Source organism: Callithrix jacchus, chromosome 14, assembly GCF_049354715.1.
Source record: "Callithrix jacchus isolate 240 chromosome 14, calJac240_pri, whole genome shotgun sequence".
Lineage (NCBI taxonomy): Eukaryota > Metazoa > Chordata > Mammalia > Primates > Cebidae > Callithrix > Callithrix jacchus.
In genome coordinates this window covers 10,226,350-10,298,438 of record NC_133515.1, presented here as the reverse complement: position 1 = coordinate 10,298,438, position 72,089 = coordinate 10,226,350, and the positions used below count along the sequence as shown (strand labels likewise).

General features: G+C 43.0%; 1 protein-coding gene and 2 pseudogenes across 2 annotated transcripts; 1 reads left to right on the top strand and 2 right to left on the bottom strand.

The window, feature by feature from the left end:
- Positions 1-33,571: 33,571 nt before the first annotated feature.
- LOC100411699 (protein HEXIM2 pseudogene) lies at positions 33,572-34,895 on the top strand (annotated as a pseudogene). The gene has a single exon (XR_013526049.1). The product of XR_013526049.1 is annotated as a protein HEXIM2 pseudogene (transcript).
- A 458-nt stretch (positions 34,896-35,353) lies between these two features.
- Positions 35,354-47,214, bottom strand: LOC100409906 (proline dehydrogenase 1, mitochondrial pseudogene; annotated as a pseudogene).
- A 249-nt stretch (positions 47,215-47,463) lies between these two features.
- NMS (neuromedin S) lies at positions 47,464-59,510 on the bottom strand. The gene is given in 10 exon segments (XM_035273432.3): positions 47,464-47,502; positions 48,617-48,660; positions 49,268-49,301; positions 50,369-50,443; positions 52,414-52,467; positions 52,561-52,584; positions 56,413-56,435; positions 56,438-56,462; positions 57,090-57,145; positions 59,349-59,510. Coding segments are annotated over 10 exon segments (513 nt in total). The 5' UTR covers positions 59,488-59,510.
- Between the last annotated feature and the right edge of the window lie 12,579 nt (positions 59,511-72,089).

The window sequence follows — 72,089 nt, the reverse complement described above, 5'->3', positions numbered from 1 at the left end:
TGACTTGTTGCATCAAGTCCTCTCCATGGTCTGTGGGACACGGTGGCAGTGTTCTATAGGGTGGCTAGGTCTGAGTCAAGGTCAATGGCACCCAGTCAAGCACTTGTGAACCGAGGGGAGCTGGTACTTGGGAAGGGTCCAGTGATCTGAAGGAGGCAAGCAGAGGAACGAACTTTCTGAGCCAATGCACGAATGACTGCAGCAGCTTTTTCTGTGGTGTCCCTAGCCAATGACATTGGAATACCCAATGACATGGAGCAGAGTGGCCAAAAACATAACCAAAATAATTGAGACTATTCTCCCTCAAACTCTTAGCTCTTGTGTAGGAAATAAATTAAAATCTAGAAATTTAGGAGAAAAATAGCAAGCATTAGTGCTGCCTTTCATCTTTGCATAATAACCCACCTAATCAACAGGAAGCTAATTGAGTCAAGTATTTTTATATTCATTCACTTAGGCACCTAATGAATACTTATTGAGCTCAACATTTATTGAGCTCCTAACATGTTCTATACCCAGTGGCAAATGCTATGGGTCCAAAGATGAATAAAACAAAGAATTCCTACTTTAAGGTACTCACTATTGAATAGAGAGATAGTAAATGAATAGGTTTAATTAAACATGATGTAGGGTGTATCAGTTAGCACTTGCTGTGTAACAAACACCTCAAAAGATAGTGGTTTGAAACAATCATTTTTATTTAACTCATGATTCTGAGGATTAGCTAGATAGACAGTACAACTGACCTCTCTTATTTTATAAATAAAATAAACTGATTTTATTTATTTATTTTTTTTTGAGACCGAGTTTTGCTCTTGTTGCCCAGACTGGAGTGCAATGGTGTGATCTCGGCTCACTGAAACCTCTGCCTCCCAGGTTCAAGCGATTCTCCTGCCTCAGCCTCCCAAGTAGCTGGGATTACAGGCATGTACCACCAGGCCTAGCTAATTTTGTATTTTTATTAGAGAGGATTTCTCCATGTTGGTCAGGCTGGTCTCAAACTTCCAACCTCAGATGAATCGCCTGCTTCAGCCTCCGAAAGTGCTGGGATTACAGGTGTGAGCCATCTTGTCTGATCTTTTTATTGTATTTATTTATCTATTTTGAGACAGGGTTTTTTTCTTATTGCCCAGGCTGGAATGCAATGGCACAATCTCAGCTCACTGAAACCTCTGCCTCCCAGGTTCAATCAATTCTCCTGCCTCAACCTCCCAAGTAGCTGGGATCACAAGCGTATGCCACCACACCTGGCTATTTTTTTTTTTTTTTTGTATTTTTAGTAGACACAGGTTTTCACCGTGTTGGTCTTGTCTTGAACTCCTGACCCCAGCGATCCACCCACCCCAGCCCCCTAAAATATTGGATTATAGGCGTGAGCCACTGAACCTGGCCAATTCATTTATTTATTCTTGAGACAGGATCTTGCTCTGTCGCCCAAGCTAGAGTACAGTGGCATGATCATGGCTCATTGCAGCCTCAGTCTCCTTGGACTCAGGTGATCCTGCCACCTCAGCTTCCTGAGTAGCTGGAACTACAGATGTGTACCGTCATACCCAGATAATTTTTGCATTTTTTGTAGAGACATGGGCCTCACTATGTTGCCCAGGCTGGTCTTGAACTCCTGGGCTCAAGCTATCTGCCTGTCTCAGCCTCCCAAAGTGCTAGGATTGTAGGTATAAACCACCATGCCTGGCCAAATCTGAGATGAAGAGTTAAAAACATTTCATCTCATCGAATGACCAAAAACTTAGTAATATCACAAACAAAATTGATTTTCATCTTAAGATGAAAAGCTATGAGCAACTTGTGGAACTATATTTCTAAGATGGGATGAAAGGATTAATAGAGATTGCAAATCAGTTTAGACCAACTCAGAAGCTGCATTAACATTTAGAATAAAAGTTCGCCTTCATCCTTCTCAGCATGTGTTTCCCCTGAGTAAAACCCTGCCTATGTTTCTTGTAACTGGGGTAAATCATTCTTTTGTCCTCCAGGCCCACCTTGGACTTCTTATTTTTTACTTTATTTTTTGAGACGGAGTCTTGCTCTATTTCCCAGGCTGAAGTGCAATGGCACAATCTCAGCTCAGTGCAATCTCCAACTCCCAGTTCAAGAGATTCTCCAGCTTCAGCCTCTTGAGTAGCTTGGACTACAGGTGCCTGCCACCACACGTGGCTAATTTTTGCACTTTTTGTAGAGACGAAGTTTCACTATATTGGCCAGGCTGGTCTCAAACTCCTGACTTCACCATCTTGGACTTCTTGAATAAGCTCCTATAGAAAGTGGGGAGCGGGAAAGGGAGGAACATCAAGATAAGGATATGGACCCAATGCTGGTCCTGCCTCGGAATCTGCCCATCTTTTTTTTTTTTTTTTGAGATGGAGTCTCACTCTCTTGCTCAGGCTAGAGTGGAGTGCTGTGGCACAATTTCTGCTCACTGCAACCTCCACCTCTGGGGTTCAAGTGATTCTCCTACCTCAGCCTCCAGCGAGTAGCTGAGAGTACAGGTGCTCACCACCACACTGAATAATTTTTGTATTTTTAGTAGAGACAGGGTTTCACCATGTTGGCCAGGCTGGTCTTAAACTCTTGACCCCAAGTGATCCACCTACCTTGGCCTCCCAAAGTGCTGAGATTACAGGTGTGAGCCACTGAGCCCAGACTTTTTTTTTTTTTAACTTTAAAGGATTAAGTTAGACATTCTACATGACATGTGTATATCCTTGACATAACAAAATTGATTTCATTGTGCTTTCAAATTTTCCCACATCCTTATTGAATATTTTGACTTTGTACTTTATAAACTGCCGAGTTAAGAGTATTGAACAAGGTCTTCATGTCTGGGAAAATTGCAGAAGCATATATTTATAGCTCTGACTTTTAAGAAAGAAAAAAGACAGAAATCCATGATATGAATGTCTAGTCAAGGCATTACACATGGAAATCAATGGTGGGGAGGTAAGTTGGGGAGAAACAGTTCTTTTCCCTGCTAAAATCTCACCATGGACACAGCTGCCTTCCCCTGAGGTCAGCCTGGCTATATTGATGATGCTCACAAAGAATCAAACTGACTCTGAGTGATTACCAGACCACAGACATTTTTTTTTTCTTTTTTCTGAGACTGAGTCTCCCTTGCTGGAGTGCAGTGGTTTGATCTTGGCTCACTGCAACCTCCGCCTCCCAGGTTCAAGTGATTCTCCTGCCTCAGCTAGGATTACAGGCACCCACCACCATCTCCGGCTAATTTTTTTTATTTTTAGTAGTGACAGGGTTTCACCATGTTGGCCAGGCTGATCTTGAACTCCTGACCTCAGGTGATGTGCCCACCTTGGCCTCCCAAAGTGCTGGGATTACAGGTGTGAGCCACCACGCCCTGCCAACTACAGACATTTTCACCTATTTCTTATTTGACCTTACAATGACCCAGTGGAGCAAGCTGGATTGCCTCCAGTTTTCCTAATGAAAAGTGGAGGACCCCAGATGTTGAGCCACCTAATCAAGTTACACGGAGAGCAAATGACTGAAGCCAGGGGTCCTGACTCACAGCTGTGTCGTGAGTCACACAAAAATGATTCAGTTACGAGTCAAATCTTATTTCCTTCCTGCTAGGAAGTCTGCTATATGTGGCAGAAGGGAGAGCTGTCACGTACAGGATTTGGCATGTCTTCTGTGGATTGTGGATGGTCTGGGAAGGACTCCTCCCCAACTGTCTTACCAAGATCCTGGGACCGTGACATCATCCATGTGAGGTGGTGGTTGAATGTATAGGACACGGGAAAGTGCAAACTGATACCTAGCATGTTACATAAGCCTCCTGAGGCAGCATCCTGGAATAGGTGCTAATGAAGGTCATGTGTCCAGGGTTTGAAATGAAAACATCCAGCTGGGTACAGTGGCTCATGCCTGTAATCCCAGCACTTTGGGAGGCTGAGGTGGGTGAACCAACTGAGGTCAGGAGTTTGAGACCAGCCTGGCCAACATGGTGAAACCCCATCTCTACAAAAAATTAGCCCAGTGTGGTGGCAGATACCTGTAATTCCAGCTATTTGGGAGGCTGAGGCAGGAGAATCGCTTGAACCTGAGAGGTGGAGGTTGCAGTGAGCCAAGGTCTCGCCACTGCACTCCAGCTTGGGCAAGAAGAGCGAAACTTTGTCTCAAAAAAAAAAAAAAGAGAAAAGGAAATGAAAACGTCCACCTACAGCAGCCCAATGTGGTCTCAGTGAATGAAATGTGTCTCCTCTTTGCCCAGCCATTTAAAGCAGGAGGCTCTTAGTGCTGGAACTGTGTCCTGGTTTCAATGTTCTCATCTGCGAACCAGTTCTATGGCTGCTTTAGTTCCAGTAGCAGATTTGCTTTCTGTCGGTGCAAAACTTAGTTTGAAAATTAAAAAAAGTAAAGATTTTAAAGCAATGCATGACAATATGTACAAATTTATTTGGGTGATAAGAAAACAGGGCACTCTTCTATTTCTGTTTCTGAACCTTGGCATTTTATGTAATGAACCTGTGCCCTTCTGATATCGAGAAATGGCTTATAACAAGCTCAAACCCCCATAATAGAGACATTACTAAGTGGAGTGTCAGGGAGCACCAAGCAAAAGAAGGGGCTTCACTCTGCAAACTCAGCATCTGCAGGCAGCCTTCTCTCAAATATTCTCAGCAGTGATTTCCCAGTGTCCTTCAAGGAGTGCCAAGGCTGCACACATTGAGGCCCCCAACTCCCACTTTTCATCAGTAGATCTCTCAGCTATGTTAATCCCAAGGCTGTGAGTGGAGACTGGATTTTGTTCAGAACTGGAATCAAAGTTGATATGGTTTGGATCTGTCCCCACTCAAATCCCATGTTCAGTTGTAATCCTCAATGTTGAAGGTGAGACCTGGTGAAAGCTGATTGGGTTCTGGGGGTGGACCCTTCATGAATGGTTTAGCACCGTCCCCTTGGTGCTGTTCTCATAGAGTTCTCGCAAGATCACACTGTTTAAAAGTGTGTGGCACATCTCCCCTCTCTCCCTTTCTCTTGCTCTGGCTATGTGAAATGTGCCTGCTTCCCCTTCACCTTCCGCCATGATGGCAAGTTTTCTGAGGCCTCCCCAGCCATGCTTCCTGTACAGCCTGCATAACTATGAGCCTATTTAACCTTTTTTCTTTATTGATTTTATTTTATTTTTTCTGAGATGGAGTTTCACTCTTGTTGCCCAGGCTGGCGTGCAATGGTGCGATCTCAACTCACTGCAACCTCTGCCTCCCTGGTTAAATTGATTCTCCTTCTCAGCCTCTTACATAGCTGGGACTACAGGTATGTGCCACCAAGCCCCACTATTTTATATATATATATGTATATGTATATTTGTGTGTGTGTGTTTAGTAGAGACAGGGTTTCACCATGTTGGTCAGGCTGGTCTCCAACTCCTAACCTCAGGTGATCCACCCACCTGAGCCTCTCAAAGTGTTGGTATCATAGGTGTGAGCCACTGCACTCAGCTACCTTTTTTCATTTATAAACTACCCAGTCTCGAGTATTTTTTTATAGTAGAGCAAGAACAGACTAATACAAAAGTGGTTAGCCAAGTACTGCTCTGGCCCAAAGCCCCCGCAACAGTACATCCTCTGAAAGGTGAAGGAGCTGTTCTGAGACCCTCTCCTCTCCCCTCTCTGCAGCCACGCCCCACCCACCTGCCCACCCTGTTGCGGAGCTGGCCTCTGCTTTATGATTGCAGCAACTCTGCTCCAGTGAATTTGAAAACACTTCTGACAGGAGCTGCCAATATACATCTGAGCAGTGTTTTTCAACAATGCTGCAAGCCATTCCTTGCCCTGGAGTAAGGAGCCATGAGAGCCCTAAAGTCTGCTGAGAGTCAGGTGGAAGAGAAACAGTGACTACAAAATGCATTCTGTCAAGCAGAGTATCTAAGAAGGAAGTAGGGCTCTTGATGGGTGGGCCACTAGCGTAGCTCTCCAATGTGCTCTTTTGATGGGGGGCAGGGGAGCGGTGGAGGGAAATGAATTTAAAAGCATCAATTTGCTGAGAGAGGCTACGTTTTCTCCTTGCAAGTGTTTGTGGTACATTCCCTGGCAGATAGCAGACTAAAACTAGCTTTGCAGGAGACCTAGCTTTTACAAAGCCCAAAGCCCTGCTGCTGTTGGTGACCTGAGCCACTCAACCTAGGGGAGAAGCAGTGAAGGCCCAGGACAGATGACTCATGGCAGGGAATGGCTGGGGGGCACAGGGATGTGTCTTCACCTGTGTCTTATGGGACCTAGCTACCATTGTAGCGGAGAAAGTCAACACCAAGACAAAAGTATGCCAAATTGCAGGGTCTTTATTGCCGGCGGCCACGGAAGACTCGCTTCTCTCCAACCTGTGTCTTCGAAAGGAGGGTGTCAAGACCTTTTATACCCGTAAAACCACCTCGGGGATGAGGGGTGAGGGGCGGGGATGGGGGCGAGGGGCTTCAGACATTCCGAGGGCTAGTGGATTCTGTAAGTCGCCTCCTGGGCAGAGATGAGGGTGAGGGCTCCGGACATTCCGAGGGCCAGGGGACTTTTGACATTCCACTTGTTACTTCAGTGGTCCACAAAAATCAAGATTAGTTTACAAATTGTCTGGGTAGGGTGGAAATTACAGACCTTAATTATTTATTACAAGTCGCAGGGGCCAAGATGGCATGGTTTGGACTGCTTGCCTGTCACATTAGGGGTTACAGAGAGCAGTTTCTACAGAAAGCCGAGGTACGGTTGAGGTGTGCAGTTTTATGGGACTTTTACCATTTCACACCATTTCATGGGCTCTGGCTGCCTTTGCATGCCTCCACCTTGTGCCTGCAGTGCTATACAATGATTATCTTCCTGTGCCTCTTAGTCTGGTAGCTCCTCAATGGCAGGATCATTCATCATCATGTTTCCAGCTGGCCTGAATATTTACTGAAGGAGCCTGGCCTGACTATGTCCTTTTGTCTCCTCTGGTCACTTCTCTACAGCCCCTGTCCCTTTGTGCAGAAGGGTTCAGGAGCCAGGAGGAGTGGAGCCTCCCTAGCAGGCCCACATTTCCCTATGACTGCGTTCATGGCTGCCTGAGGAGGAGCTGCTATGCACAGAGTGTACATGGAGGTGTTTGTCTGTGTGGCTGTCAAGCTGCAGTTCGTTCAGCTCAAGTGCTGGAGCTGACCGGCAAGGTGCCTCCCAAGCCAAGGAAAGCAAGGCCACCGTGTCCAAGATGAAGTCCAGTCATGTCCAGTTGGCCATGTACAGCAATAAGGTGCCAGACAGGCTGTGCTCCTTGGTGACGCCTCCACGTCTTCCCCCACATCCCTCTGGAGCTCACTCCCAATAAAGTGGTGAAGAAATCCGAGGCCCTGGCTTAGGAGTGATCAGGCTCTCGGTCATGAACAAGGTCACACAACCCCAATCTTAATTTAGAGTGCTGTGCTTTAAATAAGAATTACTAGATTTTAGAAGGTCTTTTAATTGCAAATATTTTTAGGTTTGAATCTAAGGCATTACTTTTATGTAAACCAAAAAGTATCTGAGACAAGTCTCAAGCAATTTAGAAGCTTATTTTGCCAAGGTTGAGCAGGCGCCAGGTGACAAGTCTGTGTCTTTCTATGAAGATGATTTTGAGAGCTTCAATATTTAAAGTGGAAAGGGAGGACACTGGGAAAGAGGAAGAAATTTTTTTGAATGTGTGGGTAAATAAGAGGCAAGCAATTGCATTCTTTTGAGTCTTCCATCAGCTGTTCACATGTGAAAAGAGGGTAGAGAAATAATTGACGGAATGTGTTCTCACAAATAATTGAGGGAATTGGGTCCACAAGGGGGCGTAGTTTCTAGGGCAGGCACTTCGCAGCTGCATGCCCTACCTGCCTTCCCCGAGGTCTCTGGGGAGACTTAAAGGTCTTTGTTTAACTTTTGCGCCTATGGGAAAGGATCAAAGATCAATCACTCCAGCGGAAGTTTAAAGGAACTATTTTCAATGGCCAGGAGGCTTGGAGAAGATGGGAATTCCTCCCAGGTTAAAAGTCCCCTTCTTCCACACCTCCGTGGATTCCATACTTGGGTCCCCTTCCACTACCTTTGCAGAAGCTGCTTTCTCTCTCCTGGGTTCCATCTTTCTAGATTCTCTCACTCAGTGTAAGAGGAGCTTTCCTTCCCTGAATTTCCCCCTCTGGGAACCCTTCTCACTCAGTGGAGAGCAGCTTTTTGTTCTCCTCACTCAGTGTGAGAACTAGCTGTTTCTCTCTCTCCCCTTCTCCTTTTTTCTCTCTCTTTCTCTCTGCCTACATAAACCACATTCTGCAAAAACTTTTTGGGTCCGGTATTTACTCCAAGGTGCTCACCATTGCCAGCAAGGTGTCCCCTTTCCCCTTCTTGGGTAAGTGAAGGAGAAGAACCTGGGGTACACCTGATCTGAAAGGGAATAGGGCCAGAGTCCCTTTCCCCTCCAGCAACCTAATCACTAATGCATCCATCTAGCTCGGTGAATCAGCATTTCTACATAAGACAAAAACCAGAAGACAAAAGAAGCAATCAGATATGCCCTTGTCTCAGGTGAAATTCAACAGAACTGTTTTAGGGTAAAGATCTTGGGGCCCACGGGCAATTTCCTAGTGGACATATTGTGAGGGAGGTATGTAGCCTTTCATTTTGGAGCTATCTTACTTAGGAACAAAATGGGAGGCAGATTTGTGTGATGAAGTTCCCAGCTTGAGTTTTCCCTTTGGCTTAGTGAGTTTGGGGTCCCAAGATTTATTTTTCTTTCACACTTATAAGGCACCATCCTGTGATAAGCAGGAAGACTCCTATTCTGTATTTTGTATTCCTTTCGAAGTGGAAAGACCCGTGTGCAGGCGAGACCAAGAATATGTGGACACCGTGACATCATAAGTCATGATCGTCTATGTTGGTTATTCAAACTGGGGTGGTGCTGGCATTTAATCATGCAGTGCCTCTAAAGGAGCCTTCCAGTAATGTTTTGTTCATCTAAACCCATGTGGAGTTAGCCTCCAGAGCTCTTGGAGCCAACAGTCTTGCTTGTTGTCAATGTCCCAGTCACTGCCTTTGGTCTCTGTCTGATTCAGGATGTGTGAGCATTTTTCAGTTTTGTCTGGCATCTGGCTCTTAAAGTCTTCTAAATATATAATAAATACAATATGGCTTATCATCACAGCAACCGTGCAAGGCATTTTCATTTGATTGGATTCCTGCTCAGTGTCTCCCAGTTGAAGACCAAAAAAATTGGGGGCCGGGAAAAATACATCGGGATCTTCTAAAACCTAGGATAGGGCTATTCTCACCATGTAAGAAAGTCACCAGAGTTCCCTGTGAAAACTGTTGTTGGGTCAAAGTTATACAAGGACAGAGGCCTGCTTTGTCTGCTTTGAGACAGAATTTCACTCTGTCGCCTAGGATGGAGTGCAGTAGCAAAATCTCAACTCACTGCAACCTCTGCCTAGCTGGGATTACAGGTGCTTACCACTATACCTAGCTAATTTTCGTGTTTTAGTAGAGATGTGGTTTTCACCATGTTGGCCAGGATGATCTTGAACTCCTGACCTCAAGTAATCCACCTGCCTCAGCCTCCCAAAGTGCTGGGATTTCAGGAGTGAGCCTGTTCCCGGCCTTGTCTAGGAGTTTTGAAAGTCTAGAATCCACTCTGTGGTAGTGAACATAGGCTGCTTTGTCATGTCAAATTATTTTAGAAGCCTCACAAATGATTAAGATTCCATTATTGAGCCCTGGAAAATGAGCACAAAAGCTTTGTTATGACTTAAAATATCAAGATGAGTCATGGTAGGATGGAGGGAAGGAAGGTAGAGATTCAGAAATTGTTACTGTAAAGTCAGTCTCCAAATATGGCTCAGATCTCACCGTATTCAACTGTTTATCACGTCTCTTGTTAACTGACTTCCCTAGACTCTCAAGGACCGTATTTATCACAGCAAGAATGAGCAGGGATAGATTCTGACTGCCCTTGACTGTGATGGTTTTGGGGTATGGAGAAATGGAGTGGGACTTTTCTTATTTAGAGATTGGCATGTGAAGCCTAAACAAAGATCAGAGGTGAAATAAACTCACGTTCTCAATAAATGATGGGTTGAGGCCAGACACCTCCTTTGGACTTTCTAAAATGTGGATGAATTATTTGCATCTTATTAGTTAGATGTCTGCTGACACGGGAGATGAGCAGGTTTGCCCTTATGCCACCCCGAGCAGGGAATGGGAGCAGCCTGCGTGGTCATCATCTTGTTGGTAAGGAAAGAACAGTTTTTCAGGAGGCTGGAAATCACCTGGTTTGAATCCCTCTGTTTGGTGCATTCAAAGAGGGCTGCATGGTCTCTGGGAGGGTCTCTGGCACTTGAGGGGCACCACAGCTTCTGCTGGAGTGAAGAGTCAAGTGGAGGAAGAAGGGGAGCCAGCTTTTGGGGGGCTGTGCAGTGGGATGCTCACTACACCCCACTGAAGAAATCGCAGGTGTGCTGTTTCCTAAAGAGGAACAAGGCCAGGCTGGGAACTACTGGCAGGAAAAGCAGCAGAGGACACCAACTGTGGTAGACCAGGTAAGAAGTGTCCACTCCTTCTCTTCCATTGTCCTTCTCAGGCCCCAACATCACAGGAGTTAGGCTCTGACATGGAGGAAGTGGTGGTATCCCAGAGCTAGCCCACCTTCTCCCCTTTCCTGAGGCACCTCCTCAACACTGCGCTGGGAAAGGGAGGGTGTTTCGGGATGAATTGTATCCCCTTCAATTCACATATTGAATTCCTAACCCCCATATGTCTGAATGTGACTATATTTGGAGATAAGGCCTTTAAAGAGGTAATTAAGGTTAAATGAGGTCATTAGGGCGGGCCCTAATCCAATGTGACTGGTGTCCTTATAAGAAGAGGCGTCAGGAGACAGACACACACAAAGGCAAGGCCAGGGAAAGAGAGGGAGAAGACAGCATCTACAAGCCCAGGAGAGAAGCCTCAGAAGGCCCCAACCCTGCTAACACCTTGATCTTGGGCTTCCAGCCTCCAGAAGTGAGAAACCAATTTTCTCTTCTTTAAGGCACCCAGTTTGGGGCTCTTTGTTATGGCAGCCCTCACAAACTAATGCAGAGGGGATGAGATTTAAATTAGTCAGGCAAGAATTTTTTTTATTTTTTGAGATGGAGCCTTGCTCTGTCACCAGGCTGGAGTGCAGTGGCATGATCTCAGTTCACTACAACCTCTGCCTCCCAGTTTTAAGTGATTCTCCAGCATCAGCCTCCCAAGTAGCTGGGACTAAACGCGCATGCCACCATGCCCAGCTAATTTTTGTATTTTTAGTAGACACAGGGTTTCACCATGTTGGCCAGAATGGTCTTGATTTCTTGACCTCGTGATCCGCTCATGTGGGCCTCCCATAGTGCTGGGATTGCAGGTGTGAGCCACCATGCCAGCCAGGTAAGAGTTTAAACCAGACTGTACTTCAGTAACTCAGCATGTCTAGAAAACTAAAAGAGAGGAAAGGGGAACTAGAGAAAGCACATTTAAAATCAATAATTGCCATAAAGCAGTTTGAATTTTCAATCCTACACTGTATTTAGACTGCTTACTCCCAACACCAAGCCTGGCTCCCGCCTGGGACTTGAAGCAAATGCTAGTTTCATTAAGGCTGATGGGGAAGCTGGGTCTGCTATTCTCTCTTTTTTTAAATTTTCAATTTTTAATTTTTTTAAGACTGGTTTTCATCATGTTGGTCAGGCTGGTCTTGAACTCCCGTCTTCAGGTGATCCGCCCGCCTTGGCCTCCGAAGTGCTTGGATTACAGGCATGAGCCACAATGCCCAGCCAGGTCTGCTATTCTCTACCAGCACTTTTATGAGATGGCACAGGTGCTCACCTGGGCTGCCTTCAGGTGTTGGAAGGTATAGGGCTAGGGGCCAGCAGACTGTCATTGCTGCCCCAATATTCAGAGTTTTGGGGTTTCCCTGCTTTATTTATTTTATTATTATTATTTTTTTTGCTGCTTTGAGGGCTGTCACCTGCCACTAGGGCACTAGAATTTTTGGACCAGTAGTCTGCAGGCATGTGAGGAAGCAGCTGACACCCTGCTCTGTCAGTCACTAGCTTTAGCAATTATATAACACAGAGCAGGGACTTTGCACTCTAAGATAAACACATTCTACCCCAATCACTTTGTGTAGTACCAGTCCCAGAACAAGGTTAAACCTGAATTCCTTCTTGTAAATTAGAGACTTTCTCCCTGACTTTCATGGTGCTGATGACTACAGATGTGGGATAGCCTTTGTGGATACAATCACCATGGAAAAAACTGTTTTCTTTTCACTTTAATTTTTTTTTAGAGAAAAATTCTCATCGTCACCTAGGCTAGAGTGCAGTGGTTCAATCTTGGCTCACTACATCCTCGACCTCCTGGACTCAAGTGATCCTCCTGCCTCAGCCTCCCAAGTAGCTGGGACTATAGGCATGAGCCACTGTGCATGGCCCAAACCACTGTTTTTCACCACGATCAGACCATCGTAACACCGTGTGTGTGTGTTTCTTTCCATGTTGTATTATTTTATAAGCTAAACTTTCTGAAGCCTTAATTCTTTTGCAAGCAATCTTATTTTTTCAATATTTTGGACTCAGTTTTCCTTTGCCACATGTTTTGCTTTATTTTGATTCAAAAGTCAAAATGTAGTACAGCTTTGCAAGTCAATTTGTATCGATGAAGATTCCCCTTTCCTACCCCTGTGCCCACTGCTCTAAAGGAGAAGCAGGTTCAATTTTTGTCAAATCTCAGGACATGTTTGGGAGATAAAAAGACCTGGGTATCAGACTATATTAGTCCATTTTCATGCTGCTATAAAGATACTACCCAAGACTGGGTAGTTTATAATGAAAGAAGTTTAATTGACTCACAGTTCCACATGGCTGGGGAGGAAGCTTACAATCATGGCAGAAGGCAAAGGGGAAGTAAGGACCTTTTTCACATAGTGGCAAGAGACAAACAGTGAGGAGCAAAAGGGGAAGAGCCCCTTATAAAACCTTCAAATCTTGTGAGAACTCACTATCACAGAACAGCTTGGGGGAAACTGCCCCCATGATCCAAGCACCTCCTACCAGGTCTCTCTCTAGTCACATGGGGATTATGGGGATCACAATTCAAGATGACATTTGGGTGGGGACAAGCCAAACCATATCACAGATCTAACCTACTTTGCTCCTTTCAGAATATTTTTCTCTAATGACCAAATCTCCATTAAACAAAATGAATACAATGTTATGAATAAAACATAATGGATATGCTTAAAGAACTTTTTGGCTAGCCTAGAAAACTGTACAAATACAGCTTACTGAATAAACTCCATTCTCCCCATCCCAAATGTACACTACTTGACAAATTTATGTGCAGTCTTGTTTGAGCAAAATCCATAAGAGTTTGGAGCAAACTTCAGGCCCCGGCTCAACTATTGCTCATTCTCTCAAATCTATCATGGAAGTAGCTCAGATGCAGAAGACCCGCATGCTTATTCAGGAGCATGAAGGTAAGTTGCTGTAAGTCTAAGTACATGACAATGGCACCCCATGAAATATTCTCCCATGCTAGGAGTGTGCTCTCATCACAGCAAGCAGCAAACGCAAGCATTCTGAGTCTCATTGATTTCTTGACGTTGCCCAATCTTGCAAGAGTCTGCTAATGAATTACGAAGTGTTCAAAAATGAGGCAAATGAAGAGACTCAACAAAGCTGCTACATTTGCAAACTTGAGAGAAAGTTTTTTTTTCTTTTTGAGATGGAGTTTTGATCTTGTTGCCTAGGTTGGAGTGCAATGGCATAATCTCAACTCACTGCAACCTCCGCCTCCCCAGTTCAAGTGATTCTCCTGCCTCAGCCTTTCAAGTAGTTAGGATTACAGGCGTGCAACACTATGACGCCCAGCTAATTTTGCATTTTTGTTAGAAACGGGGTTTCTCCATGTTGATCAGGGTGATCTTGAATTTCTGCGCTCAAGTGATCCTCCCACCTCAGCCTCCCAAAGTGCTGGGATCACAGGTATAAGCCACCACGCCTGGCCAAGACAAACTTTTATGTGTCTGGGAGCCAGGTACTGTGGAGGTGGCAGGAAAAGTGTAAAAGGGATTCCTTCAGAGCACTTATAATACCTCTTGTGCTTACAGGTTTAGCAATTTCAGACTTGTCAGATGTGTGTATATATATATATGTCTGAAATATATATATATGTGTGTGTGTATGTATTTAAACATGCTGTAAATGTGCCATTGCACTTCTTAATACCTTTTTAATTTAATTTGTGGTCTTCAGGTAATTCTAGCATTCTTTTTTAGATAGATTGCTACTACTAAATTTATTTGTATTATTTTCTTTCTTTCTTTATTTTTTTTTTGAGTTGAAGTCTTTCCCTGTTGCCCAGGCTGGAATCTCTGCTTCCTGGATTCCAGTGATTCTCCTCTTTCAGCCTCCCAAGTAGCTGGGATTACAGGCATGCATCATCATACCCAGCTAATTTTTCTATTTTTAGCAGAGATGGGGTTTCACCATGTTGGCCAGGCTGTTCTCAATCCACCTGCCTTGGCCTCCCAAGTGCTGGGATTACAGGCATGAGCTACCATGCCCAGCCTATTTTATTTCTTTTTCTTAGACGGAGTTTTACTCTTGTCATCCAGGCTGGAGTGCAATGGCACAATCTTGGCTCACTGCGCCCCCTGCCTCCCAGGTTCAAGAGCGTCTCCTGCCTCAGCCTCCTAAGTAACTAGAATTACAGGCGCCTGCCACCACACCCAGCTAATTTTTGTATTTTTAGTAGAGACAGGGTTTCGCCATGTTGGCCAGGCTGGTTTTGATCTCCTGACCTCAGGTGGTCTGCCCTCCTTGACCTCCCAAAATGCTGGGATTACAGGTAGGTGCTACTGGGCCCAGCCAAAATATTCTCTTCTTTAAGTGAGATGTGTGTGTGTGTGTGTGTGTGTGCATGTATGTGTATGTATATGTGGGGGGTGCACTTTTTCTTAAAAACCTTTTTATTTTCAAGGAGTTTTAGATTTACAGAAGAGTTGTAGAGATAATACAGAGAGCCCCCCCAATACTCTAATCCAGTTTCCCTCATCAGTAACCCCCTCTTACATTATATTCTCCCCTATATTCTCTTACCTTAATATGGTACAGTTGCTATAATTAATGAACAATATTGATCTATTCAACTAAAGTCCATGCTTCAAAATCCTAAAACCAAATTAGTCTCTTATCTAGGTCCCTTTCCTGTTCTAGAATGCCATCCTGGATGCTATGTTACCGTTAGTCGTCACATCATCTGAGGCTCCTCTTTGCTGCGGAAGTTTCTCAGACTGTCTTTAACTTTCATGACCTTGACAGTTTTCAGGTATTTTGTAGAATGTCATCAATTTGGATATGTTGGATGTTTTTCTCATGATTAGACTGGAGTTATGAGAAGAAGATCACAGAAATAAAGCGGCATTTTCATCACATAGTTTCTCTCTCTCTTTTTTTTTTTTTTTTTTTTTGAGACAGAGTCTTACTTTGTGCCAGGCTAGAGTGCAGTGGCACAATCTCGGGTCACTGCAACCTCCGCTTCCTGGGTTCAAGTGATTCTCCTGCCTCAGCTTCCCAAGTAGCTAAGACTATAGGCACGCACCACCATGCCCAGCTAATTTTTGTATTTTTAGTAGAGACAGGGTTTCACCATGTTGGCCAGGATGGTCTCGATCTCTTGACCTTGTGATTCACCCACCTCAGCTTCCGAAAGTGTTGGGATTACAGGCATGAGCCACTGTACCTGGCCCACATAATTTCTTTCCCTCCCTTCCTTCTTTCCTTCCTTCCTTCCTTCCTTCCTTCCTTTCTTCCTTCCCTCTTTTCCTTCCTTCCTTTTCCTTTCTTTTCTTTTCTCTTTCTTCTTTTTTTTTTGAGACTGATTCTCACTCTGTTGCCCAGGCTGGAGTGCAATGGTGCACTCTCAGCTCACTGAAACCTCTGCCTTCCAGGTTCAAGTGATTCTCCTCCCTCAGCCTCCCAAGGAGCTGCAATTACAGGCACAGGCCACTACTCCAGGCTAATTTTGTATTTTTAGTAGCGACAAGGTTTCACCATGTTGGCCAGGCTGGTCTCGAACTCCTGACTTCAGGTGATCCACCTCCTCAGCCTCCCAAAGTCCTGGGATTACAGGCATGAGCCACCGTGCCGGGATCATCACATAATTTCAAATCAAAATCATCATGGTTTGTCACTATTGATATTGTCATAAATCACCTGGCTAAGGTAGTGTTTGTTAGATTCTCCATCGTAATGTTATACTCCCCCACCCCTTTCCATGGTGTACTCTTTGGAAGAAAGTCACTTAATGCAGCCCAGACTTAAGAAATTAGAAGTTTGGGAGGCCGAGGTGGGTGGATCGTGAGGTCAAAAGATCGAGACCATCTTGGTCAACCTGGTGAAATCCCGTCTCTACTAAAAATACAAAAAAAATTAGCTGCGCATGGTGGCGCGTGCCTGTAATCCCAGCTACTCAGGAGGCTGAGGCAGGAGAATTGCCTGAACCCAGGAGGCGGAGGTTGCGGTGAGCCGAGATTGCGCCATTGCACTCCAGCCTGGGTAACAAGACCGAAACTATGTCTCAAAAAAAAAAAAAGAAATTAGAAGTTATATTTATATTCCAACTTCTTGAAGGCAAAATATCTATATACATTATTTGGAATTCTGCACAGCAGATTTGTCTCTTCACCTCTACTTTATTTATTCATTCAATATTTCTTCATATTAGTATGGAGACATGGATATTTGTTTACAGTTTGATATACTACTTGATTTCTTTAGTTGTTCAAATTGTTCCAGCTTTGTTCACTGGGAGCTCTATTTATTTCCTCCTTCCTGTGTTCCATTGACACACTTCACAACATTGAGTTTGTTTTGTTTTTAGCTCTCCATTATGTTATGATACTACAAGATGCTCCAGGCTCATCTTGTGTATTCCAGTTTTAGATTCAATCGTTTCCCCCAAAAAACCCTGGTTCATTTTTTGGAGAATGGTATTAGAAATCTAGAACTGGGTGCTAGGCATGCTCATTGCTTTTGGGGTATCATTTCTTTCACCTAACAGAGCAATGAAATATATGTGTGTATACCAACCCATGCACATATGCATCTATAATATTTCTTTATGCAGCCATCTACATATTAAGCTAAATATGAGTTCACACTTATGCTTCCAATTCTAATCTATTATCATGTGAATCATTCTTACCATCTTCCCTTGCTTAGCTATACCTTCCCACTATAACAATGAGAAATCTGGCTTTCACTGTCTGCCATTCAATTGCTTAATTGTGCAATTCCAATATTCAAGTGCAATGGTTAACCTATACTCCTGTGAGAAACAGCATTATCAATTAGAGTACAGTGCTTATGTGCAGGTTTTTGCCTTTAGTCTTACAGACCCATTCACTTCCAAACTTACTAAGGTTAGTACCTTTTCTCTCCACCCTCTTCCTTTAGGTTGTTTTCTAAACAGATTGTCCTTGACTTACAATTTTTCTACTTTATGATTGTGCAGAAGAGATATGCATTCAGCAGAAACAGTACTTCAAACTCAAAGTTTTTTTCTGGGCTAGTGATATGCAGTACAATATCCTCTTGCATGCTGGGCAGTAACAGCAAGCTACAGCTCCTAGTCTCTCACCCAATCACAAGGGTAAAGAACTGATTGTCCACAGTGTACTGTGTTTTCAGATGATTTTGCCTAACTGTAGGTTAATATAAGTGTTCTGAACATGTTTCAGGTAGGATAAGTTAAGCTATGATGTTTGGTAGATTAGGTGTATTAAATGTATTTTTAACTTCTGATATTTTCAACTTATGGTGAGTTTACCAGGACATAACTTCATCATAAGTCAAGAAACATCTGTATTTGTAATACAGTTTAAAAATTGTTATAAGAACAGAAAGCCAAACACCTTATGTTCTCACTCATAGGTGGGTGTTGAACAATGAGAACACATGGACTCAGGGAGAAGAGCATCAAACACTGGGGGCCGTTGGCAGGGGTAGGGGAGAGACAGCAGGGGATGGGGAAGGGGGGGGATGGGGAGGGATAACATAGGGAAAAATGCCAGATAGAGTATGCACCTAAAGTAAATTAAATAAATAAAATAAAAAATTTAAAAAGATTGTTTTGTCACAGTCTATTCCATCCTAGGATCCCTAATTAACGAAATGATTTTTTAAATTTGCATACCCTGAAGTTTATTCTTTCTTTGGTAAAGTTTTGATAAATAAATAAATACGTGTGTTTTCTGATATTTTTGATAAATAGATAAATATACGTTGGGAATCCATGAGCCTCACACACTGGCTGCCAGAATGTAGGCATCCACAAGCCCCACATTGGGTACCAGAATGTAGGGAGCCTACATCACCCATGGGTGCTTCAAGTTTGGTGGTGACAAAGGAATGAGAAAAAGATAGAATAAGAGAGATAGTGGGACCAGGGGGGCATCACTTATTACTCTGGAGGAAACAGTGAAGGCCCCAAGCTCTGATCATCCACACTATTTATTGATTACAATCACTTTGATCTATAGGGAGGGTAGGAGTGGAGTGATGGTGGAGTGAATCAGTGAGCCGGAACTGGTGTGTCATACTGATAACAGTGGCAGCTTGGGAGTTTCATAAAACAAGAACATGTGGTTATCTTTAGCTTGTTATCTGTGTACAGCTAGTGGAACACGGACCTTACAAGGAGGCTACAAGTCTGGCTACATCATAGTGCTACGAAATGGTTTTCCATCCTTGAGCACAATGTTTATGGTAACAGAGCTGAGGTGCTGAGGTCACCCTGCACCGGAACATGAGGCATGGAGAGGCCTTCCTCCTCAGAGGCCTCCTGCAGCCTTCCACAGCTTGTTGCTCCTTGTTTATATATTACTCATAACCAATTTATGTAGGCACTCTGTAAATCCTTTCTCCTTTGCTGCTTTTCCCAACAAATATATATATATGGAGGGGGGGGAGAGAGAGAGAGAGAGAAAGAGAGAGAGAGAGAGAGTCATATCTCTACCATCATTCTATTTATAATAGTTTATCTGCCCTAAAATTTTTCTGTGATTTCTCTATTCCACTTTCCCAGCCTTTTCTGAATCCCTGGTAACCACTGATCTTTTTTTTTTTTTTTTACTGGCTCTATAGTTTTGCCTTTTCCAGAATGTCATGTAACTAGAAATATAAAATACACAGACTTTTCAGACTGGCTTATTTTACTTAACTTCTAAGTTTGTTTGTGGCTTGATAGCTCTTTTTCTTCCCGCTTTTAACTAAATACTATTCCATCGTATTGATGTGCAATAGTCTGTTTACCCATTCTCCTATTGAAGGACATCATGCTTACTTCCAGTTTTTCTTTTTTCTTTTTTTGATGGAGTTTGGCTCCATTGCCCAGGCTGGAGTGCAGTGGTGTGATCTTGGGTCACTGCAACCTCCACCTCCTTGGTTCCAGTGATTCTCCCACCTCAGCCTCCTGAGTAGCTGGGATTACAGGAGAGTACTACCACGCCTGGCTAATTTTTATATTTTTAGTAGAGATGGGGTTTCACCATGTTGATCAGGCTGGTCTCAAACTCCTGACCTTGTGATCTGCCTGCCTCAGCCTCCCTAAGTGCTGGGATTACAGGTGTGAACCACCATGCCCAGCTTTTACTTCCAGTTTTTGGCAATTACGAATAATGTTGCTATAACAGTCACAAGCAGGACTTTTGTGAACATAATCAGTTGAGTAAACATTTTGGAGAGTGATTGCTAAATTATAGGATTATGTACTTCATAAGAAACTGTTATGCTGCCTCCCAGAATGGCTGTACCATTTACAGTCCCACTAGCAATGAATGAGTGTTACTATTGTTTTGCATCTTCACTAATATTTAGTACTGTCAGTTGTTTGGATTTTAGACATTCTTATGGGTGTGTAGCAGTATTTCATTGTTGTTTTTTTAACTTGCAATTCCATAATGCCAAATAATGTTAAGCATTTTTTCATATGCTCTTGCCATGTATATATCCTCTTTGCTGAAGTGTCTGTTCAGATCTCTGCCTATTTTTTTCTTTTTTGAGACAGAGTCTCACTCTGTAGCCCAGGTTGCAGTGCAGTGGCACGATCTCAGCTCACTGCAACCTTGGCCTCCTGGGTTCAAGCAATTATCCTGCCTCAGTTTCCCCAGTAGCTGGGATTACAGGCATGAACCACCACACCTAGCTAATTTCTGTATTTTTAGTAGAGACAGGGTTTCACCATGTTGGCCAGGCTGGTCTTGAACTCCTGACCTCAGGTGATTCGCCCACCTCAGCCTCCCAAAGTGCTGGGATTACAGGCATTAGCCACTGAGCCTAGCCGATCTCTGCCTATTTTTACATTGGATTGTTTGTTTTCTTTCTTCTTTCCTTCTTTTTTTCTTGCTTTTTTTTTTTTTTATTGAGAAGGTCTTACTCTGTTGCTCAGGCTGGAGTGCAGTGGCACTATCTCAGCTCACTTCAACCTCTGCCTACTGGGTGCAAGGGATTCTCCTGCCTTCGCCTCCTGAGTAGCTGGGATTATAGGCATAAGCCACCATGCCTAGTTAATTTTCATATTTTTGGTAGAGACGGGGTTTCACCATGTTCAGGCCAGGCTGGTCTCAAACTCCTGACCTCAGGTGATCCGCCCACCTCGGCCTCCCAAAGTGCTGGGATTATAGGCATAAGCCACCACACCTGGATGGATTGTTTGTTTTCATGTTGTAGAGTTTTAATTGAGCTCTGCATTTTTTTGGATTCAAAACATTTATCAGATATGTGTCTTGCAAGTATTTTCTCTCAATCTATGGCCTTAAAATACTCCTCTTGCTGGGTGCAGTGGCTCACGCCTGTAATCCCAGCACTTTGGGAGGCCAAAGGGTGGATCACTTGAGGTCAGGAGTTCGAGACCAGCCTGGCCAACATGGTGAAACCCTGTCTCTACAAAAAATACAAAACTTAGCCAGGCATGGTGGCAGGCACCTGTAATCCCAGTTACCTCAGGAGGCTGAGGTAAGAGAATCACTTGAACCCAGGAGGCAGAAGTTGCAGTGAACCAAGACGGTGCCACTGCACTGCAGCCTGGGAAACAGAGTGAGTCTCATTCAAAAAATAAAAATAAAAATAAACAAATTACCATGTTGTGTCAAAAGCCCAACACCTCTTGGTTTTGGGTTACAAGGCAACTGATTATCTGATGCTGATCTCTCAGCCAACAGCCAATTGAAGAGAGGTTGCTGCTGCTCCTGCAGCTAGAGAAGTGACCAAACAGGCAGAGGAGGTTCTTTCCTGTGACCACCTTTCCTCCCTCGTACAGCTCATAGTGACAGGCTCAAGACCAGTCTCCTGTCCCAGGTCCTGCCCTCCTTCTTCTTTGCCACAGCTCCCTCTGCAGATGTAAAGTCACTTCGACATGTGATACACAGTATCGTTAGCATGCGTACACAGCCACTGCCCAAGTAGCACAGTCTTAGAAAAATGTCAAAATCCCAGAAACATAGTCCTTCCACCAGCAAGGAAATAAAAAATAACTTTACTCCTTCTTGTATTTCTCATACACTAGACACGGAACTCACAGACCACAGGAAGACTTATTTTTTTAAAATTTAATTTTAATTTTTTGAGATGGAGTCTTGCTCTGTCACCCAGGCTGGAGTACAGTAACTTGTACTTGGCTCACAGGAGCCTCCGCTTCCTGGGTTGGAGTGATTCTTCTGCCTCAGCCTCCTGGGTAGCTGGGATTACAGCCTTGTGCCGCCACGCCTGGCTAATTTTTGTATTTTTAGTAGAGACAGGATTTCACCATGTTGACCAGGCTGGTCTCAAACTCCTGACCTTAAGTGATCCATCTGTTCCAGCCTCTCAAAGTGCTAGGATTATAGGCATGAGCCACCATGCCCAAACATGAAGACTTATTTTTAAAAAGGGTTTCTGTTCCATCAATTGCCATACTTTTTGTAGCTGCACCCACAGCTATCTTTTCAAAATTGCATGAAAAACAACCCATCCTACCTAAACTTTAGGCCTCTTGTCTTCTCATTTCCATTTCCTTTCTATTCTGTATCCCCAAATCCCAAAGAACAAATTTTGCAAGGCAGAATGCTCCTCAAAGCTGTTTAACTCAGGCTCTTCTTGGTGATTAGAGGTGGAAGGAATTGCAGCTTCATAATGTTTCCCCAAGACCCACAAATATTTGTAGTGGAGTAAAACTTTACTTCCTCTAACTCTGGTCTTTTGGGGCTTCCCTTCAATATCTTCACAGTGACCTTTCTCCCTGGTCCTTCATGTTCTCATGTCTGTACCGTACCCCAAATGAAATTCCTTTTACTGTCTTATATGTGTATGATAATCTTCCAAGGGTATTTATATTTACAGGGGTACATATGTTTAATCCAAGGGACTTTTTCCTCCCAGCAAATCTAAGAATAAAGCTGAAATATTGTCTATCTCCAGGAGAAATTCAACCCTAGAGGTATTCTTCCAGCTAAGAGATTTATATGAAGAACTCTGCCTGAACTGCCCTAGGGATACACAAACTAAAATTAGAAAATCAAGTTAAAGGAGTGGTTGTTGAGCTCCTTCATCTCTTCTCCATAGAAGAACTCCTTAAAGCAAGAGCACATGCTATGACTTTGAAAGTTCTGCTCAGCATTGCCCTTAGGGAGACGTCTTCTGTAGGTTGCTAAATGACTGGTCAAATTCATTTGTTTTCTTTTTCAATTCCATCCCACAGGCTTAGTGAGATTTTTTTTTTCTATCCTCTAACATAAGTGAGATGTTGAAGATTCATGTTTATCTTAATGTACAGAGAACCTGGGTGAACATTTCCTAGGAATTAATATAAAGCAGCCTGTCAATTGTTGAAGATACCATAAAGAATTAGATGCAACTAAGGAAAAAGAAAAGTTCAGAGCTCATGTATTATCTTAAAGCCACCAGAGTTTGGTGGGAGATATAGCAATTTCAAAGGTCTACTCAAAAACAATTACATTCACTGGATACTTAGGATGCAATCCTAATTTAGGAATGAACTGTTCCTTATTTAGAAATTAATATCCACCAAGAATTGTTCTATGTGTTTTACAAATATCTCTAATTTTGGCCGTTATTCTACAAAATAGGTGATCTTATCTCTCTCCTTGGCCTATGAAGAAACTGAGGCATAGACAGTCAAATGCCACCCCTGAGGCCATGCCATGGCTGTGGAGAGCTGTGAATGAAATAAAGTTTTCCAAGGAGTTTCAGTTGGGCCAATGATAACTTAATTACTTTAAGGAAAATTCACCTTGAACTTATCCTTAGAGCCTTTTCTAGTCTCTTTCCTATGCAACAGTTGAGATATAAGGTGGCTTACTTGAGGCTAGAAGTTCCATACAAGCCTGGCCAACACAGTGAAACCCCATCTCTACTAAAAATACAAAAAAAAAAATTAGCCGGGCTTGGTGGCACATACCTGTAATTCCAGCTACTTGGGAGGCAGAAGAATCACTTGAACCCAGGAGGTGTAGGTTGCAGTGAGCTGAGATGCTGAGATTGCTTCATTGCACTCCAGCCTGGGTGACAAAAGTGAAACTCCATCTCATACACACACAAAAGAATAATAATAATTTTATATTTTATCTGACAATCTTGGTTTGAAGTAAAAAGTTCTGATTCTAAAGTCTAACTCTACCACCCACTCAGCTGCATGGTGCTGAGTAACCAGAGACCTTCTCTGAGTCTGGTTTTGAAAGGGCAAAGGCACCTTGTAGGCTTAAAGCGCTATAAATATGTTGTTGTTTTTGTGTTTTTGTATCCATGTCTTCTACTTTTTAAGTTTAGAGAGAAGAGTCATGTGTGTCAGGTGATTGGATTGAAGGATGCAAAGTATTTTTCCTGGTGTGTCTGTGGGGGTGTTGTCAAAGGACATTAACATTTGACTCAGTGGACTAGGATAGAAAGACCAACCCTGAATCTGGATGGGCACCATCCAATCAGTTGCCAGTGCCAGTAGAATAAAGAAGACAGAAGTTGGAAGGACTAAACTTGCTGAGTCATCCAGCCTTCATCTTTCTCCCATGCTGGATGCTTCGTGCCTCAAACCTCGGGCTCCAGGTTCTTCAGCTTTTGGACTCTTGGACTTACACAAGCGATTCGCCAGCGGCTCTCAAGTCTTTAGCCATAGACTGAAGGCTGCACTGTTGGCTTCCACAGTCTTGAGGTTTTGGGTCCCAGACTGGCTTCCTCGGTCCTCAGCTTGCAGATGGCCTATTGTGGAACCTCACCTTGTGATTGTGTGAGTCAATATTCCTTAATAAACTCCCCTTCATATTTACATGCATCCTCTTAGTTCTGTCCCTCTAGAGAACCCTGACAAATACAATGTGTTATTCAGTTCTGACTCTTCAAAGCATCTAATATGTATTTTGACCTGTGGTAGGTAGTGTCACATGATTATTGAGACAATAACCACATGACATTTACCCCCGGTAGCGTCTCATGTTGGATGCCCAGAAGGATTGGTTATGTCTACCTCTCAAAATGAGATAGAGGCAGATAGGCTAAGAGAAGTCAGATAGTCTGCCTCCAGGCAGTGAGGCATTAGGAAACATGGCTAGATGAACCCAGGGAGTTATGGGAGGTAAGATGTAGAAATGATTTGTGATGTAATTGCAAGGTTCGGACAAGTGAGATACAACATCAAAATTCTGCAGAGGTGTCTTTTATACCTGTGCTTCTCATCTTTAAATGGCTATGAGAATCATTTGGGGATTTTGTTAAAATTTGGACTCTGATTTCAGTAGATCTGGGTTGGGGATTGAGAATTGGGAGGTTTGTTGTTTTTATTTTGAGACAGGTTCTGACTCTGTCACCCAGGCTGCTGTGTACTGGTGCAATCATAGCTCACTGTAGCCTTGACCTCCCAGGCCCAAAAGATCCTTCCACCTCAGCCTCCCAAATGACTGAGACCATGTGCATGTCACCACACTTGACTAATTTTTAAATTTTTTGTAAAGATGAGGTCTCACTATGTTTCCCAGGCTGGCCTCAAACTCCTGGGCTCAAGTGATCTGCCTCCTCAGCTTCCTAAAGTGCTGGGATCACAGGTGTGAGCCACCATGCCTGGCCAAGATTCAGAATTTCTAACAAGCTCTGTGGTGATGCTGATGTTGCTGGTCCACGAACCTCACTTTGAGTAGCAAATGTCTAAGTCACTCTCCACTCTTCCAGGATGGGAGGCTCTGACATGAAACCGCTGTGGCAGCTAGTGAGGGCATTTCACTGCATTCTCTCTCACCACCTGAGCCATGATGGTATTAATATGCCTGAAAACCAGTGGTTCTTGGCCATGGATGCACATTAAAATCTCCTTGGAGCTTTAAAATTCACCTATGGCCAGGCCCCACACCCCAAACAATTCACTCCCAATCTCTGAGACTATCATTTTTTTTTAAGTCTCCTTCTCTTCTAAGCTCTTTATGATGACATCATTTCCCTACCTAGGGACTGGTTTAAAAGTGAGGTAGATTCCATTCTAGCCAATGAGACAGACAGATGGGTAGTTTGGGGTTGGATTTTGTTGCAGGCAGCACAAGGGAGAAAAGACTTGTTCTTTAGGCAAGTATTGTCCTGGCTGCTTTTGATGCCATCTTGCAAACCCAAGAGTTAAGTCTTGACCTGCTGAGGATGGAGGAGCCCAAAGCTGGGAAGATCCTGCATCTTTGAGGTTAACCTTCAGGACTGCTCTTTTGTGAGACAACGATTGTCCATTGTTTTGGGGTTTCCACTACTAACCAGCCAAAAACATTTATCTGTCAGGCACTTGGGCTAGACATTTTGTACATATCACTTATTCAATCTTCACAGTAGTCCTTTAAGATAAGTATTATCATCTCCATTTTACAGTAAAAAAATGCAGGTCAGAGAGGATAAACCGTGTACCATACTATATATATAGAATTTAATTGGTATCACGTCTATGGGAAAGGCTCAATATTTTCTTGTCTTGAACTCCTGACCTCAGGTGATCTGCCGCCTCGGCCTCCCAAAATGCTGTGATTACAGGCATGAGCCACCACGCCCGGCCAAGGCTCAGTATTTTCTTAATGGTGAAACTGTTGGATATATACAATGTTTTTTGTGTATCCAAATTTCTTCTCTCATCAGGCCAAGGAGCAGGTCAACAGGCCTGAAGATCTTACCAGTGGGTCTCAAGTTTGAATGCACATTAGACTCCCTTAGGGAATTTTTTTTAAAAATTCCAATTCCCAGGCTAGAATTTTAAAAATATTGCTAGAAGTTTATTAATCTTAATGATTCTTTTTAGGAGACCCAGCTTTTTGTTTCACTAATTTTCTATGTTTTTCTGTTTTCAATTCTGTGGATTTCTGCCCTAATCTTTATTATTCCATTCCTTCTGCTTGATTTGGGTTTATTTTTCCCTTCTTTGCCTATTTTCTTGAAATGAAAACTTAAATTTTAATTTGAGATCTTTTTCTAATCTAAGCACTTAGTGTGCTAAATTTTTCTCTTAGTTTTGTTCTGCATGCATCTCAGACATTTTGATATATTGTGTTTTCATTTTCCACTCAGAATATGTACCTTTTAAATTTTTATTTACACGTTTACTTTTTGAGACAGGGTCTTGCTCTGCCACCTGGGCTGGAGAGCGGTGGAGCAACCTTGGCTCTCTTCAGCCTTCAGTTCCTGAGCTCAAGTGATCCTTTTGCCTCAAGGATCACATGTACCTGGGACCACAGGCCCACACCACCACACCCGGCTAATTTTTTTATTTTTTGTAGAGATGAGCTTTCACTTTGTTGCCTAGGTTGGTCTTGAATTCCTGGGTTCAAGCAATTCTCCTGCCTTGACCTCCAAAGATGCTGGAATACAGGAGTGAGCTAACATGCCTGGCCTCTATATACTTTTTTACTTCCTTTGAAATTTTGTCTTTGATCTTTGGAGTATTAAGAGGTATGTTGCTTAATTTTCAAGTGTTTGAAAATTTTGGGGTATGTTTTTCTATTATTTATTTCTAGTTTGATTCCATTATTGTCAGAGAGTTTATTCCATGCAATTTCATATCTTTTACATTTGTTCAGGTTTGTTTTATGACCCAAAATGTGGTCAATCTTGGTGGATATTTCATGAATATTTGAGAAATATACCCTGCTACTGTTGAATGGCATGTATCAATTCGATTCTATTGATTGATGATGTTTTTCAGTTTCCCTGTATTCTTACTGATTTTCTGTCAAGTAATTCTATCCATTTCTGAGTGAGTATTAAATTTCCTGACTATTATCATGGATTTGTCTGTTTTTGCTTTATATATTTTGAAGCTCTGTTGTTTGGTGTATTCATGTTTAGGATTGCAATATCTTTTTGATGGATTGAGCTGCCCACCAGTGTTCTGGTGGTGTAGATGTGGCTACATGGCCCAGGAATTTACTACTGCTATTGGTGGCTTGGTCAACCTACCAGTGCCCTGGTTATAGAGTAAGAATGGAGGCTTCTTACTAGATCTTTGTTGGACTTCTTATTTCCTGATCCTTCGGGCAGAGTTAAGGCTTTTCTCAGAATTTATATTTGTGCCTATGTACAGTTCTGGATAGGTTTCTCCAGTGCCTAATCCAGAAGTAAATGAGAAATAAAAATAAAACCTAGGGAATTCTCCATGTTGCCACTTCTCAAGTCATATTATTTCCTAGCCAGTCTATCTTGTTCTTTCCAGCATTCAGAGTTCTTTTAGCATTGCCAATTAGATAATTTCCAGGCATCTAGTAGTATTTAGAGGAGAGAAAGTGTGATTCTATGCTGTCTTGTTCTAGATTGAGAAATCTGGATTTTTAAAAATTTCTTTTTCTTGCTTACTTTCCCTGGCTAGATCCTCCAGTTCAATGTTGTATAGAAATGTTGAAAATAGATATTATTGTGTTGCTCCTCACTTTAAGGAGAAGTAATTCATTATTTCCCCATTACACGGCTGTGAGATTTTCGTAGATGTCTTTTGTTGAGGAAATTTTTTTAAATTACTTATGTTGCTGATTGTTTTTAATCATAGAAGGATATTGGATTTTGTCAAATGCTTTTTACCTGAATTGATTGTCTTTTATTAATATGATGGCTGATATTGATTGATTTTGTGATGGTAAACCAACCTTGCATTCCAGGGATAAAACTCATTGACCATGGTGTATAATCCTATTTAGATAGTCCTGGATTTGGTTTTCTAGCATCTTATGGAGATTTTAAAAAATCTGTAATTATACCATCAGCTTCCACAGTTCTTACTGAGTTTCCACTGATTTTATGAAATTAATCCTTCTCAATTTATTATAAACTTTTTGATCAATCTCCAGAGATCTGAAATGTTTGTGTTTGCTAATTTTGACCAGATAAATGCATACATCACACTACCATTATGGAGGTCCTTCCCTGGGGCCTTTTGTTTGCAGCAATAAATAACTAATAAAATGGCCAACAAGGGATGTGTCATACGTGATTTAAATTAAGGCAAGCAATCAGTTAGGTGGACAGCAGGAAGGGCAAAAGTGTGGAGAGTAGAAGTACTGAGGAGGATCTGTGTTAGATAAGTGATTCTCAAGGCAGGGTGCTTGCACAAGCATCATCAACATCACCTGGGAACTTGTTCATAATGCAGATTCTCCAGCCCAACTCCAGACCTATGAATCAGAATCTCTACAGATGAAATGTAGCACTCTGGGTTTTAGTGACCTCTGTAGGTGTTTCAGAAGCATGTTAACATTGGAGAACCACTGGAGTAGAGGTTTTATTTTTATTTTTATTTTTGAGACTAAATCTCGCTCTTGTCCCCCAGGCTGGAGTGCAGTGGCACGATCTCGGCTCACTGCAACCTCTGCCTCCTGGGTTCAAGTGATTCTCCTGACTCAACCTCCTGAGTAGCTGGGATTACAGAAGCCTGTTCCCATGCTGGGCTAATTTTCATATTTTTAGTAGAGATGGGGTTTCACCGTGTTGTCCAGGCTGGTTTCGAACTACTGATATTAGGTGATCCTCCTACCTTAGCCTCCCAAAGTAATGGGATTACAGGCATGAGCCACTGCTCCTGGCCTAGAGTTGTTTTTTTATCAGCTATAATAGCCAGGCTTCTAATATGCCCAACTTTAAACTGATTTTCTAGTTTCTTTTTTAAGAAATGAGAGATAAAAAGTGAGTAAGTACTTTCTCTTAGTGAATGCTTTAGGGCCTTATTAGAGCTAATCAGTCATGAGAAGCTGGTCATGCTGCTGCACGTAGATGTTCCACTTTTGCCCAGAATAAGTCATCTCTGATTTTAGTCTGAATTTTATTAGTTCCAATTGTTTTAATGAACCACCCTACAGTTATTCTGCATATGGCCTAATTAGGTTATGTAGGGCCTTTGATCCTGTATGTGGTTCATGATCAGTGGTAGAGGAAGATGTGGACCTTTAGCTTTAACACGATTTAAAAGGGAATAGTTAACATTTGACTAGATCCAATTAACTAGTTAAAACTATGCAGGACTTAAAGAGTAAAAAGAAGTTTGAACTAAAAAAAGTGAAAGCAGCTCAGCTGTTAATCCAGCTGGGAGAATAGGCTCAGATAAAGCCAGCTGCAATGATCACAGATAATGCCATTTCTCCCAAGGTCATGCTCTAGCTGGAAAATGGCATAACTCCCTCTTGAGTGACAAGAAACAGCAGCTGGCACAGGACTGATCCCGCTTCCTCACACCCTCAATCAGAGTCTACAGTGAAAGCTCAGACTGTACAAATCTCCTCCTTCTCAACCTAATTAAAATAAAGAGCTTCTGCACAGCTAAAGAAACTACTGGGAATAAGCAGACAACCCACAAAATGGGAGAAAATATTCACAAACTATGCATCCAATGAAGGTCTAATATCCAAGATCTATAAGGAACTTAATGGAATGAGCAAAAAACAAGTAACTCCATTAAAAAAATGGGCAAAAGACATGAACAGATACTTCCCAAAAGAAGACATACAAGTGGCCAACAAACATATGAGAAAATGCTCAACATCGTGGATCAGAAAAATGCAAATCAAAACCACAATGGAACACCATCTCACACCAATCAGAATGGCTATTATTTAAACAAAGTCAAAAAAACCAACAGATGCTGATGAAGCTGTGGAGAAAGGAAACACTTACACACTGTCGGTGAGAATGTACATTAGCACAGCCACTGTGGAAAGCAGTTTGGAGATTTCTCAAAGAACTAAGCAAAGCTACCATTGAGCCCAGCAATCTCATTACTGGGTATATACCCTAAAGGAAACAAATTATTCTACCAAAAAGACACATGCACTCACATGTTCATTGCTGTGCTGTTCACAATAATAAAAACATGAAATAAACCTGCATGTCCATTAATGGTGGACTGGATTTAAAAATCCTATGGTACATATGCCCCATGGAATACTATACAGTCATAAATAAGTATGAAATCATGTCCTTTGCGGCAACAGAGATGCAGTCGGTGACCATAATACTAAGCAATTTAATGCAGGAACAGAAACCAAATGTCACATGTTCTCACTTGTAAGTGGGAGCTAAACATCAGGTATACATGGACATAAAGATGGTAACAATAGAAACTGGGGACTACTGGAAGAGGGAAGGAGGGGGCGAGGGTTGAAAAAACTATTGGGAACAGTGTTCAGTACCTGGGTGACTGAATCATTTGTACCCCAAACCTCAGCATCATGCGAGGTACCCATGTAACAAACTTGCACATATATCACTGAATTGAAAATAAAAGTAGGAAAAAAAAAAAACAAATCTTCTCCGTCTTACCAAATAGCAATTTTCTAGCTCCTCCAGAGTGGCCGCCCTCAATGCATTAAATTGAAAAGTACTGTTTTGCTGGACTACAGGCTGACCCCGATGGCCTTCATCTGCTTAAACTTTAGGAGAAGGAAAATAACCCCTTTGTCCTCTATTTGAAGAAGGGGGTAGTGGTGATGTTTTTTGTTAGTATGTTTGTTTTTAATATATTTATTTGACCTGATGACCAATTTTAGATCCCAGGTCACAGAAAGGAACTCAGAGGTCTCGATTCTTGGTGCAATCATTTGTGAGCTACAGAAACATATCTTCAAACAATGTCTGTCTGTGACGGATGACTCCCTTTTCTGAAGACTACATTTTCAATAATTCCTTCTTATTTCATTTCAGATAAGTCCCTACCTTCACATCCCCACATTGTTAGGTATTTTCTTGTAACGATTCCCCCCCAAAGACCAAATATTCTCAGCCATGAATCAAGGACAGTAATCTTTCATTTAATCAAATTACCATCTCTGAAATTATTAATAATACTAATATTCTCCACCTAAGGAGCTTGCATGGATATTTAAGGCAAACTGTTTTTAAGAGCTTTGTGACTTGATTAATTAGTCTGTCTGAATTATTAAGCTAGTATATTACTTCAGCAACTCAAACGTGGACTAGGCACTCATTTTCACATGTTCATCTCTTCATCCACTCAAAGATTCATCAAGAACCTGGCGAACACTATCAAGGTGAACACTGTTCTAAGTCCTCAGAACTTAAAGATGAATTAGATGCAGCCCTTGTCTTCAAGAGGCTTGCCCTGAGGTTGGACAGAGAGCCAGTGGGCACCAGTGAAATGAAGGGGTGAAAGGCTCTGTTGGTGAGATCAAGAAGTCCAAGGCTATAGTGTCAGCAGTGTATCCACAGGTCATGGAGGCTAACCTGGATGGCACAGGCCATGAAGACAGTCAGGCCATGAACAAATTGCCACATCATTCAAGAAAAGAGGTGGTACAGCCAGGATGGCTGTAGATGACTGAACTGAGGAGATACAGGATGGATTAACCAGAAGAAATGATCACTTTTCCTCTTTCAACAAGAAAGTAGACATTTAGGGGAGGATGAAGGACACTTGGTCTGGAAATACTTAAGGCAGTGAGGAAGATAGATCTCCCTTAAAGGCATACTGGAGACTGGGCAGCCTCTCCAACCCCAGCTCCTTCCCAGGGAAGTTTTTAGGGAGACTTCCTCCTGGTCTGAGGGTGGTAGAGGAGAGGGAGGCAGTGGGAGGGTGGTAGGGGATGCCAGGGCAGTACAGTACTAATCTTCTTTTCAGTGCAGGCTATGGCAGCTGGCAGCATGTTCAGTGACCATGTCCCAGGGTACTGCATGGATCCATGGGGTAGGTCTGCTCTGAGGAATCCCAGTGACTGAGGTGCTCAGCCAGGCTGTCAGCCTGAGCTCCCAGTAGTGCTTGGCTAGGTGGAGTGCTGAGTCTGCCACGGGCAAGGCCTTGGAAGCTGGAATGCTCTGCCTAAAGCCCTGATGTGGCTCTGAAACCCTGGAGTGTTCTAGCTGCCCTGCCAGGGATGTGACCTGCATCTTCCTTAGTGCCAATCCAAGCCATTCTCCTGTTTGGCAGCAATCCACAGGGCCTCATAGAAATTCAATTTGTAGTTATTAATTACCTGCTATGTGTTGAGCAGGTGTTAAGAACTCTGTGCACTGTACTGACCTAGAATGTTGGGATTCCTGCTGTCATGGTGTTTAAATGTGTGGAAATGAAGACAGACATTAGATAGGGAATTATAAGAGTAGTGGGGGGATATGAGTAAAATCCAGGTTACCAGAGGAAAACATCCAGGGAAATCAACCTTGTGTGGGTCCACAGAGCTTCTGCTGAGAATCTCTTCCTCACTAAGCTGGAGTAGAGAAGTGCAGCCCCAGCACCATGGCCCCCCTCCCCATGGTGCCATGGTGGAAGGGGGAAGAACGGCTCATTCATAAATGAGTCACTCACATACTCAGGATCCAAAATAATTTCTTTTTGTTTTTGAGACAGAGTCTTGCTCTGTCGCCCAGTCCGGAATGCAGTGGCAACCTTGCCTCCTGGCTTCAAGCAGCTTATGCCTCAGCCTCCCAAGTAGCTGGGATTACAGGTGACTGCCACCACACCTGGGTAATTTTTGTATTTTTAGTAGAGACAGATTTCACCATGTTGCCCAGGCTGTTCTTGAACTCCTGATCTCAGGTGATGCACCCGCCTCAGTCTCCCAAAGTGCTGGGATTACAGGTGTGACCCACTGTGCCTGGCCCCTTCTCGTCCTTTCTGAGAACAGTCACAGGGATGTTCAGAAATGGAATCTCTTGACTGCTCAGCTTGTGTTTCCTCACATAGGACCTCTTCAGCAGACATGGCCCTTCACTCCGCTTCGTGCAGCAGCTCCACATCACACCTCCAACTCTTCTTGGTATGGTATGGACTGTTTATTTGTAATTTGACATGAAGTTTGAAGAATAAAGATACATAAAAATTAAAGTTTCTGATATTAAAGCTCTTAAAAAAAAGCGGGAGGAATGGCGAGATGGCGCTTTGGTGTACGCTAGTTAAGGTGGGTGGGTGCACTGGGGTCTCTGCCCTCGGAGACTCCAGCTGACTGCCACACCGGAGGGACACGCGGCCAGACCTGCGACCTGCGACCTGCGACCTGCGACCTCCGCCCTCCCCCGCGGCGCCAGCCTCTGGAATCTGGCATTGCCCCCACCTCGCCAGTCGAAGTGGGAGTCCCGATTGGCGGGGCCTCGCCGCCATACCCAGGCCGAATGGCGGTTGGGAGGGAAGTCGGCAGAGCTTGGCCTCAGCATCCGCGCCCCTGTGGAAGGACGGCAGAGGGGAGCCATTTCACCAGCCTCTCTTCTTCTGGGGTCTCGGGAAACACGCGGTTTCACTAGTTCCAGGCGTCTGCAGAAAGATTTGAAACAGAAGATGATGGCCACTCCGAACCAGACTGCCTGTAATGCAGAGTCACCAGCAGCCCTGGAGGAGGCCAAGACATCTGGTGCCCCAGGGAGCCCCCAAACACCCCCTGAGCATCATGACCCTGGTGGTTCCCTGCCCCTGACACCCCGGATGGAGAGCCACTCAGAAGATGAAGATCTTGCTGGGGCTGTTGGAGGCCTGGGCTGGAACAGTAGGAGTCCCTGGACCCAGAGCTCAGGGGGCTGCTTAGCTGAGGCCGTACTGGCCCGGAAGAAACACCGTCCGCGGCCGTCGAAGCGCAGAAGGCACTGGCGGCCCTACCTGGAGCTGAGCTGGGCTGAGAAACAACAACGGGATGAGAGGCAGAGCCAGAGGGCGTCCCGGGTCCGAGAGCAGATGTTCGCCAAAGGCCAGCCCGTGGCCCCCTGCAACACCACCCAGTTCCTGATGAATGACCAAGACCCGGAAGAGCTCAACTTGGATTTGCCCCCTGGGGTCTCCCACCCAGGTTCCAGTGGGGAGAGTGAGGCCGGGGACAGTGACGGACGGGGCCAAGTGCACGGTGAGTTCCAGCAGAGGGACTTCTCTGAGGCTTACGAGCGCTTCCGCACCGAGAGCCTGCATGGTCGCAGCAAGCAGGAGCTGGTGCGAGACTACCTGGAGCTGGAGAAGCGGTTGTCGCAGGCCAAGGAGGAGAGCAGGAGGCTGCAGCAGCTGCAGGCATGCACAGGCCAGCAGTCCTGCCGCCAGGTGGAGGAGCTGGCCGCCGAGGTCGAGAGGCTCCGGACCGAGAACCAGAGGCTTCGGCAGGAGAACCAGATGTGGAACCGAGAAAGCTGCCGCTGTGACGAGGAGCCGGGTACCTAGGGGTGCCCCGGAGCCTGGTGGACACAAGGAGAAGGTCTTATTTCATGCACACTCAGGTCAGCTGGGTCTCAAGGAGGCAGGTGGCAGATGAAAACCACCCTCAACATCCTGTGCCCCCTGAGAACGGCTAAGTCGATTCAGACTCCCACCTCACCATTTTCACAGTTGGTTCTTCCGTGTCAACCTGTTTTTTACAGAGAAATTAAATGGTCTTGGTGGGACCACAAAAAAGTTTTATTTTCGTTTTGTTTTGTTTTGTTTTGTTTTGTTTTGTTTTGTTTTGTTTTTTCTTGCAGGAACAGTGGTTTATTGACCAGACAGGCCTCCCCAGCCCGGCCACTGCTCCCCGAGGGGGCTGGAGCTCTGTGGGCTGGCCCTGGCAGAAGGCAGACAATCCTCTAGGTCCAAGGACATGCGGGTCACGGAGGTAGGGACTTGGGCCCACACATCCGAGGAGAGTTCCCGACAGTTCCCGGCAGCTTTCTCAGGCAGGTATCAGATTCGGCCCACACCCTAGGCGGGGCTGGGAGGCACCTGGCCCACATCCAGCAGCTCTGAAGTGTGGGGTGAAAAAAGGTGAATCTGTGTGAGGATGGGGTTGGCTGCAGCTGTGGTGATGGCCTGGAGGGGCGAGGGTCCCTGGAGGCCGCAGCTGGGGTGCTTGGAGGCCAAGGGTGGGTTCGAGGGTGCTAGGCAGGGCGATGGAAGAAGCTGCCAGTTCGGAGCCGCCACAAGAGCACCAGCCACAGCAGCTCCCGCTCCTGATGGGCGTCCTTCATGACGCTGCTGTTCTCCAGGGCCCGGCGGGACAGGTAGGGCAGCACGTCCATCACCAGACCCTAGGGCACATACTTGTACACGGGGTAGCCTGCCTGGCCCAGCAGGAAACTGATCTGGTCACACATGCCTAGCAGCTGGCCAAAATACACCTGGTGGCCAGCGGGATGCAGGCACAGCTCCTCCATCCTGGGCAGCCTGAAGCGCACTGGGTCCTCGTTGTGGGTGGCCACCATCACCTTGGCCTTGGCATTGTGCTTCAGCTCCTCCAACACGTGGTCCAGACACCTGTGGTACATGGCATTGGTGGCCTTGTACGTGGGGTTCATGGGGTCCTCATAGCCGATCTCTGCCTCACGGGCTCGCTCCTGGGCCATGTATGCGCCCCACACCAGGGTGGAACCAAAACACCAGCCCTCACGGCGAGCCAGCTCCACATCCAGGGTCACATTGTCATAGGAATCCTTGAGGTAGCACTGGTGCGTGCTGAAGATGAGTGGCCTCTCTACGTTGAATCTGCGCTGCATCTCTAGCGTCAGGCAGCTGATGGCTGGCTGGAAGTAGGTCTGCTCAGCCTCCACCATCAGCCGCACACCCACCTCTGTCGCTTTCTTGGCCAGGACGTCCATCCGCTGCAGCATCCTCGTCATCTGCAGCTCCTCCTCCTTAGTAAACTGGGACAGCAGGGGCTCCAGCTATCGGTCTGTGTGGTAGGGACCACCAGGTGCTTGGAGAGCTTGGTCCTGCTGTCGATGAGGCTGCTCCAGTCCAGCAGATCCATGGTGCCAGACAATCCCAGGATCTCTGACATGAACCAGTCCTCAATCTCAGCCCTGGATGCGATGCCCATCTTTGCGACGCTTTCCTGCAGCACCGCCACCTCCAGCTTGGTGTCCATGGCAGCCAGGCCCGCCGCTCCGTAGCCATTTGGTGAAAGAAGTATCTCCACTTGGTCAGCATGTCTGAGAACTGCAGCAGAAACTGGGGTCTCTCCAGTAGCGTGAGCTTAATGGCTAAGAAGCCATTGTCGCTGGCTGCACCTGAGGCCTTGATGCGGTGCAATAATGTCTCCATATAGCTGTTGCACTTGGCTTCGTTGGCATAGAAGTAGGTGTGGGGTAATGACGCCATCTCTGTGGTCTCTGAAGGCCCGGTGGGCTTCTGTAGACTCTCTCTCTTCCTCTTCTGAGCAGCCTGGTCTGCAGAATTCTGCTCCTCTCCCTATTCCCTGGTTTTAGTAGACAGTCATTTTGTTCCATCAGATTCTACTCAGATGAGGTGGAGAGGGACCACTGTGTATCCTGCTGGTAGGGTGCCTACCAGCCACTTGAGGGCCTTTTGTATTACCCACATGCTCCTGTAACTATATCACAAGATCATTTCCATGCTAAAGGATCCTTTCCCCTTCCTCAGTGTTGAGATCCGTGCTAGTCATCTGGTAACCCACCAAAACCCTTTCTCTTCTTCTAAATCAATGTAACAGGGTTGTAGTTGGACATGGCCACCCAGGGTGGACATTTCCTGAGTGTGGTCCTATTGCTGATTTATCTCCATGGGAAGGAAGTAATATTTGCCCTTTCTAGGTCTGGGCCTTAAAGCGCTCTGAATGCATGTCAGCAAGCTGGAGCACAGACTGGTGTGGCAATCACAATACAGGGTAGAATCTGGCAATGATTTCCAGGGCCCTGCACTTCTGAATGGCTTAAAGAATAGAGCTGCTCCACCCTTCTGGATGGTCTACATACAGACTGTAAGCTAGAGAGAAAAACTTATTTGTTCTTTTTTTTTTTTTTTTTTGAGATAGAGTTTTGCTCTTGTTGCCCAGGCTGGAGTGCAATGGCACGATCTCAGCTCACTGAAACTTCTGCCTCCCAGGTTCAAGCAATTCTCCTGCCTCAGCCTCCTGAGTAGCTGGGATTATAGGCATACACCACCATGCCCGGCTAATTTTGTATTTTTAGTAGAGACGGGGTTTCTCCATGTTGGTCAGGCTGGTCTCAAACTCCCGACCTCAGGTAATCCATCTGCCTTGGCCTCCCAAAGTGCTGGAATTACACGCATGAGCCACCGCGCCTAGCCTTTGTTCTTTAACCCTCAATGTTATTGGATCTTTTGTTCTGGATAATACAAGTCTTACCAAAATGTCTCTGTATTCTAGCGGAGTGAGAGTGTAACAGAAAAACCACCATCCCATCTTGAAGAGCAATTCTTCTTTTTCTTTTTTTTTTCCCACTTCATTTTATGCTGGGCTTTTTATGTCCAGCATTAAATGAATAGAATAGCAAAGCTATTTATATGCTCTGCTTAAAGAACTTCAGGAACTGGTCTTGAAGAATGAAGCACAGAATTAAGGTTGCAGAATATTCCACCCTGGGAAGAATGCTGAGCAGTTAACGCGTATTCCTGTTGCAGTCAAGCTGGTGCCAGACGGATCAGCAGATGGTTCATTGCTTAAGATGGTCATCGAGACTAGACATACTAACCCACATATAGTCAACCCATGCACATAGCTCCTCCATATCATCCCTCCCATAAAAACCCTCTGGCCAGCTTGAAAAACTTGAGATGGCCTTCGTGACACTAGTCCACCATCTCTTCAGGTTGTCAGCTCCTGAATAAACCTGCTTTTCCTCTCACCAACTTTTGTCTCTTGAGTTTGCCTTTTGAGTGGTGAGCAGCCAAACTTGGATTCAGTTATAAGAGAGGAACCTATCCCCTGATAAAAAGGCACACTTTATATTGCTGTCCATCATCTTAGTGCCAATCAAGGGTAAGATATGACTCTTCTGTAGCTCTCCTTCCCACAAACTCTTCTCACTCTTCTTTGCCTGCTTAAGGTCCTGGTTGCAAATGGGAATGCTTCCCTCAGCCACCTCCCCTTCTGAGTCTGCAGCCACATGGTGTACCGGCTTGCTGCCCAGTGCCCCAGCATCCACATTGCTGCCATGCACTGAAAGCTTCCTCCCCTGAGCTTTGCTTTATTAGAACAATTTCCTAAGTTTTATTGCACCAACATCCAGAAGACAGAGATGAACTGTCTAAATAAAATAACTCCTACCACCTTTTCCTTCAGTTTCTATTGATTGTGACTTAATCTCTTGAGGCAAGTTGATGGGCTTAATATTAAACTGAAATACCAAGAGTTAGCAAAGGAATCAGAGAATTGAGAGCAAATAAAATTGTCCACAAGTGGAATTTTTCCAACTCTCCAAAGGGGTTGGTTCAGGCCATGTATGTTTGTTTTCTTTGTCTTACACTAGATAAATACTTTTAGAAAGACTCAGGAAGCCAGACTGAAACTCTCAGCAAAAGTGGAGGAGGGTCCCTGCTTAACCTCCCCCAAAGATGCTGCCCACCAGGGTTTCTTTTCAGCTCCACATCAGACTCCACCCTGGCTTTATTGGCTCTGGCAAACCCTTGCCTTGTGCTCTTACACAAGACACATCACCTCCGCCTAACTAGTCAAAGATTCAGATGATAGGGATTGTGACCTTGTGAATTCACATCCAACTGGGTCTTGTACCCTCATCTCATCGGATTGCTGGGCCCAGCCCAGGGATAATTCTGTGCCCCTGGGAGACAGTCTAGATGGTGACAAGCTAAAGATATTGAAGCCAGTTGGACCTGGGTTTGAAGTCTGCCTCTGACATTTAGTGAAAGACCTTGAGCAAGTATTTAATTTCTGTAAGTGTAAGTTTTCTCATCCCCTAGGGACAATACTCCCACTATGCAGAGACTGACTAGCTGTCTGCCTACTTGGCCTCTCCTTCCAGGCCACACAGGTAGATTGCACTTTCAGCTTCCTTTGCAGTCAGACATGGTTATATGACTGTGTTCTAGTAAAAGAAATAGCCTGGTCCATAAAAATTCTCTTTCCTGGCATACTGTCATTTCTCCCCATCCACTCACAAAACAGTTGAGGACTCACTGGCTTTTGAGCCCGTCTTGGGCAGAGCCTATAAGGCAAAAGGAACCAGACTTGGAATAACCAGAAATGCCTGCAGTGGACTGTGTGAGTGATGGGGCACGTCACTCAGATCCCCAGGTTTATGTGGTAGCATATCACAGTTTTACAAGTGATAGAAATTGAGGGTGGTGAAGGAGGTTCAATAATTTAACTGAGGTCTGACAGCCAGGATTAAACCTAGGCATTCTGACTCCAGAGCTAAGGGTACACACAGATGAGTTGCACAGCAGGAATGGGAGGGAGCAAAAGGTCCGCTCTTGTTCACTGTGCCACACAACTCCTGGAAAATTGTGTATTAACTGCATTGGTATGAATATAATTCTATATATTCTATTTGAGCTGCTTTCAAAAGGAATCCTCAGTCTACAGAAAGATTCAAAGAAGGTAGAAACTGCCCCCAAACAAGGTGCCTCTGAAAATTCATGGTAAGGCTGGTTCAAGGCCAGTCTTGGTTTTGGAATGAGAGAGGTTCTCTGGGGTGCGATGTTTGGGGCAAGGAGTGGCCAGGGCCTGTACCTCAAAACAACTCTTCCAAGAGATGTGCCTACATTCCCTAAAGTCCAGAAATGTTGCTTTGATATACTCAAGAGCCCAGGGGTACCCTGTTAAAATACAATTTCTAGAATGAATTATTAAACAGTGCATTTTTGAATAAATGGAAATAAGAAAAGTGATCACTAGAGGTCAGTTTGGTTCCTGGGAACAGTCCCACTATTTTTATCTGTCTGAAGACAAGCTGAATGTCCCATGAAGCTGTGAGCTCCTGCCCCAGAGATGTTGAAGAATATGGATAATCCCCACCAGAACTCGGCGGGGGGGCTGTCTGCTCTGGCCATGGGTTTGGATTTACAAAGTCCTCCAAGGTTTTCAAGGTCTCTTCTCCTTCTGATTCTGGGGATAACAGGGAGAAGAATACCCATTCACCTGCGATAAGCTACTGGGCTTTACTTGGGACTGTCTTGGATAAGAGCACAGCCTATACCTTATGTAGCTCCATTATCCCAGTCAGGGATTGGTGGTTTAAAATATAGGTTTTATTAGTATTCAGATATGGTGAGGCCAAGAGATCAGGGGGAAATTGCCATTGAAAAGATTGTTATACTCACAGTTCCCAAGAGGAAGGGGCCTTCTATGCCACGAAGAGGGGTAGAGGGGACCTGGGGAAGTCCTGGGGTCAGTCGGGAGGCAGAAGTAATGAGAGAAAAGCATAAGAGGTTTCTCTCATGAGAACCTCCCTCATTCCAAAACCAAGACTGGCCTTGAACCAGCCTTACCGTGAATTTTCAGAGGCACCTTGTTTGGGGGCAGTTTCTACCTTCTTTGAATCTTTCTGTAGACTGAGGATTCCTTTTGAAAGCAGCTCAAATAGAATATATAGAATTATATTCATACCAATGCAGTTAATACACAATTTTTCAGGAGTTGTGTGGCACAGTGAACAAGAGCGGACCTTTTGCTCCCTCCTATTCCCAATAAAGGACGAGAGCCTTTATTGTGGTTTTCATGGGAAGGAACAAGCCAGCCAGTTTAAGAGGGTTTGGTATTGGCTAGTTTAAATAACTTCAGCAAATGTAGGTGCATAGGGACTGTCCCTAGTTGTTTGGCACCTGGCCCTGGGTGAGAGCCTTATAGAGAAGGTAGCTGGGGGTGTGGGCTCTGGATTGGTTAGTGTGCATTTGAAAGGCACATTCCTACACAAGGTGCTTCCATTTCCAGGGTTTAGCCCTGGGAGAAACAGTCTCTCCAGGGTCAGCAAGGCCCCAAGATAGCAAAGCATCAAAAACACATAGTAAAAATAAATGATTAATACACTGTATCTGGCAGGCATTCAAATATTGAAAGAAAGAATTAATAAATAAGTGTTTGCACAAGTGAGATACTGAGCAGACCTATTTGAAAAGAGAGAGTGGAAGAATGGGCGTGGATGTGAGGGAGGACTGCAGAGGACTCTTGGAACAGGGCCTGACAAAAGGGCTCTGAGCTCCAGAGAGGAACAACAAAGAATAATCCTAAGGATGCAGCTTGAGTTGCGGCCCCCAAAATATATGTCCACAGCCTCACCTGTGGAATCTGTGAATGGGAACTTATTTGAGAAAAAGATCTTTACAAAGGTAATTAAGTGAAAGACCTGAAGATGATAACATCCTAGATCAGGGCAGAGCCTAAATCCAATGATGAGTGTCTTTAAAAGAGGCGTGAAAGGGAGAAGACACAGACACAGAGAGAAGGCCACAGGAAGGCAAGGCAGAGATGGGAGTGGTGCTGCCATGAGTCAGGAGGAGCAAGGACAGACTCTCTCTCGGTGCTTCTGAGGGAGTGTGGCCCTACCAACACCTTGATTTTGGACTCTTAAGCTCCAGAACTGTAAGAGAATAAATTGCTTTGGTTTTAAGCCACCAAGTCTTAATTTGCTATGGCAGTCCTAGAAAACTATTAAATAATACAGGGCAGTAATATTACAGTGGAGAAAGCAACTAGGCTTTTAAATAAAAGACCCAGGCTTCATCCTAGCTGCCTGTTGCTGTGTGGCCTTGGGGAGGTGACTTTGCCTTTCGGGGCTGTTTTCCTTGGCAGCCCATGAGAAGACAGGGCTGAATGATCAATGAGACCTCTGCCCACTGCAAGGTTCTAAGAAGTTCCTTTCACAGCTCTGTTCTGGCCAGATATAGACCCTTGATCTTGTTGAGGGTCACACAGTGACCCTGTACAATGGACTGAGGCATGGCCTCTCCTGGTAAAGTGAGTGCTGGCACTAAGCAGGGGAGCATCCCCCATCTAGTGACTGAAACCGGGCCTTGGATTCAAACTTATAAGGCAGAGTAACCTTATAAGTCTCTTTTTCATGGGAAACCAGGCCAAAAGCAGCCCAGCTCGTTAGGTGGGGAGGCCTAGTTCTCAGAGTGTAGAAGCTGTCAGTTAGTCTCATTTCATCTTTGGATTCATTGGCACTGGGAGAATGTCACTGGACACTGATGTTGGCAAAGGAATGATGTGATGTCTGGGAAGGCAAAGTCTGTCTCCAGCTCCCCAGGATCAGAGATAGGCTTGGCCAAAAAAGAGCTCTTAGTTCAAACAGTATTCCTGGAAACAGGGATCTTCTGGCCTGCCCCACCCTCTTTAATCATCATTCCCCTGGCCTTGGGCCAAGGGCATTAAGGTGGGATTTATTATTACTGTTGGCAAAGAAAATTCTGAGGCTCTGTTTGGGGTAGAAACTACCATCCTTGGTCAACCCCATATCTGGAGATTGTTTCTGAAGATTGGTATTAGCAGCTTCTCACACAAACACTGTGCTCTGCTCATCAAACCCGTGCTGCTCCCTACAGACGCCAAGCACTGGGCCAGTGGCTTGGTCCCGTCTCCTGCACCCATTCAGTCAGAAAAATACCGGGAAGAACTAGGTTTTCTCATTTCATTTCTGTGTGGCAAGATCTACTGAGAGGTCTTAAAACATCCCATTGGAGAAATAGGTTTCAGACTTAGTACAGAGGCTTACAAATGCTAAAATACAAAAACAAATTCTAACAGACATTTTAAAAGGAGGACTTTTAAGTTTGATGAAGTACTTGAGAAGTTAAAAGAAGAAGTAGCCAGTGTTATTTAGGTCGTGTCATTGGAATCCCTCCTTGCACTGAACGCACATCTGCCTTGTCTCCTCCATAGGATAATCTTGGGAAGTCTTCTAGAACTCCTTCCAGTCAAATGCAAACACAGATATTTACAGAGGAGAAAGTTGGGAAGAAAAGCTGAGTGAAAGCACCTTTGCAAAGATTATGACAGTGAGACAAGTCTAGCATGGATGACTCCATCTCGCTTCTAACCCCACAGGCTTCACTCCTTACTGGGCATAGGCCAGTCTAACCATGGGAGGAATTTAGTTCATAGTTTAACTTTGTTTTTGTTTTGTTTTGAGACATAGTCTTGCTCAGTCACTGAGGCTGGAGTGCAGTGGTGCAGTCTCAGCTCACTGCAACCTCCACCTCCTGGGTTCAAGTGATTCTCATGCCTCAGCCTCCCGAGTAGCTGGGGTTACAAATGCGTACCACCACATCCAGCTGATTTTTGTATTTTTTAGTAGAGACAGAGTTTTGCCATGCTGGCCAGGCTGTTCTTGAACTCCTGACCTCAGGTGATCTGCTCACCTCAGCCTCCCAGAGTTCTGGGATTACAGGTGTGAGCCACCACACCAGGCCCATAGTTTAACTTTGAAGCAAGGATAATAGCTCCTCCTTCCAGCTAACCCCCTTCTTGCTGTGAGTTTATGATTATGCAAGGGGCCTGGATTCTGCTAAAATGTTTGTGTCATTTCTGTAATTTCTTATTGCTTGGGAGTCATGTGGCCAGAGGTCCCAAGATTTGTGACTTCCCCAATTGCTCCTACAGATAACAACACTATTGTAGAACCTCAGATTGAAATGTTTTTCAGACTTTTGCATTCTGGCAATTGACTGACCCCATCCAGACCTGACTCATGACTCAGCCAGTCTTTGTGTCCCCCACCCAGAGGCTGACTCAGAGCATGAGGACCCTTTTCCATAACCCTATGATTTCAACCCCAACCAACCAGCAGCACCCACTTCCTATCCCCCTCCCCACCAAATGACCCATAAAAATCCTAGACCCTGAGTCTTTGAGGAGACAGATTTGAGTAATAACTCTGATCCTTCCACTTGGCTAGCTCTGCGTTAAACTCTTTCTCTACTGTAATGTCCCAGTTTCAATGAATTGATTTTATCTGTGGAGTGGGCAAGAATAACCCACTGGGCAACTGCATGAGCCATGTGGCTTCTTAAGAGAGTCTGGGGTTGCTGTGCCTTAACTTAATGCTGTCAGCAGTAAAGAAACAGTTCTTGAGTCCCTTTGGTACATGTTGCATGATGAAAACCATCTGAATGTAATCAGGGCCAATGGTTATTGACTGTTCACTGTGTCCCACAAGCCAAATGCTCCCACATGGACCATCTTCTTAGTCCTCACAAAGGCTATGTGGAGAAGTACTATTATTACCATACCAACATCATTTTACCATGGAGGAAACTAAAGCACAGGAACGAGAAGTGACCTGTCCGAGGTCACCAAGCTAAAAGCAGAGGAGTCAGGATCTGAGGCCATCCCGCCTATCCCAAACCCAGCCCTCAATCCTCAATAATAACAAGATAGGTAGGCCATGATAAACCAATGCCAAAGATGGTGAATTTTTAAACTATGTCCTTTTATTTAAAAAATAATATACCCAATCCTCTCACCACCCCCACCCAAGACTTTCCAATAGGAAATAAAAATGGTGTGTCAAGGCCGGGCACGGTGGCTCATGCCTATAATCCCAGCACTTTGGGAGGCCGAGGCGGGTGAATCATGAGGTCAAGAGATCAAGACCATCCTGGTCAACAAGGTGAAACCCGTCTCTACTAAAAAATACAAAAATTAGCTGGGCATGGTGGCATGCGCCTGTAGTCCCAGCTACTCAGGAGGCTGAGGCAGGACAATTGCTTGAACCCAGGAGGCGGAGGTTGCGGTGAGCCGAGATCATGCCATTGCACTCCAGCCTGGGTAACAAGAGTGAAACACCGTCTCAAAAAAAAAAAACAAAAGAAAAGAAAATGGTGTGTCAATCTGAGTGGAAAAAAAGTGTTTCCTCTGCTTTCATACGTAGTGCCTGTGGGCTTTTCCCCCAAGCAAGTGATCAGTTCTGTAGCAGATATTATCTGGTGCCCTCCAATTCAATCTGACAACATCCACCTGGAGATTATCAGATCCCATAGGTTCGGAGCTTGGTCCCCAAGATGGTGCCCCACTTCCAATGCCAGTGGCAAGCCTCAGGTTATTTTACCTGTACTTCTGACCAACAGGATATGAATTGGGGCTCCCATGACCCCTTCCTTAGGTTTGACTAATTTGCTAAAGTGGCTTATAGAACTCAGGGAAATACAATACTAGTTTATCACAAAAGGTATTACAAAGGATACAGATGAAAAAATACATAGAGCAAGGCATGTGGAAAAAGGCTTGAAACTTCCATGCCCTCCCTGGGTGTACCACCCTCCAGCAACTTCCATGTGTCCAGCTATCTAAAAGCTATCTAAAGCCCTGTCCTTTTGGGTTTTTATGAAAGCTTAAGGTTACATAGTATCCTCCTTAAATAATGAGATTAAGAAAATATGATTAAATACAGAGTTTATTCTATTCGAGCTCAAAGCTTGAAAACAGCCACCTGGAAATGCCAACTCCAAGCTAACGGAATTGGCATTCTAAAGTAAAGGGGTGTGAAGGTTGTTGATATTGGCAAGGTTTCAGGAAGTTCAATAGGATGTTAACATTGTCTGTACATGGTTAGTGCATAGTTACAACCATTGGACTGGTTATAGGCTGTGTTCTTTTTCGGGAAGGGTATTTAACATTACACATTGAGGATATAATAGTCATGGGGTCTTCTGCGTCCTCTGGTCTGAGTTGAGTGCAAGATAATAAAGGGAGAAGTTAATCTCTAACAAAGATCAGTAATTAACAGGAGAGGGGTCTTATCTCTGGTGCCATTCAGTCTTTCTTCGTCATTTTACAGAACAAAAAATAAGAAAAGGAGTTCATCTATAATTGGAGAAGCAGAAGGGGCAGCTCTATGTTAAAGGACTGAGACCACACAGTCACGTTTCTCCCAAGGCGCAAATTATTTAAAGTTCCAGTAGCCTTAAGTTTGAGTTTTTTTATTTCACAATAGATGACTGATTAAAACATTGGCCATTGGTGACTGACTCAATTCTCAGTGCCTCTTCTCCCTGGAGAGTGGGATTGGGCTGAACTCCCAATCCTCCAGTCCTGCCTTGGTCTTCCTGGTGACCAACTCCATCCCAAAGCTACCTAGGGACTGCCACTCACTGCCAATCATCAGCATACAAAGAGACACTGAACATTTTGAAATTTTCAAGAATTTCCGAACTTGTATGTCAAGAAATATGGACAAAGACCAAATATCTATTTCATAATATCACACAATGATACTTTATTTTTATAAAGCTAAATATCTAGTGAATACAGAGCAAGAGAAATATCTTTAAATATTGATTGTGGAAAGAAGTTTGATGTTTGTTCAACATAATCCCTGGACAGCCTCATTAGATCCAGCTTGCTTTCACCATTGAATCCTAAAAAATAAAAGAAAAATGCACCACTCAGGTCAAACCATTCTCCGAATCAAGACAAAGCCCAGGGGCAGGTTATTATGTACCGTATTATACAATTAGACTTCAGTTTGTCATAAGTGCCTGGGTTGCTTTCCCCACAATTAGTACTCATAAGATTTGTTTTAGCTGTATCTAATTAGGTCATTAGATTGGTGTAAGCACTATGGCCTCAGGGAACATCTGTGCCTTGTGTTTGCTGGGTAGTGCCATTTCCCAGCAGTGGGACAGCTTTCTCAGACACCTTGGACTGCTGGGACCCTGCTATCAGCATCCGTAGGACAGTAGCTTCATGTCCTTGGGACCACATCCTCATGAGAGATAGGGGAGGCCTGGAGCTGCCCTTGAGCATTCACTTCCTCTTCCACAGGCCTGAAGGCCACAGAATCTCTCCAGATTAAAACTCTGGATCTCAGAGCAAAATTGGATGGAAGAAACAGCCTTGCCTGGCCATACTTAGAAATGATCCCACTGTAGGGAGTCTGGTAGCTTCCAGGACTCCTTGGTGCACCGCCCAAGCATGCCAGGGTGGTGTTTCCTTATCAGAGGGGGCCAGGTGAGAAGTCAGAGAGGGCCCTGTTGGGCTGCAGTGAGCCTGCACCCCCATCACAGTGACAGCCAGAGACCGCATGCCTTCAAAGAGCTAGGCACGGAAGTGAAGGCTGCAATACTGCCCAGACAGCCTGCATCTGCTAGGTTGGGGTGGGGGCATCTGTGGTCCTGTGAGTAGAAAAGGGGAAGGGACAGAGTCCCTGGGGGTTATGCAGGGTCCTCCTTTCTTGACCAATGGTCCCTCTGTGGCTGCCTCTCACTCCCTCCAGTCAGACACATAAGATTTGCTTGGAAAGGAAAAAATGTGATGAAGCTGACCTTGGACTACCTACTGGGCCTCATCTTCAATGTTTCTTCCATTCCTGGGCTGGAAAAAAAAAGGAGCAACTTACAGATAGTGAGACAAAACTTTCTGCAGCCTATATCTTGATTTAGCTCTTCTCTCTATTGTACCCTAAGGCCTCACTCTTCTAACTGGGATTTCACTCCCCTCCATGGGGACTCACCTGGGAAACCCTCGCCCTGTGCTAGTACTAGTCTGTAGGTCCTCTGGGACAGTGCTTCAGGAGCCTTGCTGCTCCTAGGACCCCAACGCTGTCACTTACCCATCACCCCCACCCTTTAACCTTTGCTTACGTGGTGGGAGGTTCCACAAACCATGCAGCATAGGACTGCCCAGTCTGGAGACGTCATGGAGATGGACCGTTTCTCAATGCACTTCTAGGAAACGAGTAGGTCATACAGACCCATGGGAGTGAGAGAGTGGTGGGAAGCAGCTCCATGGTCCATATGTTTGGGCAACAACTGATTAAGCCAAGAGACACAGGCTGTGTTCTGCAGGACTTCGTAAGAGCCTGTGATGGGCCAGTATGTACTGTGAGTCTTCATGACTGTTGCGTGCAGTGTTTTCCCATCTCATCTGACTTTTGCGAAGTGTACCTTTTAGCACCAGTGATTCACATAATGCAGTTCCTGGGGGCATGGATCTAGTCTGATTTGCTCATTTTTCTATGCAAATACTGAGAATCTCAAGGGTGAAGCACAACTAGTGAATGGCCGATCAAAATAAAAAAGATAACTCTTCTGACTCTGTGACCTTTGCAAGAATCTCTGTCACTCAGGAAGGAGGAGAGCATGGTGCCTAAGGTCCTCCTGCCATGTGTTTTTGGGACCACGAATCTTGGACCCTAATGCTCTAAAACCTGGGCTCCGATTCTGGTGTACCCTGTGTCTGTCTGTCAACAGAACTCCCTTATGCCTACTCTGGTGCTCTCAGCCTCTCTCCTGTTGGACCCTTGCCTTTACAAGCTTGTAGGAGGAGGCTTTGACTTGGAGTGAGGCCCAGTGAAGGGTGAGAGAGTCCTCACAATTATCCATCAGTTCACCAACAGGTCCTGGCTTTGCTGTTTGCAGTCACTCCATGATTGGGATGGCTGCAGTGAATCGAGGTTAGAAAGCAAAGGTGAGAAAACATCCTATACCCTGAAAATGCAAAAGGGTTGTCCCCAGGTGGCAGCGTGATCCTGCAACATAAAAGCATAAGCCATTACGCAACCATGTTGCATTATAAGTTCTTCAAAAATAGGACAGGGCCAGCTTTCAAAAAGGGTGGTCCCAGACCAGTGGTACCAACGACCTCTGGGAACTTGTAAGAAATACACTCTGCCCCAATCCACACCCACTGGATCTTTGCCCCAATCCATACCCACTGGATCTTTGGGGTGGGGCCAAGCAATCTGAATTTTAGCCAGATGACTGATGCATGGCCACATTTGAGAACCACTGGTGTGTGGGGTTTGTGCTCTGGCGGTACCTCTATTGGAGTCTGTACTGTGGCAGGCTCCTGAGCTAGACACAGCAAGGCCCCAAGAGCAGCTGGCTCCAGGTGACTCATCTGTGGGGCTGGAGGTGAAATCTGAACAGCCATAGGCATTGCCCTATGGTTCCTGTCTACCCCAGGGAAACCTGAACTTAATTGCTCAGCCACAAAAGATTCTCAGGGTCCTTTTGAGGCCAACTCTACCCAGAAGTGGTCTGGAGGAACTAAAGCGTGGATGGCTCCAAGGACTTCCCCACCCTTCTTGGGTCACACTTTCTTTAGGGGTTGCAGTCTCCAAGGCTCTTGTGTATCTTCTTGGTGAAGCCCACTGCAGCAGTCCTCGAACCCTGAAAGGAAATGAGGCACAGGTTAACTCAACACAAACCACATCATGACCTTGCAGTTGTCTTGTGGTGACCCTGCCCTCCCTGGCTTCCTTCGAAGGTAGTCAGAAGTCCGGTGCATAAGAGGAGGTGGAGAGCATGGCAAATGGTGGGATCACCACCGTGATCTTCTCAAGCAAGCTCTTGCTCAAAAAGGCAAGCTTGTCATCTTGGCTGGCTTACCATCTGTGTCCAGGTATGTTCAGTTTGCTGGCTCCTCCTTTGAAATGGGCATATTGCAAAGCTCAAGCAACTTTTCAAGGACTAGCCGTTTCGGCTTCGTCAGCTTGCTCATCGCCTGTGTATAAGCATGGAATAAGACTGTACCTAGAGGCTTACAGTTAGCAGGGGATCAGACAAACTGCTGCGAGTCCCCAGGATGGGCAACCAGTTTTCCAGACACTCGGGGCCCCGGGATTTTCAGAGCTAAAACTAAGAAAGTCCTGGACAAACCAGGATGAGCTGGTCACCCTACTTGGGCAGGGCATTCAAAATAAATTTTCTCTCTCACTATTTATTTATTTTTGCTACCATGCAACAAAACTTTGATTACCATTGAACAGGTTCAGCTAGTGAGTTTTAAATTAAAAAAGAAAAACTAAAGAAGAAAGCTCTGGGAAATGGACAATGAGTAGGTAGGACAATGGAAAGCAGAAGACATCTCCAGGGCAAGTTTCACATCAGGAGAAAGAGACAGGGGAAGTGGAAAAAAAGTACAAAACAAAGACACAACCTAGGGATGAAAGGAGCAGAAGAGGAGAGGGATGAAACCAGGCTGGGCCATGGAGTCTCTTCCCTGGCCCTTCAAGACACCTCATGGGGTTTCAGTGGAGGAAACTAAGGCCTAGGGAGGTCCAGGAATTTGTGCAAGGTTAAAGGATCAGCAGTTCCACTCAGCGCTCCCTTGCCAAGGTGGAGACTGAGATTTGAGAAGGGAATGACAGCAAGCCCCAAGGTGACAGTATGCTTTTACCATGATTCAGTGAACTGTGAGTGACATAAAACTATGGTGGAAGAATAAAAGCACATACTTGCTGCAGAAATCTCTTTATCCGTTTGTTGGTGAGCTTGGCAGCCAGGTGCATTAGAGGATGCACGAAAGGAAACTGCAACAGAGAGGTACGGAGGGTCAGACACGGGTACATCAACAGCAGAGGAGTATTTTGAGAGCCCAGGGCTATGCGCCTTCCTTTCTACTCACTTCCCTTACAAATGGGTTTAATTTTCAGAATAAAATCCATTTTTGAGCAGAAGGCTGAAATTTTATGTTTTCAATAAAGAGCCGCTTGCCTTGAGAACAGATTTCAATTCCAACACAACCCTTAAAAATATTCCCTTAGGGTAAATCGGACTTTTCTCTGCATTAACCCTCAGCACTCTGTGCTCCTGGAGTGGAGCGCCTTGTCCTAGAAGCAGCTCCACATGCATTCTTTCTCCCTCCCCAGGGGTGCCCGCCTCATCAAAGGGAAAAGGTGGAGGGCAGCCCCCGTAGTCCTCCCCATGCACTTCCGGTTTCCTAATCCTGTCTGTGACTGCCGTGCGCACCCAGGTGCACACACCTGCCCTCATCTAGTCCTCCTGAATCCTCCCTGTGTGCTTTGGTTTAGAGTAAAACTGAATATGTGTCAGGACAGTTTGTCTTTTGCTTTCAAGTGTTCTTTCTCCTTTCTTGGTACCCTTTTTGGTCTTGATAATATCCCCCTCCTTGGCCGGGCTTGGTGGCTCTCGTCTGTAATCCCCGGACTTTGGGAGGCCAAGGTGGGTGGATCACCTGAGGTCAGGAGTTTGAGACCAGCCTGGCCAACATTGTGAAACTCTGTCTTTACTAAAAATACAAAATTAGCCAGGTGTGGTGGCACGTGCTTGTAGTCTGAGCTACTTGGGAGGCCGAGGCAGGAGATCATGGCTTGAACCTGGGAAGTGGAGGTTGCAGTGAGCCAAGATCACACCATTGCACTCCAGCCTGGGCAACCAAAGCGAAACTGTGCCTTAAAAAAAAATCCTCCTCCTTACGTCAGCCCCATTCCTACATCTATAATACTGATTGATTCTTAGGGGAAATATTTTTTTCCTGGTTATTTGCTTTTTTTAAGGATCCTCTTAAGATTTGGAGAGCCTTGAATATGTAAATAAGAGATGTAGTGGTAGAGTTTTACTTGCTATAAAAGGGTACCTGAATTCAAAATTATGTCTGGCTGGGCATGGTGGCTCGTGCCTATAATCCTAGCACTTTGAGAGGCCGAGGTGGGCAGATCACCTGAGGTCAGTAGTCTGAGACCAGCCTGGCCAACATGGCGAAACTCTGTCTCTACTAAAAATACAAACATTAGCCAGGCATAGTGGCACATGCCTGTAATCCCAGCTACTTGGGAGTCTGAGACATGAGAATCTCTTGAACCTGGGAGGCAGAGTTTGCAGTAAGTTGAGATTGTGCCACTGCACTCCAGCCTGGGTGACAGAGCAAGACTGTGTGTGTGTGTGTGTGTGTGTGTGTGTGTGTGTGTGTACATATATATATATATATATTCTATGGCCTCTCCAAAATTCCTCAAATCATACCCCATAGAAATTCAACTATACAAGCTTCTCCAGAGGGTAACTCAAATCTGTAGGAGGAAAGTTAGAGGTGATGGTTACTATTCCTATTGCACATACACATCGCAAAAGCCACAGAAGATGCACATCCATGGATCACTCCTGGGGGATGGTACTGTACACATTACAAAGCACAAATTTAAAAACAGATGGTAAGAAAAAACAATATAAAGAGAACACAGTGTTTACCAGGCTTTTCCTGTACCTCTGTTTAAGTGCATAATAAAAAGTTATTTCCTACTTATTTTTCATTTTCTATAATCTATTCTCTAACTTCTCAGATCAGTCAGCTATCCACCACCCCCACCCTGGAGGGAGAAAGAGAATCCCTGCAGCCTCAGGAAAAAGCCCCTGGGAAGTTACTACCCAGAGGATGTCTGGAGGCCCAGCTTTTCTACTTGTCTGCACATATTAAGAAGGGACAGACGACATGCCAAGGAGAGTCACTTTTACAGAAAGATTATTATGATAAAATACTGACCCCAGTTTTAACTGGATGTGTTGCCTCTTGAGTTCTGGAATAATGAAACAAAAACTAAATAAGAAAAGAAAGTGATATTAGTATCGCGTGTCACTTGCTCTAAACATGGATGCTTCATGCCCTCATACTGGGCTGGGCGGTACTCACCCTTTTGTATACATCTTGATTATCCTGAAAAGAGAATTGTGTGGGTAAGTTATGTGAAATTTTACAAGGGCAGGCAACTGGTAACGCTTTCTGTATAAGGTACACCATGGACCTTACTGGATTTACTTGAATATTATGATAGATTGGCAATCTAAAAAGAAATTCTTCCATTATGGAAATTTAATGAAACTATCATTGATGATAGATCTTACAATAAAGAAATTTGCCAGCAACATGTCATCATCTGAAAAGCCTAATCTCATTTCATCTTTTCAATTTGCAGGAGGTGGGGAGGGGATACCTACTCTCTGATGCATAGAAGCAAATAACCATCTGACTAAGGGTGGAATGAACTAACTCTTGCCGTTTTTAATTTGCCACAGAGTGTATCCTACTATTCAGTTTTTATAGTTCATGTTAACCAATGTTATTTTTCTCCAAAACCTTTCTACATGAATTTTTGTTCTTCTTGCAGAAAGTCCAATTTTCCATTTCTAAATCCTTGCCAGTGCACACACCCCAGCCTTCACTTGCGTGGATGATGGATGCATGTGCACTTATCTGACTCAAGGAGATGCCGGGAAGAACGCTTCTTACAAAACCATAACGTAAGTGTTCATGTCCGTGTGTTATAAAGTCACTAGATAGAGATGATTACTGTGAACAATCATTTAAATATGCGAATCTGACTAGTATTGTTCATTCACATCTCACTCATGCTTAAACATCTTTGAATCAACTGAAACCTCAATCAAGACAAAAAATAAAGTTGTTAATACTACTTCTAACTATATTGCTGTGAATACAATTACATCTTCCTGCAAACTTTGTAGAGAATTTCTTCAGTGGAAGAGAAAAATATGTATGCATCCTCTCTCTCTCTCTATCATGTACATATGTGTGGACACACAAACATGGGCACACACACATAGGCACACACTATAATCCACCAACATTACCAGTAATGGAGGCTCTGTGGAAATTAACTCTTATTTCCTTACAAACACCATCTTTAACCAGTAGAAAGTACTTGCTATTTTTGCAGCTCCTGGTCTTCTTGTCAGCATCTGTTCACAACCGTGTGTGTGTGTGTGTGTGCGTGCGTGTGTGTGTGTGTGTGTTTATGGACAATTATTGGGCAAATAATTGTTTTTTTTGTACCACGTAAATCCGAGCTTTATACTGTTATGTTTACTTTTCTGGTCAAAAATTGATGAGGAATGTGAAGATGCTTTTCCTGGTGCTAATCACCCTGCTCAAACTTTCATGTGCCCCTTCCTTTACTTTTTTCTTTTTTGAGACAGGGTCTCGCTCCATTGCCCAGCCTGGAGTGGAGTGGCACAATCTCAGCTCACTGCAGCCTCCACCTCCTGCGTTTAAGCAATTCTCCTGCTTCAGCCTCCCTCATAGCTGAGATTACAGGCACGTGCCACCATGCCTGGCTAAGTTTTGTATACTTAGTAGAGACAGGCTTTCACCATGTTGGCCAGGCTGGGCTCAAACTCCTGACCTCAAGTGATCTGCCCGTGTTGGCCTTCCAAAGTGCTTGGATTATAGGCATGGGCCACTGCACCTGGCCTAATTTTTTTCTTTTTAGAGAAAAAAATTATTTCATGTTTTACTGATACATGTTGTTTATTATTCATTTGCCCAACTAGAATACAAATGCCATGAGAGCAGGCATTCAGTTTGTTTTACTACTGCCTCACCAGCACCTGGCACATGGCATGCTTTCAATAAATATATCTTTTGAATGAATGAATGGTAGAGCTCTATTCATAAGAACTTATTGCCCTTTTTCCCCATTGAAACTTCTAATCCCACATGATGACCAGAAACATGAAGAGTTCTGTGGATGTTATTATTTGCAGAATGTGACTGCTTTCTGAATTGCTTTGAGTTAAAGGTCCCCTAGAGTCACAGACTTGACCTGTTCTGGAAACCAGAACGGGAGTGAACTTAGAGCCCTGGGAAGACATCCAGACTTTGGGCAGTTGAGGGAACCAAAGCCCCAAAAGAGGAACAGACATGCCAAAGGTCACATTTCAGAGAAGCAACAGGCCAGGAAGAGCCAGTTTCTCTATTCATACCTTTAAAATATTGGCGCTTTTGTTCACTGAGCAACCCCTGGCTCCTCTGCAGTTGGAAACAATGAATGAAATAGGCTTGGAAAAATGGAGACGGTGGAAGGGAATTCATTAGAGGAATAGTGAGAGGATCACTGTGGCTGGAGCATGGTGTGCTGTGGGTTGGGGAGGTGAGGGATGAAGAGATGTGGCTCGAGGTGAAAATGTAGAGCTCTCCTAGGCACCATGGGCTAGTCTAAGACCACCTTCTTGTACTTTCAGTTAAATTCCTAGTGGGCTCTTGCTCTTGGGGGTCCCTATAACCCAATTTAATACTGCAGGTTGCACATGGGACAGCCACACTTCCACTGCCTCTGCTAATGCAGAGGACACCCCCACAGTCTTCACCTGAGGGAGCGGGAGATCCCTTTTGCGCGACATGTGGAGGAAGTAACAAAGGGAAGAAGAACTCTGAGTTTTCAGCCCAAATTTCTGCTCCACATACCAAGGCTGTAAAGATTATTCCTGAAAATCATAGCTAACAATTGCCTTCAAACGTATGCACAGTGGTAAACTGAAAATAAGAAGAAATAGGCGTGATATATTCATGAAATTTGATAAAGTGACATTTGAGTCTTGAAGAATGAGAATCAGTTGCATCAAGAGGCAATGGCAGCAACCAGCACTTAAGTGCTGTCGTTTGCCACATTCTGGATGCTGTTGAAAGCACTTCACAAATACGAAGCATTTACTCCTTACAGTAGCATTCTGGGGTATGATGACAATTACCCCCATGCTACAGATAAGAAAATCGAGGCACAGAGCAACTAAGAAGCTACCAAGTTTAAACAGAGCTGGACTTTGAAACCAGGTATTTTCATTTTAGAGTCTGGACTGTTAATTGCAACCTGTGAAGGAGGCAAAGGCATTTCTGACTAAGGAGAAGACTGTGCAAGGACCTCAGGGGCCTGGCACATTTGGGGAATAGTTAGAGGTTCACTGTGACTGGAGGGTAGTGTGCTGTGGGTTATGGTAAGTGAGGGATGGGTGAAAATTTAGAGCTATCCTAGGTATCATGGGCTATCCTGAGACCACCTTTTTGTACTTTCAATTAAATCAACTTACTTTGTATCCATTTAAATATTTCTGTGTGGTTACTATAGTCAAAGTCTATATATATTTTTTGAGACAGTCTTGCTCTGTCACCCATGTTGGAGTGCAGTGGCACAATCTTGGCTCACTACAACCTCCACCTCCTGGGTTCAAGCAATTCTCCTACCTCAGCCTCCTGAGTAGCTGGGATTACAGGCATGTGCCACCATGATCAACTAATTTTTGTATTTTTAGTAGAGACAGGGTTTCACCATGTTGGTCAGGCTGGACTCAAACTCCTGGCCTCAAGTGATCTACCCACCTTGGCCTCCCAAAGTGCTGGATTACAGGTGTGAGCCACCACACCCGACCAGTTACTGTAGTCTTTTAAATGAGAACTATAGTTTTGGAGAACTGCTATATCATGACATATCAATTTATAATATGCAATATATCATAACATATAATTAGCTTAATTATATATGATTATAATAATTTTAAAAATATACATTAACTACCCATATTTTATAGTAATTTATATTTAAGAGATTGGCTTGATTTTTTTCTACAATTATATTCTCATACACACATAGACATGCACAGTTACACATGCACACAGTATTCTCCTGTGGGTAGCAAAAGACTGTGTTTGTTGCAGATGTATTATTATATATATATATTTTTTTTTTTTTACCTTATATTGGCGAGAAAGAGGGGCCACTGCCTCAGACAATATGCCAGTTGCTAAAAGAAAAATGAAGAAAACAAATCAAAGGGATGAGGGGGATGAAGAGAGATTGACTAATGGGTAATCAAATACCATTAGATAGAAGAAACAAGGCCTGGTGTTCACTAATTCAGTACAGTGACTACAGTAAATGATAATCTATTGGGTATTTCAAAATAGCTAATGGAGAATAATTTGAATGCTCCCAGCCTAAAGAAAATGTACACGTTTAAGGTAAATGTTTAATATCCATTGATATTCCAATTCCCCCAATTTGGTTATAACACACTATATGAAACTGTCAGAATATCACATGTACCCTGAAAGTATGTACATCTATGATGCATTTGAAATTTCAACAATGAATCAAAGATAAGTATAAATTCTTCAGTCAGCAGAATTACATTATAACATATCTAAATTCTAAACTTGCCCTATTTCTGAACGTCGCATTATCTTCTCACATGGGTGGCAGTGAATTTCATCACAACCCTCAGGACGCTTTAAATGATGAAAATGGCAACAGTGAGTTTCTGCTACAGCCAAAAATCTGATCTCAAAACAGTTTTAAGTGAACATTATACACATGATGTATTCAAGGCCCAGACTAAATAAAAATCTCACATTACTGAATAATTGGGTACCTCAAGCTGCACAGTATCCAAGCCATCTGTAGGATCAGCTAAAGGTTGGGGAAATCCTATTGTGAGAAATCATAAAAATATTAATTATGAATTAGAGAAAAGAGGTCATAGCATTTACTTCAAAGTCTTTGCCATGAAAATCAGAGAGAGATTCTATTAAAACAATAAACCACCAAAGAACCATACTAAAAAGGTCAGTGGGAAAGTAAGATTTGATCTGATGTTGTTAAAGGGATATACAAAGAAAATACACTTCTACTTACCACTATCAAATCTGAGATTTATACAAAGACTAATTAAAAATAGTATGATTGTTAGTTTACTATGAGTGTTCAGTACAACTGTTAGCAACTCGGTAAAGAGGAGGAAAAAATGCCAAGGTAACAACTTAGTTTGTATTTTGATAGAATTCACGAGATAGCATATCAGAAAATGGTGTCAATAAAGGATGGATATCAGAATCACCTTTGAACTTCAAACTTTGAAGACACATGAATATCCATCTCTCTGCTGCTACAGACTCTCTAGCGATGGGTTCTGAGAAAGGCTGCTGGCATGCAGCTGGACCCTGTCAATCTTTTGTCTAACTTCAGTGAACTCCTCTTCTCATTTGCTTGTAATAGAACACCTGGTGGGATAGCCATAGTGCAGCTGAAGGAATCAATTGGATAGGTCAAAACTAACAGGATGAAATTAGATGGATAAATATAAAACCTGGAACTTAGATTTTTAAAGTGTGGAACAAGGAATGTGTGGCTCAAGAGCAGTTTATATTTTAAAACAAGACAGAACAAAACCGAGTTGTAATTTGCTGCCTCTGTTCTCTCTGAGCCAAGATAGAGCTGAAGGCAATGTTATCTTATATTCAAATAACAATGCCTAAACTTCAAAAGGTAATACTCTGACTTGAAATGATAAGATACCAGGTAAGGTCACTGAGCATAGTGTTATCTGCTTTCAACTATTTTGAAAACTGCAATAAGTAAGAGATATTAGTCTTGTGTTTCCCCCAAATAACAGAACAAAGTCTGATGGTTAGAAAGTTACATGTGATCACACTTAAGCTTAGTGTAAAGAAGTTTTTGATGATTGGAATCATTCAATAATGCAAAGTAATGCAAGCCAATCCTATGAATACTTATGGAGAGATTCTGTGTTAATAAAAGGTAAAGGCCCTCAGGAAACATAAAGTCAAATAGGAAAAAACAGGGAGGTAAGTATAAACATATAGAAAGGTAATTACAGATTTGCAAAAGTGTAATATAAACAGGACTCTACTGGAGCGAAGAGGCAGCAGCTGGCTGTCCTAGGCTGGGAGTGAGTTGGGATTACTGAAAGCAGTTAAATAGAATCTCTAAGATCTTCCCCACGGAAGCTACAGAAGGGATCCCTGCATCCCGTGAGAGGTTAAATTAGATGATCTTCACGGTCATTTGCAAGGCGCAGTTTTGTGACTACATTGCAGAACATGACAAAGCAAACATACTGTTTGAAATATGTTTTCTCTATCAATATACTTTCGAAGATTTTCTACCCCCTAAGTCAAAATTATAATGAAAAAAATCTAAAATTTTGAAATAGTCTGTGTTTCCAACTGTAGTTGTTCTGCCACCGTCCACTTCCCTGCATCCTATGAAGATGGTGGTAACGGATTCCAAACACAGACCCTCACTCCACGCTAGTTCTCATGGTTGGTGAGGCTACGCCCGCGCCCGGTCAGCACCTGGGACAACTCCCCGGCCCCGGGAGGTCCGGGCTTCCACTACACTCTGGAATTCGGTCTCTCTAAAAGCCACTAGAAAGACTTTGAAAAGATTCCTTTTTCCAGCGTGCGCTCCTCTCCCGCCCATCTCGAACTGCCCATCAATTCCCAGTCTCTGGGACTGTAAGCTCGGTCCTCGTCTCTTCAGAATCCAGGAAGGAGAAATGGCTAAAAAGTGGGATCTTCCCCTAACTCACAGCAGGAGGTGCCTCCCCTTCAGTTTTAGCGACATGTTCAGGACATCCCTGGGGCAAGAGCAGCTTAAAGACAGTCCCACAGGGAAAAATCTCCTTTGGTAAAAGGCTATAGCATCTCGCTCTGTCCATCCTCTCCTAAAAGTTAGAAACAAATTGCAGCCAGAAATCAAGAAGGCAGAAATGAGAGCTGGTGGAGGAAAATAAAGCTTGACTCCCTCCAGAACTGCCCTGGGTGATCAAGGTCTGTCTCAGTCATCCTCAGAGTTCAGGCCAGATGTGGCCTGATGAAGCTCCCCCTACCTGAGGAGGGAATTGGTAGCATGCAGAAGCAGTAGATGAACAAGATGAGAAGGAAGTGAGGATGAAGATGTTTCATTGTTAGAGTCTGGCTTCTCCTTGTTGGCCACAGACGTGTACTGCTAGGACAGGAGTTGCACATTTCCCCCGGGTCCACAGGCAGAGGCAAACCTCTGTCCTGCATCTGATCAGCCTAGCAAAGGAAGTGCCTTTATATGCAGCGTCCCGGAGCCTATTGGCTGATCATCAATCAGCTCTGCACAGGAGGACTCCGGCTTTTTCATAAATGTCATGCTGGGCCCTTATTTGTAGAATAATATCCTTCTGGAGTAGGCATCGTAGAGAGCCATCTCTTACAACCCAGCAATGAAAATAAAAGGTGGAGAGTCATGACTGTTATTCCATAATGATCTGGGAAACATTTCTGACTCAAGAATAGCTTTTTCTCTATTTAATAAAGAAATGGACACAAAACTATAAATTATTGCATGACAAAGTCTTGTTTCCTACAAAGCTGTTTATTTTCTACCATTAACAAAAGATGTTGTGTAGTATTGGTGCATCTAAGAAGGACAAAATCTGGAGTCTTGGGTAGAATATTTTTTAAATCTGAAGTTCAACTGAGGCTCTGTTCGTTTTTTAAATCATGGCTGGAAATTAACCTCTTTAAGATCTTTCCAGATTCATTTTAATGAACAAATTAAATATTTTGAATATCAGTATTCAAGAAAACATGACAATGTTGTTTAATAACAATAAAATAAAATAACTCCATCTACTGAACTTCTACATGTTGGGATCTTTTTTAGGCATTTCACATAGGTTACTTCATGTAATTCTCACAGAGAATCTATTAGGAATGTGTCACTATCCTAATTTAATGAATGAGGAAATGAAGGATAGGAAAGATTAAGAAACTCGGCCAAGATCATCTAGCTTTCAAAGATAAGAGAAGAAATTTCAACTCAAAGGTATGTAAGCCCAGTCATTCATGTACGAATATGGAATTTTAATTGATACGTAATTTTTTAAAAGTGAATCCTTGGGATTAGATATAAGATAGAAAGGAGAAAGACTGAAATCTTCTATTTCTTGCAAAAAGGACAACATATATAGTATACAATAAACAAATACCTTTTGTTTTCTTCATTATGCATATCTTTAATTTTGGCGTTTTTAGAAATTAGGTGGTAACTAATAACTGCTGGATGTTTACACATGGCTTAAACATGTTAATACTTTACCTAAGTTATAATATATAATTGTTTTAATGATTGAGCTCTGAAAGAAAAATTTTGGATGGGAGTTACTCAGAAGGAACAGTTTATTTTTTACTTAAAATGTGGTATTTTGGCCAAGCATGGGGCTTATGCCAGCAATCCCAGCACTTTGGGAGGCCAAAGCAGGCCAACCACGAGGTGAGGAAATCAATACCATCCTGGCCAACATGCTGAAACCCTATCTCTACTAAAATACAAAAAAATTAGCCAGTCACGGTGGTACATGCCCATAGTCCCAGCTACTCAGGAGGCTGAGGCAGGGGAATTGTTTGAACCAGGAGGCGGAGGTTGCAGTGAGCTGAGATCATGCCACTGCACTCCAGCTTGGCAACAGAGCAAGACTCCGTCTCAAAACAAAATGGCATTTGACAAAAAATTTTCAATTCATAACAGAGTGATAATTATAAACTACTTTATAGCCATAATATTTTGCCTACGTCTTTGAGACAGTAAGAAATAACAGATTTCTATTTATTACAGTATTTGCCATTTTGGTTCTAGGAGACTAACTCAAGGTCTTTAAATACCAGGCAGAGATTATGCCATTTACATTAAAATCCACTCACTCCCTAACAGCAAGTCTTTATCGAATGAAAGGAAAAAACTGAATGAATGCTTTTTCAACATAAACCACTTACCTACATGGTATTAAACACAGTTACTTATGGTCATTGTAGATACACAACACACACATAATAGCAAAGTGTTGTGGCATTTTTAATAAGTGTCAATCAACAAGTACTTTTTTAACATCCCCCTCTGCTAGTGAACTGGTGCTTATGCATAAGCATCAAGTAAACATTCGTGATAGCTGTGATTTATATCACCTCTATGTTTCTTCTGCATATTTTGCCTACCCTGTTTTTCAGCTATTCAGGAGAACAAATAAAATTATTATATTTAATGCTAACTCAGAAATGGGAAAAGATTTTAAAAGTCCATGCTGTTACTATTCAACAACATCGTTATGAACTAATTTGTGTTTTCCCACAATTCATATGTTGAGACCCTAGACCCCAATGTGACTATATTTGGAAAGAGGGCTTTTTAAGGAGGTAATTAAGGTTAAATGAGGACATTAGGATGGAGGCCCTAATCCCACAGGACTGGTGTCTTTATGAGAAGAAGAAAAGATGCCAGAAAACTTTTTCTCTCTGCATGCACGCACAGAGAAAAAGGTTGTGTGGGGTTGTTTGCAAGCGAAGGAGAGAGCCTCACCAGGAGCCACCTTGCTGGCACCTCAATTTTGGACTTGCATCCTCCAGAGCTGTGAGAAAATCAATTTCTGTTGTTTAAACTACTCAGTCTGTGGGTTTTGCTATGGCAGTCCAAGCAGACCAAGGCAAACATGTAGGCACTTTCAGCCAATTCAATACAAAAATAAAATGATGAAAAGGAAAAATTGGAAACTCTCTTTGATTTCAAATTATATGGTTATCTACCCAGATTATCTACTAAAAATTCAATTAAATCAACTGGCAAATGATTAGAATTAATTAAAGTTTACCAAATTGACCAAATTTAAGGGAAACTATTTTCAGTACTAATTTTCTTTCTTTTTTCTTTTCTTTTGTTTGTTTCTTTTTTTTTTTTTTTTTTTTTTAAATCAGAGTCTTGCTCTGTCCTCAGGCTAAAGTGCAGTAGCATGATCTTGGCTTACTGCAACCTCTGCCTTCTGGTTCAAGCAATTCCCCTGCCTCAGCCTCCTGAGTAGCTGGGGACTACAGGCATGTGCCACCACATCTCGTTAATTTTTTGTATTTTTAGTAGAGATGGGGTTTCACCATGTTGGCCAGGATGGTCTCGATCTCCTGACCTTGTGATCCACTTCCTCAGCCTCCCAAAGTGCTGGGATTACAGTTGTGAGCCACCACGTCCAGCCTTTTAGTACTAATTTTCTTAGGACAAGAGCAAAAATAAATTTTAAAATGTGTCAAAATGTAAATAGCTTTAAAAACTATGAAATACTGAGGACAAAACTGAAGAATAAATGTGCAACACATTTAAAAAGGAAATTACAAAACTGTAGGGAAGGACATAAAAGAATGTGTGAATAAATGAAAAGGCATATCATTATCCTCACCAGCAAGATTCAGTGTTGTTAAACATTAAATTGATGACAAAATTCATGTATAAAATCAGTGTAATTCTAATTAAATTCAAAATGACCTTTCATGAAATTTTAAGAGTAATTCTGAAATTAGTTGGAGGGAAAATATTCAAGCACATTTGACAAATTTTTGAAAAAAAAAAAAGACATTTTACCAATGCCAAAATGTACCATAAAGTGGTAGCAATTGTGGTATTGTGGTCAATATTTTGTTATTGATCTAGTAACAGGCAAACCAATCAATAGAATGGAATAGAGAGAGTTGAAGCAGATTAGATTAATATAGAATAAAGGCACATTTCAAATCAGTGAAAAATGGTGAACTGCTCATTAAATGATATTCAGGATCACTAGCTATCTATTTGGTAAATAAATATCCTATTCCACACTATACAGTAGTCTCCCCTTATCCTCATGGGATATATTCCAAGAACCCCAGTGGATGCCTGAAATCAAAAATAGTACCAAATCCTATAAACAGTATGCATGAATTTCTCATTCCTTCTTCAGTTTCACAGCTAGATGATCATTCTTACTGTAGATCTTAGCCACCTCTGCATATGACTTTTTTTCTTATTACGCCAGTAACTTTCACCTTTTCACCTAAAGGAAGCACTTTATGGCTTCTCTTGGGCATATTTCAATGGCCAGCATCATTACTCTTGTGCTTTGGGGCCATTATGAAGTCAAATAAGTGTGACTGAATACCAGCACTGTGATGACGCAACCATCAGTCTGTTAACCGAGGCTGCTGCAGAGTGACTGAGGAGCACATAGATAGCATGGAGATGCTGGACAAAGGGAGGATTCAGGGTGACAGGGGCAGGACACAGAGATTTCATCATGCTACTCAGACAGGTGCACAACTGAAACACCTATGAATTGCTTATTTCTGGAATTTTCCATGTGTAGTATTTTGAGACCACAGTTGACCAGGGGAACTAAAACTGTGGAAAGTGAAAATGCAGATAAGAGGGGACTACTGTAAATTAAAATAAATTCCAGAAGATCAGTAAACAAAACCTAATTCACACACACACACAGTATTATAAATATTTTTAAATTTTGTGTACATTATGCTGTTTTGAGATCTTAAAAAAAACTTTGTGGCTGGAGAGAGATTGTTCCTCCCAGGGCTAGCCATGCTTAGAGATAGCAAGGGCTCAGCCTGGAGCATGCCTGGATGGTAAACTAAGCAGTTCAGGGCCATAACTCCTCTATCTGGCCCCTAAGCCCCAGGAGGCAAAATTCCTCTGCTTTAAGCATCCCAGGAACAGCTGCCAGGCAATTAGAAACCACCCCCGCAACCCCAAACCTTCCACAATTATTCACATTAGCCTATCCTAAACTGTTCGCCCTGCCCTGCCTTGCCCTTCCCCATAAAACTCCATAAATGGGGTGGACTAGACCTTCTCCTTGCTCCTGTCTTCCACCTCCTGACCACCCTGCTGCCTTTCCCACATGGTCCTGCATTGTGTGCCTGCCTCCTGCCTCCAGAACCTGTGAGTAGAGTACATTCGTTTTTTTCCTGTGCCACTCCTGTGTCTGCTCTTGAGTTCACACCTGACTGATCATCACACAAAAGAAGACATACACATTCACAGACACACAGATGCTTATATAAAATCCTGTATTAGAAAAAAAATTGAGCAAAATTTTTTATTGAAAAATTGCTCTAGAGCAAAACTTAAAATAGGGATGACATTAAAGAAAACCTTGACACATTTTAAAGTATTTTTTAAAATTCTGTATAAAAAGGATGCTATAATCCTTTTTTTCCAAAGAAAAAACACCATAGGGTAAGTGTTTCCAAAAGTTATAGGTGTACTTACTAATAATACAAAAAGAGAGGGAGAGAATGGAAGGAAGGCAAAAAGTAACAAGGGAAGGAAAAAAGGAAGAAACAACCTGTCCATCAAGAGGTGAATGGGGAAAAAAACTGATATATACATACAACGATCCATAATATGGAAATTTATGTAACTGTTCTCTTGAGATGGAGTCTTGCTCTGTTGCCCAGGCAGGAGTGAAGTGGCATGATCTCAGCTCACTGCAACCTCTGCCTCCCAGGTTCAAGCAATGCTCCTGCATCAGCCTCCCAAGTAGCTGGGATTACAGGTGTATGCCACCGTGCCCAGCTACTTTTGTATTTTTTGTAGAGATGGGGTTTTGCCATGTTGGTCAGCCTGGTCTGATCTCCTAACCTCATGATCTGACTGCCTCAGCCTCCCAAAGTGCTGGGATTACAGGCATGGGCCACTACACCTGGTCTATGTAACTGTTTAAAAGAATAAAAAAGGCCAACCTATATTCACAGGGCAAATTCTTTATAACATAATGAGTAAAGAAAAAAATGTTACAAAATTTCATGCCATACTCTCTTGCCTGCTGCCATGTAAGACCTGACTTTGCTCCTCATTCACCTTCTGCCATGATTGTGAGGCCTCCCAGCCATGTGGAACTATCTGGCTCATTTTCCACCTTTGCTGTGATCTCTGAGTAGGGAAAGCTTGTGTCTCTATTTCCAGACTACTCCCTTCTTTACATCAGAGTGATTGTCACACCTGTTTCCAGCAGGAGACTAAAATCTACCTGAAGCCCTGGTATATGCTGCACTCATATGGGTCCCCTCTACTATGACTCTGAAATATTCTTACACATTGTTTCTTTTCCTTGGTACAAGAAAATACTAGGAGCACTTAGAGGCTCCCAGCACATGTTGAACAGCCATCAATGAGGAGTCTGTAAAGAAAAAAGAAATTGGATGCCATGTGCTTCAGTATCAGTTAGCTTCTGCTCATAACAAATCACTCCAAAACTTAATTGTTTAAACAACCATTTATTTAGCTCAAAATTCTGCAGGTCAGAAATTTGGGGTGGTTCTCAGGTGGCTATTCTCAGGTGGACTCACTTCCACGTTTGTAATCACCTGGTAAACAGACAGGTCACCTGAGACCTTTCTCCATGTAATCTCTCATTCTTAGGGTGGCTAGCCAAGGCTTAATCTGATGTTCATTTCAGAGTTCTAAGACAGTGAGAGGAGAAGCTACAAGGCCTCTTGGGTCCTAGGTTTGCAACAGGCACTCTGTCACTTCTGCATTATAATGGCCAAAGCCAGTCACAAAGCTAGCCCAGATTCAAGGGATGGGAAAATAAATTTCAATTCTCAATGATGAGATAAGCCAAAAAGTGTTATGGCCAATTTTGCAATCTACCAACCTCCACTTATGTAAAAGATTAAAAAAAATAGAACATGTAATTATGTATGTACAGATGTAGGTAAATCCAAAGTAAAAGAATGGGATGCTACACACACCCAAAAATAATAGCAGAGATTCTCATGCAGTGAGACTGTGAGGAATCATTAAAAGCTTTTGAATTTTTGCATTCTGTATTTTTGAATTCTTGCATTGATTATTTATGAGTTACTTGTATAAGTAAAACTAAATTTAAAAAATTTAATAAAATATGAAACACTCATAAGCATATGGATTAATATTCAAAGATCTAAACTTGCATATATCAACTGCTTTCATGTCCTTTGCAGGGACATAGATGGAGCTAGAAGCCATTGTCCTCAGAAAACTAATGCAGGAACAGAAAACCAAACACTACCTATTCTCACTTATAAGTGGGAGCAGAATGATGAGAACACATGGGGGTGAACAACATACCCTGGGGTCTGTTGGGGGTTGGTGGGGTAAGGGAGAGCATTAGGAGGAATAGTTAATGGATGCTGGGCTTAATAGCTCGGTGATAGGATGATCTGTGCAGCAAACCACCATGGCACCCATTTACCTGTGTAACAAACCTGCACATCCTGCACATGTACCCTGGAATTTAAAATAAAAGTTGAAGGGAAAAAAAGATCAACTCCTTTCTTTATTTTATTCCATTTATTTTTCCCAAAATGTTTCATTTGTTAGGCATTATTTAAAAGGCTATAACCAGTGGATTTGTCAGTGCCAAGCCAATTTAATAAGATGTAACTTTTTTGAATAAATGAACTCACCATGTGGAGTTCCTAGACCAACTGAAATAAGCAAATGTCAGAGAACTACACTAAAAATGCCTCCTCCTTCCCACTTTAAATTAGCTTCTGCTTTGTGAATGGTTACTATGATAAAAGTCAGCAGACTTTCAAGGAACTCAATTTTAATTTGTAAAATACAAGAAAATGGAATCTTTAAATCAATTATAAGTTTCTATATTCAAAGCATACCTTTCTGAGTGCCTCAGTGATACCCAATGTCCTTAAATAACTCTTTTAAAAGTCTAAAGTCAATTAAGATGCACATATGAGAATATTTGAGATCACTGTAAGGGAGGAAAAAGATACTTCTTCCTCTACCCTTTCTGAGATCTTGATTGGGATTGACCTTTATAAAGAAAGAAAGATTAACAAGAAAAGAACAAGCAGAAGCTTAACCATGGTGCTATGGTTTGAATGATGGTCTTCCCTCTAAAATTCATGTTGAAACTTAATTCCCAAAGTAACAGTATTAAGAGACATGGTCTTTGGAAGGTGATTATCTCCCAAAAGGGCAGAGTCATCATGAATGGGATTAGTATCCCTATGAAAGGGCTGCAAGTTGAAAGGCATGCTCTCTTTCCCTTCCATTCCTTCCACCATGTGAATACCTCACATTCTTCCCTTCTAGAGGATGGAGCGACAAGGCACCATCTTGGAAGCAAAGAGCCATCCTCACCAGATAATGCCAGCATCTTGATCTTGGGCTTCCCAGCCTCCAGAATTGTAAGAAATACATTTGTTCCTTATAAATTACCTAGTCTAAGGAATTTTGTTAGAGCAACACAAGTAAATTAAAATATGTAGATACTGCCTGTGTGTATGGGAGATACCCAGGGAAAAAATATATCTCAAAGAAGTGGCTCAAATACCATCCTCAGCTGAAACAAAGAAGGAAGGGAAAGCACCATAAAGGTAGATGATGTTTGTCATGCAGATTTAAGTCAGTGCCTTCTCCATTGTTACAAGTTTCTAGTGATTTGGAGTCATCCTTCTCATCCTGCTGCAAAGAGACACTCTTACAACTGGAGATTTCTTTTATAAAAGTACATTTTTCTTAAAAAGGGTAATGTCTCTGTTTTTAGAGCTTCTCCTGTGTCTGCTGCTTCCAAAATTAATCAGCTCAAAATAAACCTTATGCCAAAAAGGCATATTTCGGGGTGGCATTTTCTGGTCCTCTATCATCATACTTTGGGGTGGCATATTCTGGTCTCCTACTGCCATATTTTGGGGTGGCATATTTTAAGTCCCAGCAGCATTTATCTACACAGCAAGGGTTTGTAGAAAGGTCTATTTAGAGCCTGCCTGTCAAATCCCCCAAAGCTGTTTGATGGCAGAAAAGGCCAGCTTCCTCCATTAGCTGATACTGTCCCCACCCACACAAATACACTTTTTCTCCCACCCTCTGTGCCTGAGTCCTGCACTTTCTCCCAGGCTTTACATCTGCTTTTACACTGGGCTCTTTAGTAATGACAGGAGGTTAGAGAGCTATGTAATGTTGAAAGAACCAGGATGTGCTGACAAAGATCCCTCAAAGTAAGAAGCACATTCATTTCCCTGTTTTATATTTTCCTCGTCAAAAGTAATATATCAGAGAGTTGTGTCAGCTACTTACCCATTGGACTTTGACTCCATAAACACCTTTCCTTACTCCCCCTGATCATAGAGAGCTGTACACATACAAAATAAACTCCCTTCTTAGCTGGCTTTCAGTTTGTTTCTGTAAATAGGAGAGAAGGCTGGAAAGAAGCTGGAAAACAGAAGAAATAAATCTTTTTATCTACCTGGGTTACGCCTCCAGCAGAGGAAGTACTCATGGGTTCTGGTTCCAGCAGCAAAAACAACACCTATGCATGACTTCAGGCTCCCCAGGTCCAGCAGGGTAATGAAAGTGTGTGCTCCCAGCTTCCTGAAGAGAAATAGAGATGGTAATTAAAACAGCAGCACCATGGGGTCCCATCAGTCTTAGTGGCCAAGCAAACACAGGCTGTGCAAACACACCATTTTCCCTTAAGTTCCTCAATCCCTAGGTGTGAATGAGGCTTTCTACAGTTGTTAATCCCTGGGTAATGTTTCTTTTTACCATTTTGTAATTCTAGCCTCTATCCAGGATGATTTCTTCGTGATTTTGTTGAGATATAACTGTGTGAACCCCAAAGATCTGAGACAGGTATCAATTAATTTAGAAAGTTTATTTTGCCAAGGCTGAGGACAAAAGCCCATAACACAGCCTCAGAAGGTCCTAACGGGATGTACCCAAGGTGGTCAGAGTATGATTTGGTTTCGTACATTCTAGAAAGACATAAGATCTCAAGCTACATATGCAAGAACATTGGTTCAGTCTGGAAAGTGGGACAACTTGAAGCAAAGGCAAGAAGACTTGAAGTAAGGAGGGGGCTTTATGGACATAGGTGGATAAGAGACAAATGGTTGCATTCTTTTGAGTTTCTGGCTAGCTTCTCCAAAGGAGGCAGTCAGATATGCACTTATGTCAGTAAGCAGAGGGGTGACTTTGAATAGAATGGGAGGCAGGCTGGCCCTAAGCAGTTCCCAGCTTGACCTTTCCCTTTAGCTTAGTGATTTTGGGGCCCCAAGATTTATTTTTCTTCCACAGCTCCCACCTTTGCTTTTTAAAAATCCTTTGGAGAAAGGATTTTAGAAGAAAATGAGTCTCTGGTCTCAGGTTTTGTCTGATCTCTCATGGCTAGGATGGTTTATTCCTAGACAGATAGGTCCCAAGTATTAGAAAAGCTCATTTTTGGCATGTTTTGTATTTTCATGCTCTATGAAGAGAAAATAGGGGCGGAATAGAGAAAACAACAACAACAACAAAAAACAACAATCCTGGAAAATTGATATAGGCCACATTACTCTAAGTGTATACATCAGTGTGCAGGTATGAAAGTGGCTTATGTATGTAAATAGGTTGCTGTTATTTTCTTCTGAGGTTTAAGTTGTCTGACTTCATTTCACAGGGCTTTAAGAAAGCACAGCTTAGTTTGTAGTGACTCCAAATTAGGAAAAATGAGGGGAAAACAGAAGGGGAAAAAATGAAAAACATTATTTTGAAGACTTATAGCCAAGAAAATTATAATTCAGTCAAAGCTGTAGAAAATAATAAAAATTGAAAAGTATCAGGCAAGACTAGAATCTAACACAGGTGTACCATAGTTTTTGAAACATTTTTTCTTTCCAGTTTCCCATATTTTCCAGTTTCCCATATTTACTAAAGATAAATCATGGTAGGACTAATTTGCTTTAGTATACTTGGCCTGATTATTTGTATACACTGCAGCAAAAAAAATTTATATGTGTATATATATATATATATATATGTATTACATAGGCTTTTAAATTGGCTTTGATGAAACTTTGTTCCAAATAAGGAATCTCAGATAAGACTTTTTTAAAGCCTGGCCCAGACATGGATTTGTACCATCACATACCTATGAGTTGAGTGAATTCCTCTCCTCTTGAGGACCCAAGATAAACTTGGGGTTCCTGGGCCTGTCAGAAAGTGACATGCTTTACTTACCACAGGTCAGGAACCCTGTACTGTGTAGACAAGGTATGAGGCCAGTTTTCCCAAAGGGGATTTTATTGGCTCCGTAAGTCAAGTTTGATTCTTTAAAGGAAAGCATACCATTGCACTCAAAATCTTGGCAAAATAACCAGTTTCTCCAGCTGTGTACTGTTACAATGAAAACAGATTCTTGCTGGACTTATGCAAATAACTGTATTGCCATAAGTTAAGAATACTAACAAATACTTTCCAAATTCTAGATGAATCAGGTAGAGAGAAACCCATATGCTCCAAATTCTGTTCATAGGAGTACACTAAATTGTTAAAAGCTGTCAATAGCTCAAAAGAACAGTTCCCTTGACTCTGAAAAACAAAACAAAGGATCAGCAATGTTTTATGCAAAAGTTAAAAAGATTACTTCGTGCTTCTATTAGTTTAATTCATGTAGTTAATGCTTGTTCTGCTTGATATTCATGAACATTTCAGCTCCCTGTGAATCCTGAAAGTTTTTCTTCTATTCTGATGTTACAATCTCCAAAGTTATCAGAAGCCTGCATTCAAGAGCACCTGTTAGAGTTTTATAGTTGACTATAAAACCATCTTCTAAAGAGGACCAAAACAAGATAACAATTGTTCATGGATGACAAAAAGTTTCAGGATAGCCATAATCAAAGTCCAGTTGACAAGGAAATTTGTACCTCTGTGGCACACAGTAATTTAACATAATAATTATAATTATTACTGATAATGTACATTAAGTCATATCAGAATTATAGGAGTTTCTCATAATTTTGAAACACAAACCAATAACATATTTATACAAATAGAGCCCAAAGAAAACCAAACACTGTTTTATATTTGACAATGCTTCCTGTATAATTTTTATACCAAGTAAGCCAAATATGTAATTTTTGGACTTTAGGGAACCTAATATCTTAAAGGATTAATTAGTCCAGAAAAAGATATAGTTTATAATTTGATTTGGAAAGTTTGTCAAATATCAAAAGTTTAAAACACTCGATATTACAAAATAGAATCACAGTTCATTGCAAAATAAGTCATTCATTTAACCAAAGTGATACTCAAGGATTTCAAAAATAAAGGTAAAAACATTTATTTTTGAGAGAAGACACTTAATTTTCCAAACAACCCCTAATAAAAACAGCATGAAGCCAATTACATTTTTTAAAAAAAATTTTACAATCTACAAAATTTTAATTTTGATCATAAGCTATAACTTCCATAAACCTTTTATAATCTATATAACCTTTATAAATGAGTTGGTTAATGCTTCAAGAAAACATTGTTAATCTGACACAGGGGCCTATATGCTGATCTTGCCTCAGTGTGCTTTTGACACTAATGGTTAATTTAGAAAGAAACTGAACTTATTTTATCTCTTAAAATCACCCCTTACAATCTCAGATGTCCATCTCTTCCACCATAGTCCCTGGGGCTTGAGGAGTTGAATGGCCTTAATTCCTGGCCCTGTGTCTCAGAAATGCAGTTTATTTTGTTTGGCATCTTCTATGGAGCCTGAAGATCAGGCTTTAGTTTAAGTGTTTGTGTTTAAGATTTATCAGGACTTGGTGTCCTTTTTAGATCAAGGAGTCAAAACTCTGTAACTTAATGTCACAAGAACTTTAAAAGCACATATAGAAAGATACACAGATGTAATAACTTTAATTTGAAAAAATGTTTTTTAATCTTGTTTTTTTTTTCTAAGCAAACCCAAACATAATAATGGCATAGGAATTATTTCAATAAAACATAAAATCTATTAGGCCAGTTACCAAAAAGC